Raw genomic sequence first — 65,480 nt, 5'->3', positions numbered from 1 at the left:
CTGGTCGGTCCCAGCAGTCAGGGGGTGAATCATTTTTTTGCCCGGACGCACTTCCTTGCGTGCGAAGGTGTAGCTGGTGGGTCCCAGCAGTCAGGGGGGCGAATCGTTTTTTTGCCCGGACGCACTTCCTTGCGTGCGAAGATGTAGCTGGTGGGTCCCAGTAGTCAGGGGGAAATTTTTTTTCGCGAAATACAATGGCCCGTCGGTGGGTCCCAGCTGTCAGGTGGAGGAATCATTATTTTCCACATAATAAGGAGGCACTCCCTTGCTGCGGCCGTGGACCCAGCTGTCAGCCTCTCCACGTACAGTCCACGTCCAATGGAAGTCGTTCCTTGACCACGTTGACCACGCCGCGCCGAGAGCACCACGGTGGTGGACGACGGCGAGGCCTAGGAAGGGGACGACACGGAGACGGGGAAGACGCGACAGTGGATGCCCACACGGAGAGGAGTACGAGGATTCACTGGTTCGGCTGCGGTGTGAGGCTGTCGTCGCCGCAGTAACAGGGGGTGTGGGTGAGTGGAGGGATGGCCTGGCTAGAGGTGGGAGTAATAGGGGCGGTGAGGCCTCCGCGACAGCACAGCCGGCCACGAGAGGCAGGAGCAGGCGGCACGACCGGCGCTGCTTTGGGCGGCTGGAGCAAGAAGACCAGAGGTTGAAGAAGCACGACGGTCGTTGGATGGACATCGTATGGTCACTGCAGCTAGAATCATTTATATTGACTAAATTGACAAAGCCCTTGGTACATCAACTTAGTAGGCCCACAGGTCAGCTTCCGAAACGGTGCGCCCCAGATGTCAGGGGGAGGAATCATTTTTTGGGCGGGTGAAGCTAGAATATCCGAGATTGAAGAAGAAGCACGGTATTCGTTGGATGGACATCCAACGGCCACTTCTGCTAGAACCGTGTGTTGACTATAAGTTGACAAAGCCTTGCATATGCGTCAACTCTCTTTTTTTAGGGGACGCGTAAACTTAGTAAGGCCACAAGTGTGTGGCAGAGAACTTATAGCCCATTTGAGATTTGTAAGAATGTGCAGCCCATTTTTGAATTCTAATGGAATTTACTACATCCCATTTACACTTTTTTAAAAGTACAGCCCATTTCAACCAACCGTTCAAAACAGAATTCAATAAAACTTCCCACATTTCGATGGGATCCGAAATATTTTTATCCCAAAATTTCTAGTCAGATTAAATATAATTTTAATATAAATTTATATTACGTAAAAATCCAGCGAAACATTGCGCTCGCAACAATTAATGAAATTAAAATTTTCAATATCCAAAAATAATATTTATAAAGAAATTACATGTTTGGTGCATTTTTTATAGTTACTGCCCAGTTTTTATAATTACATCCCATTTATTATTTCTTAAAGCCCATTTTCTTGTTAAGCCTAATGCGTCCCTCCTAGGAAAGATTTGCAGCCCAGTGGGGCGGAGAATAACAACTTGACCTTGCCTGAGTATTCCTAAAAAAAAGTATAGCTGGGCTAGCCATTTTCAGCTTGAAAAAAATTAATATCTGGGCTGGATATCTGGCCTGGGCTAGACGGGCCACAGCCCCGCCCAGTTAATACCTGCAGTGATGTTTTCATTGTTGTTCAGAGGAGAAAAATTAATATCTGGGCTAAACATCGAAAAACTCTGCAGTGCTCACACCTCAAAAACACAAATACTGCTCGAGCTGCTTGGTCCCAGCTGTCGGCCGCTTCTTGTGCAATTCTCTCATTTATTGACTACATAGGTTGACAATGGTGTGGGACCGTGATGTCAGGAAACCAGGAGGAAGCAAAAAAATTATAGTTATATATATATAATAAGGAGGCACTTGCATACGTGAGGCTATGGCCCTGGTGGGTCCCCATTGTCATCCTCTCCAAGTAAAGTCATCTCCTCGCCCGCGCGCGCTTTCTGCCCGAAACAGTCAGCGCCGCCCGCCCTGCTTCCCGGTGCAGGCGATTGCTCCGCCTTCAAACGACACAAGTGCCATCCGTCTATCCATCTGCCACTCACATTAATGATATGCGGTTGCCGAGGCGGCTACTCCGGCGCCACATGTCCGTCCCTCCGCCGCCTACCATTGCTATATAAACTGCTGTGTCGGCCATAGCCGCAGTCATCCGCATCCGTTCCCTTTCTCCTGTCCGCACCACTACTGCCCACCATGACTTCCTCGCGCTCCAGCGCTCTTAGGGACAGGCGGACGACGGACCACAAGGAGATGGCAGCCATTGCTGCCGATCGGCTGGCCAGCAGGCAGCCCGAGGACGACAACGTCCTAATGGAGAACATGGTAGTTGACCATCCGGCACCAACCCCCTCCTCCGTGCCATCCTCGCCGGTGCATTGCACCATGACCACCAGCAAGGCCCGTGCCCAATATATGGCTACGGTGAGGCAGATGCGTGAGGAGCAATTCCGGGAGGCGCAGGCTGACACCACCTACAACCACCATGTCCTCCAGGAGCACCTGCAGGCGGAGGAGCAGATCATCGTGGAGCGGGCGGAGCAGGAGGCGCTGCTCCACTCGTACCGCTCCGCCCGCGAGGGCCACCTCGAGCACTGGTGGTACCGCATGCGGGTGGCGGAGGCTGCGGCCGCCTACAAAGAGGGTGATGAAGCGGGCGAGGCGCTGTTTGGCGAGACCGAGGACGAGGCAGAGGACAATGCCGGCTCCGACGAGTGCCCGCTCTGCTAGCGTCGACGAGGCCCTGCTCCGCCGAGGCCCCGTGGTGCCAACAATGAGGCAGAGGACACCGCCGGCTTTGCCGAGGCCCCGTCCCGCCAACAACGAGGCAGAGGACATTGCTAGCTCAGCCGAGGCCCCACCCTGCTGGCAACGAGGGGGAGGATTTCCACCACTCCGCCGAAGCACTGCCCGTCGGCAACAAGACAGAGGACATCGCCGACTTCGCCGAGGCCTCGCCCTGCTTCCAACAAGGCCGCGCCACACAGAAAACGAGGAAGAGTAGAACACGGTAGGTCGCCGCCGCTCGGGTCCAAGTAAGGCCACCGCTGCTACCCTCCAGTTATAGCCAAGCTAGGCGGGTTGACCATTGACGGCCGCTTAGCTTCTTGGCGGCGATGTGGAGTCGGAGAGCTGTGTTGGAGAAGAACACTGCTTCTACTTAACTGCTGGTGCAGTTGGCTGACTGACACGTGGGCCCAATAGGCCACATGTCAGTTATGCAACTGCACCTGCAGTTAAGTCACTGAAACTTCTGTTCGGCTCAGTGGTACACAGGTGGGTAGCTTCGGTTAATTAATTATACCTCCAGCGCACCCCTTTTTAGTTGAAGAATGTATGAAATGTAATGAAACCGGCATGTTTATATGAAATCCGATCGTGTATGAATGAATTTATTTTGATTAGTTCAAATTCCTGTATCACTGGCATTGGATGAACATGCAAAACAATACGTACTAGCATTATTCCCAGGGTGATCACCTCGTTTGCAGCAGTTTCACATGTAGTCCCTCCAGTCCTTTCTAGTCTGCATACAAGTTTTGTCTGTAGTCAAAGTATCTCTACTTTGACCAATCTTATAGAAAAAAGTATGCACTTTCATAATGTGCAAAGTAAAATGGAACAGAAGAAGTACCAAGAGTTTGAGAAGCTTTTTAGCGTTTCTGTATATTGCAATCAAACACGCAGGGTTCATAGAGAACATTTAAAACAATCGATGATTATGCATCTCAGCGACTCACATGTCAGAGGCAATATTTACTTCACAACTAAAGAATAAAGAAAAAAAATGATCAACGCTGCTGACAGCAAAGGGCGTCCCATTTGAAAATATCAAATGCATGTCTTGCTAAAATCAATGAGCAAAATTTGACAAGGTTGTCCCATTCCAAAATATCAAATGCCTACAATTGTGGAATGGGCAGGGTTTGCCATCAGTTTGGACATTGACATGGCACCTTGTGCTAAATAAACCAGCTGTTCTTTTTCTGCAGTTCCACCAAAATCAACCAAATTTGCGCGTAGCTTGTATGATTTCGCCCTTATATGTTGCAACGCCTTTAACTTATCGGCACCTCCTTTCTTGTGGTGGAAATGAATGATTCGATGTATTCATGAACATTTTGTGCAGTTCCCATTGAAATCAAGATGAGCACCCCTGTTTGCACAAATACAAAAAAAGTGATTAGTATAAAGCAAACTGTACTATGAATTGACAGTTTAAACAGGCACCTACATGGTCCATGTAGACCACACTTTTAGAAAAATGGAACTCACCAGAAAGAATCCTAGAACAACATTGTACTCGCGCATCATAGCAAAAAAATGGAGATTTGTTAGTCCTTCTGAGCTGAAGTTAGTTTGGTCTTGTGGGGAGTAATGTAACCATCCTTCAACTGCTCCTTCTGATGAGAAGATAGACAGGGCTTCTTCATACTGGCATAATCGGAACTAGTCATTTCACGTAGTCCATATTCTTCTTCAGAGGAAGATGATCCTGTTGTGCAAAGACAAGAGGACAACTAAATGCTAGCATCCCTATTTGCTCAAAAAAAGGAAAGGAAATATTTAAAACAGCTCAGATGAAGCACTTCTCAAGGACAATACCACTTTTTCATGACAGTATCTAAACAGTAGCACAACACCAATAGAGATGACAAAGCTCAAATCATATGGATGAAATCAGTGGGCGAGTACCAACCTTTCTCAGGAGGCTTATTGTGTAGAGCATACAGATGAAGAACTTCTCCGGAACCATCTGTTGCTATCTACGGTGGTGGCCATGCTTACTATATACTCCTCGATTAGTTTAATGTTTCCAACATCTTCTTGTGCAGTTCCACTAAAATATATGGTATCTTCAAAGAAGATCCTTGTTTTCACAAGTAGAGATAATTACGTATTACATTAAGTGTGGCATCAAATCAGTGGCAAAACAATTGCTCGTTCCAGCCATAGCAATAAATTAAGATGCAAAACTATATCATTACTTGTGTCATCACAGTTCAAGTGCTTCATTACAGCACCGGGAGTTGATTTTTTTTCTTCCGCTTGTTCTTCCCCTTCATCACTTAGTTCAATAACAGACAAGCTTCGCCTTCAATGTAAGATTTGGCATGTCAATTAGGGAGCACAAGTATAGTACTAAACTTAATTTTCTGATGGAAGTGGCAAAATACAGGCCAACAGTTGTGAAATATCCTTATCTTACCTCAATGGGATATTATGGTGCACATACAGATTGGAAGTCTTGTCTCCATTTGTGTAGTTCACTAAAATCAAGCAACATTATCGTACAAGTAGCACAACATATGAAAGCACACTTTAGAATCATGTGAAAGAAGGCTAGTACTGACCTCTCATGATGCGAATTCAAACAACTCACAAGAAGAAGATCTGAACCAAGTTTGCCAACACGGATAGGAAGTAAGATCTCCTCTTGTGCAGTTCCACTAAGATCAAGCAATCAAGGAACGTTGTCGGTGTGACATTTTGGTTGAACTACACAAAACACTCTTAAAACAAAAGTGTTTTGTGCAGTGCAACAAAAGGTCATAATGGAAATGAGGTGAAGTAGATAACCCTGTTCACACAGAGGTGCAAAGGAAACAACTAGTGGTCAATAACGGTGGATGACACAGTAGCCAACAAAAACAAGCATTTACCTTATCTAAATGGGAAAGAAAGCAAGACAATAGCATTTCTCAAATGGTAGCATTGATTAATATTAACATAGAGATTATATTAACAATAAAATCGTTAAACATGTAATTTGGTTTTAACTGTGGCATTGCATCAATTTTCCAGCGGCATTATTAGAGGGTGTTTGTTTACAGGGACATTTTGGTGTAGGGACTAAAAAAACTCCGTGTCAGTCCCATCTAAATCAAACAGGAGGGACTTTTAGGGACTAAAAGTGGGCATTTGGGACTAAAGAAAGAAGACCCCGAGGGGGTCTTTTTGGGACTTTTTCCAACAGTTGCCCCTGCCACGCATCGCACCTTGTCTCTATTAGTTCATTACTAGGGGTAACATGGTCATAGCATGTCATTTAATAACCTCTAGTCCATGTTTAGTCCCTGGAACCAAGCAGGTAGGGACTAGGGAGTTTTTAACCAAACAGGGCCTTAGATTAACAACTAATGAGTTGCACGGGACAGTGGATGCACCAGCACCATGTGCATCTACCGATGTACTGTGGTCATGCACAGTCTGTTGCAACAAAGAACAAACAACTAAGGAGCATATTTGTGTTGGTCCCAGTTTTGTTATCTTTAGACACCTTTCCCTATGTGAGCGCAGCAAATCTAGTCCTTCTCAAACTCTACAGCCTTGTCCCCCAAAACAAAAGATCAGTTCATTAGAGATGTGCATACTACGTTTGTCATCGTTTTCCCTTTTCGACAAACGTAGGTGCTCAATAGTCAGTCTGTACTAGTACTTTCGCCCCTTCCTTTCCTCTTTGAACCACATCCTAGATTTATGCGATGCAACTTTCCCCACTACTTTCCCACATTCCTTTCCTCTTTGAACCACGTCCTAGATTCATGCTATACAACTTTCCCCCTTCCTTTCCTCTTTGAACCACGTCCTAGATTCATGCTATATACAACTTTTCCCACTATTTTCCCCCACTCCTTTCCTCTTTGAACCACGTCCTAGATTCATGGTATAAATGCAGCTAGAGCAATGCATGTGGAGTAAGTAAATTATACCTTAAGGTTCTTGGGGCGTGGTTCGGTGGGCGACGGGACGGCGACGAAGAAGAAGGGGTCGGAGGCCCTCCCCCGCCGTCGCTGGGTGAAAGTGAACAGCTGCGCCGGTAGTGGATTCCCTCCCTCGCCGACGGCGACAGCGTTAAGCCTCCTTCCTTCCCGGCGGACGGATCCTGCCAGCTCTTTGAGCAGCAGTGAGGGGAGAGAGAGGCCAACGAAGTCTTGTTTAGATCTGGAGAGGGCGAGAGAGTGTGAAGAGAGCAACTACAAGCACTGAGGCTCTAGCGTGTATATATATACTCGAGAGAGAGTGTGAAGCATGCAAACCCTAGAAAGCAAGCACCGAGGCTGCAGCTACGTGATGAGGTGATTATAAGGTCACTACGAGATTGTATAGCTTCGTATCCATCCATTTTGACCAGTCAAAGAATCCTCCTGGCACAAATTATGCTCAAGTGTAGTTATCGAACCCGAGACCTCAAGTTTGATGAGCGAACAGGCTAACCAGCTACACAACCCTCCCGTTATGTTCAACGAGAGGAAACTAACCTTTTATGCATTCTTGCATTCGTGTGACAAGCATGCCATGTTTTTTTTGTGTGTGAAAGTCATTGGGATTTCAATCATAATCGTGTGATGTGGCTTTGGTGGTAAGACTATCCACAGTGGTGCAGAAATAATGCAGCCTTAGTCACCTTACCTCTCTCCACGTAGTACGTTGGGTCCCACCAGTTAGAGGGTGAAACAAACAAATTAATAAGAAAAATTAAAAGCGCCAGCGGTGTATCTTACCTCACACATCTCGCTACTGCTCGGGAACACTGTTCAATTGATCCCTCTATTCGCTCACATACTATTTTAAGTGAATCCTTATTATAACATGCACACAATTTTGGGCACTTGTATTCGACCTAAGTCAGTGTGCCACCGTATCTCGTATACTTACTACTCCCTCTGTCTAGGTGTAATAAGTCACGTTAGAAGGTGCAGCGGGACCAAGGTGCGTGCGTGTGCATGTGTGTGTGTGTGTGTGTATGTGTGTGTTTAACAGCATGTGTGTGTTAGAGAGAGCGACAGGTCGACCTACTCCTATAGAGAGATGGTGTGTAGTGTACGATTTTAGCCACGAGAGTCGGTGCATTCTCTTGTTTCCGGGCGTGTCTGGTAGGGACATGCGGACAGCTGCCACGCCCGCTCCTAACCAGCCTGGCCCACCCAAAGCCCCTCCATCGCCCGCGCGCGATTCCTGCCCGAAACGGCCAGCGCCGCTCCAAAGAATCGGTGCCGCATTCATGCTCGGGCAGAGCGGGCGCAACCTCTCACTGGCGCAAGAGTGATGGTTGCTTCGTCCGTCCAACTTACTGCTGGGTCTATGTGATTTGACGGCTCATTGGTCTTTATTACCGAGGTGGTAGGACTGCTGGATGTCCCACGCTTTCGGCGAATGGAGGTACTACTAGATTACAATTTTCTCCATTCTTTTTTTTTGACTATGTACTGCAAGGCAACAGCCTCACAATCTTTTATTAAAACACAGAGCCAAGGAGTACAAAGTTATAAGGTTAAGAGAGAGGAGGAGAGAGTAATACTTACAAAAGAAGTGGTTAGGGTAAGGAAGCTATCCAAGAGATTAGACTATTCCTATATTTACATTTGATTCTATGAGCTAAAAGAGAGATGTCCTGCAAAAAATTCCTCCTCCATGCCCTGAAAGAAGGTGATTCATTCCTGAAGATCTTCCCATTTCTTTGCGTCCAAATATTCCAAGTGGCAGTGAATACTACCTCAGAGAAAAAAGGATGCCCAAAATCCCTCCTAGCATCAGAAGCCATGTCATAAGTGCTCTGGTTTGGTTGTGGATTCCATGAAATACCCAGGTAATTCCAGATATGCTGGCTAAAATTGCAAGCGAAGAAGAGATGTGTTCTGTCCTCATGAAATTTCAAGTGGCATAGAACACAAGTGTCATCCTGTATAATCCAGTGCCGTCGCTGCATCATGTCTCTAGTGTTTAGGCGATCCATCAAAAGGAGCCACCCAAAAACCTTAAACTTCGGAGTACAAGAACATTTCCAAATCCACCTAAATATGGGATCAACCACTGTGTCCGAAAAGCATGACAAATAGTAAATCCTGGATTGATAGTCACCAGTCTTGGAAGGCCATTTCCAGACGTCCTTTTCCCCATCTTGAAGATTAACCATATTAAGGAACACCTGAAGTTGATTAAACTCCTCAAAGGCCTCAGCAGACAGTGGCAGATGGAGGTTGTCAGATGGGTCTGGTAGCTCCAAAATATCCTTGACTGTTAGAGTGTCATCGATCACAAAGGAGTGGAGTCTCGGAAACTGAAGCCGCATGTTAACCTTATTGTTGCCAAATTGCCAACGGTCAAGCCAGAAAATCATCGTATCCCCCGATCGAACTTGTGGAACTGCCAACTTACAAAACTTATCATACAGCTTGAATACATCTCTCCACCAGAAAGAACCGCAGCTTTGCGTGACTTGGGGGGCGCAGAGGCGTAATAAGTGTCCCAGATAAGACATACCCATGGTACGTCCATCTTATTGAAGAACTTGAAAAGATGCTTAATGAGCAAGGCATCGTTTTGAATGCTCAAGTCCATAACTCCCAGACCACCAAAAGATTTAGGATGACATACCAAATCCCAAGCTGCCAAAGATTGCCGAGGCGTATCCGAGTTCCCTCTCCACAAGCATTGTCGCATAATCCGCTCGATCTGCTTCAGGATACCCTGCGGTGACGAAAGGGTGCACAAGAAATATATTGGCATAGAACTAAGGACGGACTGTAAAAGTTGGAGCCGGCTTCCTTGATTCAAGAGACAAGAAGACGCAGATAATCGTCTTTCAACACGATCCACCAGAGGCAACAGATCATAAATTGTTGGCCGGGAAGTACCCATTGGTAGGCCGAGGTAAGTGAATGGCATGGAACCAACATCACATCCAAGCAAGGCAGCAACACGTGTGCCCTCATCATCAGTCATATTGATTGGTATCAAAGAGGACTTACTAAAATTCACCCTGAGACCGGTTGATTTGGCAAAGACTTCAAGCATTTGTTTGAAAGCAATGAGCTGGCTATCAACAGCAGGAAGGACGATGAGTGTATCATCAGCATACTGTACGGTCGGATAGTCCATCGAGGTAGTTGGGATTGGCAAGGTGATAATATTCCTAGAGCACATCTCATTTACAACCGATTGAAGTAAATCCACCGCGATCACAAAGAGCAATGGAGATAGCGGATCACCTTGATGAACACCTAAATGACAGACAAAATGATTACCAGGCACTCCATTCAAAAGGACCGAAGAGGAGCCTGTGGACAGAATGTTGTCAATCCAACTTCTCCAACGTTTATCAAAACCCTTACATTTCAAAATCCTAAGTATCAACTCATGCTCAATGGTGTCAAACGCCTTTGTGAAGTCAAGTTTAAGGAGAATGATAGGCCTCTTGGAAGCTTTGCATTGCTGAATGTATTCAAAACACCATGCCAAACAGTCTTGTATGGATCGACACCGAAGAAAACCATATTGGTTGCGGTGGATACATTTGAGGATCACACCCTGAAGACAATTTGCCAAGAGCTTGGTTAAGAACTTTAAACAAGTATTGGTCAACGATATGGGCCTAAAATCACCAACATATTCAGGGCTTAGCTTCTTCGGAATGAGGGTGATAAGAGACGTGTTAAGACACTCCAAATTACATTTTCCTTCATAGAATTCTTGCACAAGTTTCATAAAGTCGTCCTTCAAAATAGGCCAACATTTCTTTAAGAAAAGCCTAGTAAACCCGTCTGGTCCCGGAGCACGATCAGTAGGCATATTCTTAATTACCGCATCCACCTCAGCATCAGTGAACGGTAAAGACAACTCCTCTAGACCATCAATGCGGGTAATTAATGTGTCTAGATCAAAACCCATCTGAATGCCTTTTGATTGGCCCATCCACTGATTAAAATCAGCCCAGAACATTCCCGCCAACTGTTGATGGTCCGTGACCACATCCCCCTACACAGACTTGATCGAGGAGATAGTATTCCTACGGAATCTCTCCATAGCCATGGCATGAAAAAATTTTGAATTCTCTTCACCAACTTTGATGTTTCTTATCGTGCAACGCTGCTTCCAATAGATAAATTGCCAATGTAAGATTTCCTCAAGATGCAATGTAACAATTCTACGAAAATTGAACTCCGGCCAACTCAAAGGCCTAATTTCCTCAAGATTATCCAGGAAAATAATCACTTTATTACAATCAGCAATTAAAGCTTTGACTGTAGACAGATTTAAATGCCATTTCTTGAGCGCGTAACGGAGGGACTTAAACTTAGCCGGAATTGTTAATGCAATCGACGATTTGACCACTTGCCTATTCCAAACCTTAGCAACACAGTCCGCAAACCCGGGCAAATCCACCCAATAATTCTCAAAGCGGAAAACCTTTGCCTTGGGGATACAAGTGGCAATCGAGACTACGCACGGAACATGGTCAGAGGCAGTGCGTGCAAGAGGAAAAACCATTGTGTTGGGGTGTTCACATGTCCAAGTGACTGAAGTGAAAAACCAATCTATCTGTTCTAGGAGCGGTGAGGTTTGCATATTCGACCAAGTATATTGACGCCCCTTGATTGGCAACTCAACAAGACCTAAATGACCAATTATCTCATTAAACAAGAAGATATCATTAGCATCACCTCCCGGAAGGTTGCGGTTCTCCAATGATCTCATGAAGTTGAAGTCACCCAAAAGCAGCCAGTTCTGACCAAACTGAATATCAAGATTATATAGCCACTGAACAAATTCATCATGGGCAGGTCCTTGACACGGGCCATAAACAGAGACTAGAGTCCAAGTTTCTGAGGTGTGTTTGGATTTAAACTCCACAATTATCCCATAAGGTTTGGACTCGATTAAAGAACCTATGAAAAAGGATGAATTCCAAACAACCACCATCCCAGCAGACGCACCATTAGAAGGTACGAAAACAAAATTATCAAAACGCCTCGAGCAAAACTTCCTAATGAATCGCTGATCCATTTGCATGCATTTAGTTTCCTGGAGACAGACAACAGAACAACCACTTTCATCTATCTTCTGCCTAACTGCAAGCTGACGAGCTTCAGAATTGAGACCACGAACATTCCAACATAACACCTTCCACTCCTTAAATCTTGTCTGATTCATTACAAACCAAAAGTAAAAGCATAGTAAATAGGCCACGCAATGACCCATACTGACCCACACAGCAGACAAGCATCACATAGTTCTGAACAAGAAAATAAAGATAAATGGCGATTACGGTACGCCATCGACCAGATCCCTGCAGGTTGTAGCTAATCATCAGAACCCTGGCTGCTGCATGACTTGGCCGGATCAGCAACAAGCTTCTCCGTGGAGATCTTCTCAGGTGCAATGCAAAGACGGGCACCAATGCGTTGAAGATCTGCAATAGCAGTTGGTGGTGGCACAGAAGGAGTGTTCTCAGACTGGGAGCTGCTGGTCTTGCGCTTCTTCAAAGTATGAGACTTCTTGGGAGAAATGCCACTAGTTACTTTGCGGTAGCCATTACGAAGAGCGCTCAGGCGCGCACTGCGCCGAACCTCAGTATCAACAATAATTCTTGTGGCATGAGACTTCCTTGCCCTCTTCAAAGATACCTCAGGCACAGCAGAAAATTCAAATGTTTCAGAAACTGGGGCATCCAGATCATCAAAGCAGAGAGCTCTAGCAACTGGCCTTTTAACAGGAGCATTTGGCACGTCCGAAGAAATGTTGATCGAGGACTCATGTGCAGGCAGGAGTTTAAGAGTGGAAACTGGGCCACTGCATAGAGCTTCAGAGGAATGCTTGTTGAGCAAAGCACCTATGTCAGACTTGAAAACAAACTGAGGGATGCTAGAAGACCATATAAAAGGCAACATCTTCTCGAAGGAACGCTGCCACTGCATCACAGGCGGCAAAACTGGTCCATAGATGGTGAGAACTTGCCCAATCATAAGAGGAGGTTGCTGTGGACCCATTGGGGGCTGGAAGATAGCAACTTCAGCATCATTGTCAACATTGTTTACTGAAACATCTGAATGTTTACTGAAATATCAGTCCAGGATTTACTATTTGTCATGCTTTTCGGACACAGTGGTTGATCCCATATTTAGGTGGATTTGGAAATGTTCTTGTACTCTGAAGTTTAAGGTTTTTGGGTGGCTCCTTTTGATGGATCGCCTAAACACTAGAGACATGATGCAGCGACGGCACTGGATTATACAGGATGACACTTGTGTTCTATGCCACTTGAAATCACATGAGGACAGAACACATCTCTTCTTCGCTTGCAATTTTAGCCAGCGTATCTGGAATTACCTGGGTATTTCATGGAATCCACAACCAAACCAGACCACTTATGACATGGCTTCTGATGCTAGGAGGGATTTTGGGCATCCTTTTTTCTCTGAGGTAGTATTCACTGCCACATGGAATATTTGGACGCAAAGAAATGGGAAGATCTTCAGGAATGAATCACCTTCTTTCAGGGCATGGAGGAGGAATTTTTTGCAGGACATCTCTCTTTTAGCTCATAGAATCAAATGTAAATATAGGAATAGTCTAATCTCTTGGATAGCTTCCTTACCCTAACCACTTCTTTTGTAAGTATTACTCTCTCCTCCTCTCTCTTAACCTTGTAACTTTGTACTCCTTGGCTCTGTGTTTTAATAAAAGACTGTGAGGCTGTTGCCTTGCAGTACATAGTCAAAAAAAGGGCGTCGCGGTGGTGGCAGTGGCGGCTCCAACAGATCCCATTCGGACTTGCCTCGCTGCCAAATTTGTGGCAAGCCTGGTCATATGGCGAAGGATTGTTGGTACCTCTACGAAGAAGATGACGGTGACTCATCGCAAGATGAAGAAAAAGTTGTCGCGGCGGCCCATGGCTCCTATGAAATTGACATTAACTGGTACGTTGACGGCGGTGCTACCAACCACATCACCAACGAACTCGAGAAGGTCACCATGAAGGAGAAATATCGTGGCAAGGATCAAATTCACACGGCCAATGGTGAAGGTATGGGCATACGTCACATTGGCCATTCAATTTTTAATACCCATAGTCGTAAAATTCATCTCAAAAGAATCTTGCATGTTCCTAGTGCTCATAAAAATCTTCTCTCCGTTCATAGAATTGCCATCGAATATCATGTTTTCCTCGAGTTTCATCCTTATTTCTTTTTGATCAAGGATCAGGCAACGAACAAAGTTCACTATCGAGGTAGATGTGTTCGAGGGCTCTAGCTGTTGATTCCGGAGTTTAGAAGATTCAATAAACAAGCTTGTGGTGCTATCAAGCTTTTGTCCACACGATGGCATGATCGTTTAGGACATGCCTCTTTTTCTTTGGTTGAAAAGTTACTTAGGAAAAATAAGCTCCCGTTTGTTGATGAGCGCAATATTGGAACTATTTGTGATTCATGTCAGTGTGCTAAAAGTCATCAATTACCGTATCCCATGTCTACTAGTGTCTCCACCAAACCTTTGCAATTGATCTTTTCTGATGTGTGGGGGCCGGCTCCCTCCTCTGTTGGTAGACACACATACTATGTGAGTTTCATCGATGACTATAGCAAATTTTCATGGATCTATTTTCTCAAAAAAAGATCCGATGTGTTTCAAGTTTTTCAAAACTTTCAAGCACTCATTGAAAGAAAGTTTGACAGTAAGATTATTGTTGTCCAATCCGACTGAGGAGGGGAATACAAGAAACTTAATTCCTTCTTCCAAAACATAGGCATATCTCACCATGTATCATGCCCACACGCTCACCAACAAAATGGGTCAGCCGAATGCAAGCATAGGCACATTGTCGAGGTTGGCTTGGCCCTCCTAGCAGGAGCCTCCATGACTTTCAAGTTTTGTGATGAGGCCTTTCTTATAGCTGTCCACATTATCAACATGTTACCTAGCCGTGTCATCAACAATGAAACACCTATGGAACGTCTCCTACACACAAAACCTGATTACACCTCTCTCTGTGTCTTTGGTTGTGCGTGTTGGCCAAACCTTCGGCCTTACAACAATCACAAGCTTATGTTCAGATCAAAACGGTGTGTTTCCTTGGATATAGCACCCAACACAAAGGTGTCAAGTGCCTTGACATCTCCACTGGTAGGGTATACATCTCACACGATGTTGTTTTTGGTGACCAAATTCCCCTTTGCGGATCTTCATCCTAACGCCGGTGCACTACTCCGCAAGGAAATCTTCCTCCTACCATCTCATCTCTCTGGCTATGATCAAGGGGGGTATTACTAATTGTGATGATCATATGTTGAATAACCCTACTAATAGTCTCCATGAGCCTTGTGCTAATGCAGAAAATAGCGGTGGAAAAAATCGCAGAAAATGATGAAGAAAATGGAGCAGCAGTCCCTTATTTCATGTGTTTTGGCCCGGGGGACATATCTTCCTCGGTATCAGCTCATGTGCTGCAGTCGCACAGCAGATATCCTTCGCGATCCGTGCCTGGCAGCGAACTGTCGCGCCAGCCATGACAGGCACATGCGGGCGCGCGGTCGAGTCCGCACCAGCCATGCAGCAGAACCTGGCGGGCCGCAGCGCCTCCTCTCGCGCCCACGACTCCTCGCCCGATAGGTGGCAGGTCGGTGCTGGCTTAGGCCGCGACCAGCAAGACGCCCAACTGCGCGTATACACGCGGCGCACCACTACTCGTTAGGCGGACGCGAGGGCAGATTCACTCAGCCCAGGGCCCAGGCAATCATTGGGCCATGATGATGCGCCCAGGCCCAGATCTTCTACGGCGAAATCGTCCCTCGCGCCGCGATCCACGACCACAAAAGATCCGACCCCAACATAGCCTAGTGATGCTGCTGGTTATGGAGCCCCGCGCGGATCCTCCTAGGGATTAGGAGAGGATCAGCCCGATCCAGACCCGGGATTTTCTGTGCCGGAGCGCTCTACAGATGTTCGCGTTGCTACTCTGCGTCGAACACGACTACAACAAGGGGTAATTAAACCTATTGATTATAAACATGTTACAAAATATGGGCTGGTATGTTCAACAGGTGAACCAGGAGAACCCAATACTTTTGAAGAAGCTTTGGGTGATGCAAGTTGGAGAAAAGCAATGCATGATGAAATCATGGCACTTAAGAAAAACAGAACATGGCATTTGGTTCCCCCACAACGGGGTAAAAATCTTATTGACTGTAAGTGGGTCTTTAGGATAAAAAGGAAAGTTGATGGAACCATTGATCGTTACAAAGCTAGACTTGTTGCAAAGGGCTTTAAAACAATGGTATGGTATTAACTATGAGGACACGTCTAGTCTAGTTGTAAAGCTGTCACCATTCGTCTTATTTTGTCCATTGCTGTGTCCAGGGGATAGAGTCTACGTCAGCTAGATGTACAGAACGCGTTCCTCCATGGTGTTCTGGAAGAAGAGGTTTACATGAAACAACCACCTGGGTTTGTAAATGCACGTGCACCACTTCATGTGTGCAAGCTGGATAAGGCATTATATGGACTGAAACAAGCCCCAAGAGCATGGTATTCTCGCCTTAGTAAAAAGATGCAAGCACTTGGTTTTGTTCCTTCAAAGTCTGACACTTCGTTATTTATTTATAACAAGTCAAGTATATTCATATTTGTTCTCATATATGTTGATGATATAATTGTGACAAGCTCATCTGATGAAGCAATTACAGCACTGTTGAAGGACTTGAGTGCAGAATTTGCCCTCAAGGATCTAGGAGATCTACATTATTTTCTTGGTATTGAGGTCAAGCAACACAAGGATGGCCTTCACCTCTCTCAAGAAAAGTGTGCAACGGTCTTAGTGAAAAAGGCTGGTTTGCAAAGCTGTAAGCCTGCACCTACTCCTTTATCTAGCATAGAATAATTGTCTCTGGCTGAAGGAGAGCTTCTGAATTCAGAAAATAGTACAACATACAGAAGCCTGGTAGGTGCACTTCAGTACTTGACACTGACCAGACCAAACATTTCCTTTGTTGTTTACAAAGTATGTCAGTTCCTCCATGCACCTACTACTGTCCACATGACTGCTGCAAAACCCATAGTAAGATATGTGAAAAGTACATTGAGCATTGGCCTAAATTTCAGCAAGTCATCCTCTACACTTATTAGTGCCTTATCTGATTCAGACTGGGCAGGTTGTCTAGATGACAGACACTCAACTGGTGATTTTGCAGTATTTTTGGACCCAATTTGATATCTTGGAGTGCAAGGAAGCAAGCCACTATTTCCAGATCCAGCACAGAAGCAGAGTACAAAGCATTGTCAAATGCAACAGCAGAGATCATATGGGTGCAGTCAATTTTGAAGGAACTAGGTATGAAACACACTAGAGCTCCATGTCTATGGTGTGATAATCTAGGTGCTACCTACCTATCAGCAAATCCAATCTTTCATGCTAGAACTAAACACATTGAGATAGATTTTCACTTTGTCCGCGAAAGAGTTGCAAATAAACTCCTAGATATTCGGTTTATTCATTCTCAAGACCAACTTGCGGATGGTTTCACCAAAGCTCCACCCACAAGAAGTTTTGAAGACTTCAAGCATAATCTCAACTTGATGAAGTTGTGATTATGGGAGAGTGTCAAACAGGATATTGTTGTGTGTATAACAAGGAGATGCACATCCAACCAGGAGGATCATCAACCGTGGAGTAGTTAGTTAGCTAGGATACTTTGTAATCTTTATCTTCTCTTATCTCTAGTATTCTTTCTCTCCAAGATGTATCCCAACAACTTGTACGCGTATCCGGGCTCGCAACCCAGCTATTTAACACACAACACGTCCGGCCAGGAAGGCTAAGATGTTTACGACAAGTCGCACATCTTGATCAAACTGAGATAATGGTGATGGAATCATACCTCTTATTCTGCTATGATAGCATATACGCTGGATCAATTGTTAGAATCCACGTCGGTCGAACGTAAAATAGAATGGAAGTTTCTTCCATATGCAAGTAGTTGGTTTAGCCTGGTACAGAAAAGCCTTTCAATTTGTATCCTGCTCCTGAGAAAAGACAGAATATGAATAATTATATAACAGAGTACTATTTATTCATTTCTGTGTGGAGAAGTACTCTATTTATTCACTGACTCGAAAAATTGGACAGTATGCTTCTCGAAATTTCCCTAGGTAAAAGCAAAACTAACAAAAGCCTCTTTTTATACTTCCTTACCTGACTACAAATTCAAATGCTACATTTAAAATGTTGTTGAACCATTTCCTTTTGGCAGGGGTATGCTGAAAAAAGAGTATTTGAATGTATATTTTTTGTGAACACGTTGATCACCACTCCGAGAATGTGTTAAAAAGACCTAGATAACTAACTGTCCAGTTATTGCTGCTTGACCTCACTCACAGGCCATACAACAAGGGAAAAATGTACAAACAGTCAAACACTACTCCTTAACCACCATATTTCACTCTGCTTAAGATTTATAGTAGACATAAACTTATAACTAAGCACATATCAGTTAAGCTAATTAGAGAAGAAAAGATTGGTGAAGAACAAGAGGGAAGATTAGAGCCTGTTATTGGTAGTGGCCCAGAGTCACTCGTGGCATTATCATGTGATCATGTCTACAGAAACGCTATAATTTACTGCAAATAAATCACCCAATAATCATTTGGCTGCCCGTAGAGCTCAGCTAAGTTAACTGATAAGCACTTAAGTAGTACCAATAATGGCTACCATCCAACAACACTATTTTCAGCAAGCTGTCGTGATGGCAGTTCACAGAATAGTCCAACATAAACAAAGAAGTCGCAACCAACGTGTGAGAATCAAAAGGGGATATTGAATCGAACATGGCCGCAAAGAAATACATGACTGAACTGAAGAAATATGGAAGAAGACCACTCCACACATTAAGCAACCTATAGTAGTTAGTGCGCAAACTAAATCGCATTGAGGTGGAGATAACTCATAACCTGCAGATGAAAAGAAGAGCGCACCTGCAGCTCGGGACCCTCGATCTAACCATGGAAGGCTAGCCATATAGAGTCGAGCTTCGATGCCAAAACCCAAGGCAACCGTGGCAAGGTCCCACCTAACAACGCCCCATTTCCTCTTACTCTATCTATTTCCCATAACTTAGAAGCATAATCAAATATTTAGGTGAAACAACAATCTCTGCCCAACCATAAGTTAAAATCTAAGGAAATGATTTTATAACCAAGATTACCTAAACTAACTTTCATCACAGGGATGGAAACAAGCTAGTACTTGCCTCACTGAATCGGTGTACTATTCTCACACTATATCCTATGGTATTAGGTTAACTTCAGTTTCTATATGTCCTTACATGTGTCCTTCTATTGTTCAGTGGAAATGGCCAATATCATAATTCCTGAAAGCTAAAATTCGGTTATGTGCCGCAAAAGTTCAGAACCAACAAACTATGTTTACACAATACTATTGTGATTCGATACAGCTAGTCTTGAAAGTATATATATTAGGTCCTTCCATATGATAAGATCCACATAGTCTTGAAAATGAAAATAAAATTTCTTCTTCAGATGTTGGACCCTCTGCAAATAAAAAATTACTATTTCCAACAAGTCGAGACCAAACAATTTTCCTTCACAACAAAGACCACACGACCAAGAAAGAAAGGGGCATAAGCAATTAAGCATAAGTTTGTTTCAACAATTCAAAAGGTGCAAGATTCACTGTACACAATAATGGTGACCAAAGCCTGATCAGGTTCCTCATTTCAAGTCCTGCGGAAAATAAATGATAGCAACCGTTGCTTGATACCGGGAAGAAAAGAACTCCCCTGTGCAGCCTAAAAGAATAAACTCCATTATCAATTTCGTACTTAACAAGTTCAATATCAGACAATTTCCAATTAGTCTTGATCAAGAATGACAGACTGCAGACATGAAGGTTTGATACACCCACCAAAGGCTACTTGCTTTATAGAAATGATGTGGGTAAAACAACACTATTTTCATACAACAATTAGAGGAGATGAACAAAAGAATCTTCAATAAAAATTTGAGAATTGGATAGTAAACCAAAGATTTATAATGATATTAGTTTGTCTCACTAAACCATGTGGAATGTTGCACACATGCTCTAAAAGTGATCGTATAACTGATAACATGTTAATAAAGGTATGTCAAAAAAGCCTAATAGGTAGCTGCTGCGAACCAGTAGAAACACATATGAGAAAATGAATGTAGCCCATGTACAGACTGCAGACCCAGCTATATTGAAAAGAACAAAGATTTGCATGTACCTGGCCATGTGAATAAAGAAATAGCTCATCATCTTCTTACAAAATGCACCGATTCTTCGTACCTCAACAAGGCTGCCTGAATCTCGGATTTGTAGGACATGTATTATTTGATATCTAAGAGAGACAATGCAAACCAGATCCTCATACAAGTAAGCACCAATACTATGAGCCAAGTTGACAAAATCATTGCAGAAAGCATTCTCGTCTAGTATTGCACCATCTTCTAGCCTAATAACACAAATACAGATGTGCTAATCCACCGAAATGTAGGGAGCATGGTTACAGATTATATTTAGTTTGAATTAAAAGCTGCATTCTTACTAAATCAGGATAAATAGATAACTTGACCTCACAAGATGGAAAATTATTTCCTCAATTGATGGTACCCCCTGACTTTACCGCTGCTCCCCAAGCAACGCCCATGGACCTGACTGCCGCTCCTGTCGTGTGTGCAGGCTGATACACTAACCGCCGGCCTGCATCGCTTCATGAACAGAGCATCAAGGAATCAATATACCAGCATGGAAGAGACTCCCACACAAGAAGAAATAACTCACCCATACATTTGCTTCACACAATCCCTGCAAATCGAAGGAACACAAACAACAGAGGGAGATATGAGGAGAGGAGTGAAAAGCATTGATTGACATCAGGTCCCCCACATCCCCCGCGTCCCCCGCGTCGCCCTCCCTGGCGGCGATGGGGGAACCCAGATTGGGCGGCCTTACACCCTTCCCACCTCCCTCCCCACCTCGCCGCCACCGGAGGAACGGCCGGCGAAGCCGGCGCCGGCTCCCGGGATGGTGGCGGCGGGGCGACTTGGCTGGATCCAGCACTCCCCCCAATCTGACCGCTCCCTTTCGGTGGTGAGGGTCCGGATCTGAGGCGGCGGCCTCGCGGGTGCGGACGGCGCTCCTCCAGCGGTGGGGAGTGCTCGTCGTTGAGGTAGGCCGGTTCCCCTCGGCTGCGCGGGCAGCGAGGTCCCGGTGGGCGCAGGTCATGGCGCGGGGAGGCCCCAGGCTCCCCTCGTCAGATCAGAGGCGATCCTGGTCCGCTCGTGATGCATGACCTCCGGCCGGCCTGGATCTCCGACGTACACACGCCTACTGATGTTGTGGCTGGTTCGAAGGTGGCGGCAGGGTGCTTGGCCGGGGGAAACCCTTGGCCGCCGGTGGCGGTCACGGCGTCGATGGCGTCCCGGACGCCATTCTCTCCTTGGTGGCGGCGCCAAGGCTAAACCTCCCCTGCCTCCCCCCTTCCCCTGCGCCCGGGTGAAAACCCTAGCCCCGGTGGCTAAGCGGCGGCGGCGCCACAGCGTCGTCACCTTCTTGAAGGCGCCGACTTGGGCATGGGGATGCTGGGTGTGCATGGCGAGCTTGTCTGGTCCCTGGTGGCGGCCCGCCTGATCTACTGCATCGCAGCTCCAGGCAGTGTCTCGGGGCTGCGGTGCTTCTCTTCCGGCCGTGTCTCCGATGGGGACCTTGCCCTTCCTCACCTTGTACATGACGTGGTGGAGCGGTACTTCATCTCACTCATTGATGGCGGCGAAGTCGGTGACATGGCGCTGTGGAGGCTCGCCGCCCGATGCGCGGAGATGGACTCGCGCAGGAGGAGGTTGCTGTCTGGCGTCATGGTGACGTCGATGGCAGAGTAGCCAGACAAGGTAGAAGCCTCAATATGATCTGAAGACGGACTTGTGGAAGATGGCGGCGACGACACACGAGTGCGTCTGACCGGATTGTGCCCCAGACCCGATATGTGGCTCGGCTAGGGCTTCCGAATATGTTTCGGTTTTTGGCTTTTGATGTTAGGCTTAGGTGAGTGGTTTGGGTAGTGGCCCAGCTAGCACCCCTTCATCATTTTGAATAGGAGTAGCGGCATGTGTTGCCAAGATGGTGAATTCAGGCCATTGTTGTAATACTTTATAAGGTCCTCAAGAATAATCAATAAAGTGGCCGTATGCATTTCCCAGATGCAGAGGCCGGGGGTCATCCTCCTTTTCTAAAAAAATGAGGAGAGGAAGAGAATGAACAAAAGGGGATTTGAAGATTGTAGGAGAAACCAACCACGGGGCTCGTCATCTAGAATCGGCTTCGAGTTCGTGTGCCGAGGGCCAACGTCCCGACTGCCGCCCCATACGCCAGCCGAGCGAGCACCGGTGGCGAGGTCGCAGGAGTCATGATTAGAAGAGAGGATATGGAAGCCCCACCGTTCTTCCCCTGCTGCTCCTTGCGCCCCACGCCGGCCTCTTCCCCATCCGCAATGTGTGCGACGCCTAGAACTCGGGCCTCGCTGCTCCATCCGCCGGCCTCGCTACTCCCCCGCCGTCGGCCTCCTGGCCCTCCCCTGCTCCCCCATCGTCGACCTCCCAGCCCTCCCCTGCTCCTCCACCCCAGCGAGAAGACCCCGCCTCCCCAACCATTGGTCGTGGGTGGAGAAGGGGCTGTGGGGTGAGCCGTTGATGGAGAGGAGTAGGTGGTGGCCAGGAGGTAGGGTCCGGCATGGGACAGAGGAGAGCGCTGGCGGCGGCGGCAGGCGGATCCGGCACGGGGAAGAGGGGAGGGGTGGCAGCGGCAAGGGGGCTCGGGAGGACGCGAGTTAGGTCGCTCTCGCGCGGGGACAGGCGACGGCTAGGGTTTCTCCACGGGAGCCGTTGCGATTTACACCCCTACACGTAAAAAGACCAAAATGCCTTCGGCGGGGCACAAAATTTACAGGCGATGGCACGAGCGAGGTGTAACTATTCATAGCGATTTAAAGGCGACGTGGAGGCAACGGTTGTGACTACGAGTCTAGGAGGGTTTATATGTTCAACAGGACCGATTTGCACTAGTGGTACATACACGAGTGGCATACATTGACACATACCTAAGCTACATGTAAAACCATAGACCAGCCATAGAATGTACGTGGCGTACAACAAGCGCAACTGCGTGCGTATGCTATGCGTGATCTTTAATGATCTTGACCTGGAGCCCGCCGCCATGGCGCTCCTCCACGGTGTAGCCCGCATACGTGCCCAACAGCCGGTCCCAGATCACGAAGAAGGGCTGCGAGAAGTTGCGCCGGCCGCCGCCGAGCTGGTGGTGCACGTCGTGGTACGCCGTGTTGTTGTCACGGAAGACGGCGTGGAGCGGGTTCCACGGCACCAGCACCCCGCAGTGGTCGTCTATCCCCTTCACGGTGGCGAACATGAAGAAGGCCGCGGCGGCCCGCGGGCCCATCCCGGAGGCCAGGAAGGCGGCCGCGCCCGACAGCGTCTCCGTGAGCACGCCGTCCACCGGGTGGTTGTACTGCGCCGCGAACGCGTATGGCGCGACGACGCGGTGGTGCCACGAGTGGAACCGCCGGTACATGTACCGGCTCGAGTGCATCACCCGGTGCATGAAGTACTGCCACGCGTCCAGCACCACCATGGCCACGGCGAACCTCGCGGCCGTGTCCAGGAACGACGACGCCGCCGTCGACGGCTGGCCCCGCCCTCCGGACTTGACGTCGATGCCGCCGTCTTGCTCACCGCCTGTCAGCTGAATATATACAAGAACAGCGATTGGTAATACGTATAGTTTTACAAGAGCAGATTAATACGTATTCAACGAGCAGTAATCGCGACTAGACTACTCTACGACTACGAGAGTTCCGATCTCTAAAGACACAGTTTTCCTCTTGTCCCTGGCGGCTACAACCCGAGCCGCCGCCAGGGCCAATCTTCCAACGCCGTTTTCCGGTGGCTCCCCTCAGCCGGCGACCTCGGTCGTCGGTGGTGAGGGGGGCCGCCGGATCCACACGTGTGGATCGATTTTACTCCCTTATAGTTTAGGCTTTTAGGTTGTTCATCGTCTTTGCTTCGGTGACGACGATGGCGACTATAAATAAAGAATCTTCGGATCCTTTCTTGACGAGGCCATCGGTCCTATGGTCGGGGATGGATTTGGAAACCAGTCTGTTCAAGCAAGGATGGTGTGGCGGCGGCGACATCCTCGTGGTGGGCCTGTGTCCTCGGGCTCCGCCGTTGCGACGACGTTTGCTCCAGCGTCGACGTGGAGTTTGGGAGGTAGTTCAGGAGCGGATGCAGATTGTGGTCTGCATCGACGACATCTGGAAGACGGAATATCTACTGGGCTCGTGGTTCGTGGATGGCAGATATGGTTTCCTCCTTCGGCGTCTTAGTCGTGGTGGGGTGCTAGATCTGGAGTTCGATGGCGTGTCCGGGGTGTTGCCCCGGTCTGATTCGTTCAAAGGTAAGGGCTTCACTTTTGGTGAGCCACCTTGGAGGTCCGCAAAGTTGCTTATCAGCGATGGAGCCGCGTCGAGCTCGGATGAGGTGGTGATTCGTCATTCTTTTCTTCGGTGGCTGCTGTGGTGGTGCCGAAGGCAGTTGACGAGCGTTGGTATTAAGCTTCGAGATGTTCTGCTATCTTTCTAGTTTTGTCATGTCGGTCTTTACGTGATTTGTACTTTGTTCTTTATGATTTGAATGAGATACGTATTACCATAAAAAAAAGACTACGAGAGTTCCGTACGCAGGCGGAATGCAGAAACTCGTAAATGAGCGGCTGGTTCAGCCCATGCACGTTTGTGTCGGACCTGTCGGTCGGCGACTCGGCGAGGAATGCTGAACAGGGCCGCGTGTGCATGCATGCAGCACAAAGTGAACAGGACTTGGCACAGGTGGCTGCCAATATGGCATTCGCTGCTGCAGTTGATTCTTCATCTCCAGCATTTTGTATGAGCGCCTGTCAGGGGAGCGAGCTACTTTACTACCGTGGAGTAGTGCGAACCGTTTTTATTTCGAAAACACTAACGCCCACACGTGTGGGCGTTACTTAACTCGCCCACACGTCCGGATCGCCGTTCACTGTCTTTTGTACGAATCTTGACACGAAAAGGTGGATTTGGTGTGGCACGTAGGACGGGGCTGGTGTGTGGGCGTTGGAGATTTTGCCCACACGCCCGCACCACGCTGTTTGCCAGCTGCGTTGTGTGGGTGAACTGCTTTTCGCCCACACAACCACCACCTAGGTCATGCGCGTGTGGGCGAACTGTTTTTCGTCCACACGACACTCCTATCTTGTGGATGGCAACTGCACTTACGCGAACGTGCCAACTCGGTACACACACATGGCAACTGTGATTCTTTACTACACGGCAACTGCAGTTACGCGAACGTGGCAACTCGGTACACACACTTTAGCAATTGTGATTCTTTACTATACGGCAACTGCAGTTACGTGAACGTGGCAACTCGGTACACACACATGGCAACTGTGATTCTTTGCTACACGGCAACTGCAGTTGCGCGTACGTGGCAACCAGATAAACATACATGGACACTGTGATTGACAATACATGGCAACTATGGTTGGACCACACGTGACAACTAGGTAAACACACATGGTAACTACTGTTTTGACCATATGTGGCAAGTAGTTAATCACACACGGCAACTACGATTTGATTACACGCGACAACTATCATAAATTAGACATGTCAACTATAGTTAACCAAAACAGGTAGAGTTGCCATGCTTTTACAACTACACTTGCCATCCCAAATAACTACATCTGCCAACCAGGATGGCAACTAAATCGTCATCCCGCGGGGTACCAAACGTAGCTGTGTCAGGACGTGTGGGCATTTTTGTTTCGTGCCACACGCACGGGGTGAAGATGAGTAGTATTTGTTGGACGTGTGGCACGAAGTAGCCGCGCCCACACGTATGCGCAATTCTAATGTCCGCCCACACACAGCCCGTGTGGGCTGCCTCCTACTCACACCACACATGGTGTGTGGATGCATGTCGTATATGCCACACGTGTGGCAGTTATCAGCGTCCTTTTATTTTTGGTGTGGAATTTTGTGCGGTTTTTAATACACTGAGCTTCGGGGTATACACCGGTAGCGCACGAGATAGTATATCTCCCCGAAGGAAGAAATAATTGAGATAGTTGTACATCTCTGGAAAATGCTCAACTCACTAGTACTCCCTCCTTCACGTAAAATAGACCACATCAATTTTTTTTGAAGTGTTAATACCAGATAATTATTGACAGATTCATCATGGAAAATGTATTCATAGTCCATTTTATTTTTTGTATAAATTTGGTGAAACTTCAAGACAAAACTTTGAGAATCCATTTTGTGGGGAGGCGGGCTCTTGTCTCTTACTTACACTTCAGAAAAAGAAACCATGCACCTACAAGAAGTACATGCCTTCATTTTACCTTCATTTTCGTTGGAAAAATTAAAGAGGTGTCTTCATTTGAAATGATGTTAACTATACTTATTAGTGTAAGATTTTTCCGAAGACGGGAAACCACATATACACACACGGAACATGTCGATGATACTTCTCTTTAAAAAAAAGAGTGTGGTGGTTCTCTTTTCTTGAGCGACTAAATCATGCAAAACAAGAAGATGAAGACATGAATTCAAGGTGATGTACAAATATACACATAGTCTAGCCTAGCGTACGTATGCAATGCAGCTCAGACGCACTTGAGACTAACCTTGAGCACCGCAACTGAGATGGCAGCCTGGATGGCCTGCTGCAGGAGCACGCCCATGACCACGTCCTTCTTGGTCGCCATGTTCTTGGTCTCCTCGTCCCTCCTCGAGTGAAGCCTGTACTTGGCCAGGGCCTTGCTGCTCCCCAGCACCTCGTACATCCCGGAGTAGAGCCAGTACACGGCCACCGGCGCAAGCGTCACCAAGAGCTCCTCGCCGCCGATGGCGATGAACCCCATGGCAAAGCGCGTCCGTACGTACCACGCGACCCACAGCTAGCTTGGCTCTGTTTATACCGCGCGCTAGCCGGTCTGTGTAGCTTGCAGCCTGGCCTACGTGTGTCGTGCTAGCTAGCTAGTGCGAGTGTGCGACAGTAGTGAGAGATACCGGACTCGCCTTGCTCGCCAGGTTTATATAGGCGGCCGAGGGGCCTCAAGGAGAAGGATGACCTCCGCGCGACACCATGGGACAGAGACATGAGAAAATAGCTCGAGGAAAGGGACAGCCGTATACTGAGAACGACGTTGCCGTCTTGGTCAGAAACGAAACCCTGCAGTACGTAACGGCGATTCATGTGGGTTGTCGTGTGTTGTGTGTAGAGTGTAGACTTTCACGTACAGGATCCAAATCTTCTGATCATCTGTTGACGCGTCTTGGACCTGTTCTATATATGGTGGCGAAGCCCTGGGAGCGCAACAAGAAATTGGATTTTTTGTCGAAAGAGACCCTCTGTCCACTGGAATTGATAAAAGAGACCCCTTGCGGACGAAATTGACAAAAGAGACCCCCTCACTAGTGGCGGCAGGCGCGGCAAGCGACACGTGTCACCTGCCGCCACGCCGTGAGGCGGCGGGCCCGGCCGCCACAACAGGAGGCGGCAGCCCGGTGTATAACGGTGCGTGCACAGGCCAGCGTGTCGCGACGGAACGGGCCGCGCCAGGCGGGCCCGGCCGCCACCGGGTGAGGCGGCCGCCGCCGCTGCTGTCGCTACTCGGCCGACAAGGCCTGCTGCGCACGGGCCCAGCGGGTGGGCCACGCCGCCACTAGCTGAGGCGGCACGTCCTGTGTTGCTGCACGCGCGACAGTGCGCAGACGGTGCTGATTTCGAGGAGCGAGCTTGATGGCTGTGACTCCGACGCGCGGGAATATGGCCGCTTTTGGTTCTTTCGCCCGGGAATCCTGCCTTTGCTTCTTTTGCCTCAGCGGATGCGATGGCACTGGGAATCCGAGGCTACGCGAAACTGTTGTGCCGACACTACAGGGATCGTAAATATCCTCGCTTAATTTTCTCGCCATCATTTATCGTCTGAGCTTATAAAAGGAGGCACCGAGGCTCTCGTCCAGCCCTCCTAGAAATCGCCAGTGCGCAAAGTGTGTAACACATTTTTTCAGTCGGTATGAGTTTGCTTTGCTCGGATCAAAGCATTAGGCCGAGGAAAATGAAGAATGCAAGTTTGCCTCCTGGGGTGGCAGTCCTGCGGTGTTGGTGTGGCGATCTTTGCAAGGTGAAGGAGGTGACGGATTTTTCAGATTGGTTGGGCATGAAGTTTTTCATGTGCGCCAATTATGAGAAAGATCCTGCCGTAGCTATTTTAGAGTACGACAAGCCTCCGGTATGCTTTAACCATCACGAATAGATATTGTTGGTATTTTCATTGATTCTTTAGTAACATTCTTGTTTCTTGTTGTAGTCTCCTCCACCTCTGTGCATGTACTATCATTGGATTGACACGGAGAAGCCGGCTTGGGCAGTGACTGAGATTCGTGAAAGAAGTCGCCGTGCGTGGAATAGTTTATTTGCGGAAGAGCGACGCGGAAAGGCGGAAGCTGAGGAGAAAGCAGAGCAAGAGAGAGAGTTAAAAGAATACTATACGGAGCAACACCGTTTTTTTGAGGAAATGGGAAAGAAAAACAGGGAAGAGGCTCGTCGCATGGAGGAGCAGGAACGACAGCGAAAGGAGGCTCGTGAGGCAGAGAGGCAGAGAAAGAAAGAAAGGGCTCGTCAGGCCAAGACAACAGAAGAAGCTGGCGATGGAAAAGGAAAATATCCACGCTGGACTCAGTAGATTCCTGTGGTAGTATTTAAAATTCCGCAATCATTTGTATCTTTATTTCTGCACTTTAATGTAGCTTTATTTCAGGAGTTAAATGTAGGTATATTCCTACAATGTATCTTATTTTCAGTTGTGCCGTGTCGTAATGGAAAAATATATAGTTTAAGAATAAAGTAGTGGCATTTTCTTTCCCTCCACTAATATCGAACATCGTGCAACAACTACAAAATAAAATTAAGATAGAACATAATGCCCTACAATAACAGAGTACAAACTAATAATGCAAGTACATCCGAATTAAACGGTAGAACTGGAATAAAACTACATGAAGGCATCATCGTCATCCTCCATCGATGCAGAACTCTTGCCCTTCGAGGATGTAGAACTCTTACCCTTGGACGATGCAGAACTCTTGCTTTTCGAGGATGCAGTACTCTTGCCCTTAGACGATGCAGAACTCTTGCCCTTTGATGATGCAGCACCCAGAAGCGGCGGCATGAAGATATCATCTTCATCCTCGCTCTCCTCAGTCCATAAAAATGGATGCTTTTCTGCAGTCCTTCTGAAAGTTTCACTCTTCGGCTCCACTACATTCTTCCACCTTGCACGCAACCTAAAAAGTTCTTTACGTACCTCCTCATAGGTCCTTTCAGGCCACCCAGACCTACGTAATTGGTGAGCCAACTCATTCATTATGGTGTCACTACCGGTGAGTTCGTCCCATGGAACTATCCTATTGTCCATCCTGAAATCGGTAGCTAGCCTCAGAAGAGTCCTGCTCATCCCAGGGTGAAAACTACGATCGAAAGGATAATGGGACATCTCGACTACACTACACTCGAATGCTTATCCACCTCCGTCTGAAGGGGGTTTTATAGGTAGAGAGGAGAAAATGGCGGGAAAGAACGAGTGCAGTATGGCGGGAAAGGGTTGGCGGGAACATATGGCGGGAAACGAGTGGCGGGAAGATATGGCGGGAAGGGGGTGGCGGGAAACGGGTGGCGGAACATATGGAGGGAAAGCGTTGGCGGGAAAATATTGAGGGGAAAGCGTTGCCTGAAAATATTTTTTTTCAATGTCTAAGACGGGCAATGGTTGCACAGTATTCATCAGCCAAAATATTAAAAAAAAAATCATTTCGGCCTAACATAAGCAAAAGAGTGGAGCGGGATAGTATGGCGGGAGATATAGGCGGGAAAAATTGTTCCTGACTGGTGCATTTTTATTTCAGCAAACATAGATGTTCAAATCGAAAAGTCTGATACACACATATATAGATACAATGGGTCGCGCACGTGCATAGATGAATCACCCTACTTTACGACGACCACCTGGCCTTTCCTTACGACCGGAAGGCGACAAGCGATTAGGTGGCCGGGTCACACGAAGACCGTGGCCGTACTCCAATTCGGCTTCATGTGTCTGCGGGTCCTGCGTAGGTGGTGGAGTCGCGAATCCTTGTTGCGAACCTGAAGCGTAATTGTAGGCGTATGGTTGTGACTCCGGGGGGATAAAAGATGGGCCAATAACATCCCCTCCGAAGAACTCTGTAACTAATGATGTAACCGTGTCGCCAAGATCATGTGATGCTCCCCGGAGGCCTGTGTTGACGCCATGATCATGTGATGCTCCCCGGAGGCCTGTGTTGACGCCGCGTTGGGTGTTCTCATCGCCCCAATTAACATCAGGTGTGTCCTGCACATAGAAACATTTTAAACAAATTGTTAGAGGATAATATATGATATCATTGTAAATGCATTGAAATGTAAACATGACTACCTGAGCATATCCCTCTCCTATACTGTCTGGCCATTGTACTTGGTGCTGGTTTAAATCTGGTACACGAGTCTTCTCGGGCATGGGGATCCCTCGCGTGGAGAGAAACGGCTGAGATCCCTCACCTTGGGTGTATGCATCATATCCTGTGTACGCATATGGGTTAGGGGAAAGAAACTTCTCGGGCATCGAATCCAAGCCCGTGCCATGGTCCTGAGATGTCTGCCCCTGACGAAGCTGCATCGAAGAAGAGCGATGCAGTGGCAGAGATGAGTCATGTCGTGGCAATGTCGTTCTAGTACTCGGACCCTCCCCCCATTGCTCATGGCTCGTACGCGCCTCGCTCGGTCTGGACGACGGTGCCGCACTCGGTCTGGCTGACCTCGCTACCAGCATGTATGCTCCAGTGGCAACGTCGTCGCCTCTACCGCATCTGAACTTCTTTGCCACGAATTGTTGCAAAAGTTTCTGGAATGTCTTGCGATATGGGCCCTGGGCTGGCATGCTATCCGTAGCCATCTGCCCTACTTCGTTGACATTTTCAAGCTGAACAATATTTGGATGTTATTTAGTTCAAATGATTATGAAATGATGGACCTAAAAAAGTTACAAGTGATTACCAGGTGGTCACGATAGTAAGCTGCATGCAGCTCAACATGTCTCTGCGCCTGCTCCTCTTGTGTGAGATGTGTTGGTATAGTAGCTGGCTGACTGGCCAGGCTAGCACGTGTGTTCATGCAGTACCACTGCTTGTACGCTTGATCTGTACTTCCATCGTACGGCCTGCAAAATTAAATAATTACATAAACCGTTATGATGAAAGCAAAGCATCTTCACGCATCGTATAATCATTGTAAAAAAATAATGTACATAAAATATACCTAAGTTGACGCACTATATCTGCTAGCGCTTCATTTGTCCACTTGTGTACCCATTCACTATTCTCTTCCCTCCAATCGTATAAACTCCAACCCCTGCCCATATTGGTTAGCCTGCAAATTATGTAACAAAGTGTGAGTTTAGTAAATTAAAAATGACACTAACTATTTAGGGATGTCACATCTTACTTATGTGTTTCCTCGTCGATACGTCTGGGAAAAGGTGGTGGAATTTCTTGATAGAGACCGAACTGTCTCATTACACGCTCTGGGTTGTAAGGTTCAATACACCACAGGAACAATAAGTTGCAGTGAGTCAGCCAGAATGCACTATCGGTCAACATGCCTGGTGTGAAGTGTCGAGCATCAAAGACCATTTTTAGCTGGTCCTGAGTCCACGGGTTCCATGTGACTTCTGCCTCATCAAGTATCTCAAACTGCTGGTGGTACATAGGGTAACAATTTTTCGCAATATCTGGAGACCAACGTTTCCGTGCCTTTGTCCACCTGGTGGCCATAGTTGCGCTAGCACCCTTGCCAAAGTCATATGGGTATATGGGTTGTACTATACGAGGTCGTCCTACAGGGAGGTATTCCCAGGACCACAACTGTAGAAACTCATAGGCGACACAAAGTAATGGAGCTTTTTGTGCGAAAGAGGTTTTTTGCGTGGCATCACACAAGCCTTTGTATGTATGAGATAGCATGGCAGAACCGAAGCTGTATTTTGGCTGCTCGGGTAAAGGTTCATCTACCATATTCTCTGCAATGTAGATGAGACCAGGGACAACAGCGTCCCCATGTAAATTTGGAAATAGATTCCCGAGGAGCCACAACAAATATGCAAACATATGTCTTTTTCTCGTCTCCTCATTGGCGAAGCTAGATAAATTAAGAAAGTTATCACGAAGCCAGACGAGTGGGATGCCCCGAGGGTTACCAGAACGTTGTGATTCTGGCATTTCCATCCCAAGACGGGCTGCTATATCTAATGCTCAAGATGGAGACACTCGTGGAGAGACTACCGGCTCACCTCTAATTGGTAGAGCAGTGATCATAGAAACATCTTTCAGTGTAGGTGCAAGCTCCCCAAAACGAAAGTGAAAGGTGTGGGTTTCAGGTCTCCACCGGTCAACGAGGGATGTCAAAAGGGATGGGTCCGAACATACTTGGTCGTCGCATGATGTGAGCCTAGCAAAACCTTGTAGTCCATAAGCGTCAAGGTGAGCAAGGAAATGATTGTGTATTGGCCATGTTTTCTTTATGGTTCGAAGTCTGAAAGGCCGATAATCATGCTTAGTATTTGGTTTCAAAAATAGGTGGCAACGGTGCCCGGCGTCATGGGGCCCCTGCAAAAGCACTGGCACTTCACCCATAACCTACACACAAACATACAAATATAAATTACGAGGAAGACAGAAATACAAATGCAAATCTAAATTAACTTAAAAAATACAAAGAGATACAATTTACATTAATTATCTGAAGTTAACATCAGGAGTACAATAATACAAAGAGAATCAATTTAAATTCAATATAAGTACACATAACGAGTAGAAATATAAGACATGGCGAGTACATATATATCAACATCATGCGTTGTTGTTGGCTCGATACGGGCAGTCTTTGCGTGAATGTCCAGGACACCTACAAACGCGGCATCGCCTTGGTTCTCCCATCTGGCTATGGTCCATGTCATTGCGATGACGCCTAGACTGACGTTGTCCCTTTGCGGTTCTCATCAAGTCGGTGTTCGGAACCCATTTCGGCCCATCTGGCCACAACATTTTGTAGTTCATATCAATGCCCCAAGCCCAGAACTCACCGTTCCAAGTGTTGTACATATTGTACATGTTGAAGTACGGCGATATGTATGGCTCGACGCTGATTTTTTGAATAGCAGCCGCCCGGAGCACATGACTGCAAGGGTAGCCCTCAAGCTTGGGCTTGTTACAAGTGCACTCACAGGAGGTTGAGCTAAGGGTGACAGCTTGCTTTTTTTGATCCTCTGTGGTGACCCTTAACGTACTTGGCTCGCACATTGACCTCCCACTTATTCCTAAGTGCGTCCACTTTTCTGCAGCCATGACTTTGGGACTTCTTTGCTTTCTCGTCCAGATGTCTTTGCATCTTCTAGGACCATGGCTTGTTCAATTCAACTTGTGCTTTGGCGACGGTGACCCTGTCTGCAAAGTATGACAGGATCCGGTTCCAAGTTTCTTCAATTAGGGCTGTGATAGGCAGTGTTCGCACCCCTTTAAGAACACCATTGTACACCTCTGACATGTTGCTGCTCATTATTCCATACCGAGCCCCGGTGTCGTGAGCCTGCGCCCACTTCTCCAAATGAGGGCAATTCTCGGTGATCCACTGGCTCAAATTTATGGCTGTCCTACGACCCCTCCGGTCTCCTCTCTGCGGCAAGGCCGTGCGGTCGATCTCACCATTGATACCTGCCCATATCGCATTCATTTTGGCTTCAGTTTTTTGCATGCACATCCTCTTGAATAACTTGAACCAATCCTTGTTTTTGAATTTGGAGTAAAAGTTTGCTGCCAAATGCCTCATGCACCACCTTCCCTCTAGATCGGGCCAGCCCCACTCTTCTTCCGACGCCTTAATTATTTCAAGAGCGCTTAATAATCCAGTGTTGCGATCAGAAATGATGCAAACACCTTTACGCTCTTTCACGACACCAATCTTCACGCAGCTCAGGAACCACAACCAGCTATCTTTGCTCTCGGTCTCGACCAATGCATATGCAATAAGAAGAAGTTGATTATTTGCATCCGCTGCAATCGCCACCAATAGTGTGCCCTTGTACTTTCCAGTGAGAAAGGTACCATCAACAGATAATACCGGGCGACAGTGCCTGAAGGCTTGTATAGTCTGGGCGAATGCCCAGAATAAGCGGTCCAGGATTAGCTCACCCGGATTCATTGGGTTTGGACGTTCTCTCCGCCAAACTTGAGTCCCCCTATTAGCACTTGCTATTTGATGAAGCATTCTAGGGGCATAAGAATATGCCTCCTCATAGGTACCATACAAGTTCTTGAATATATTTTCCTTCGCACGCCTAGCCTTGCTGTAGCTAACAGGAAATCTAATTAGATCCTCTGTATCTTTTTGCAGAGCCCTAACACTAATGTTGAGACTTCCCTGCACAATTGTTTCCATCGTCTGTGCCACAAATTTTGCTGTCACATTGCAGTGATCTGAAAGAGTCCCATTTGCTCACAGGTATGCTCCACTATTTTTGTGATATGCCATGACTGACATACCCCAGGCTTCGGTCTAGCGAGAACTCTTCCGCGGCAACCTTTCGCGGTGTGGATGCATATGACCTTCAACTCTTTTTTATCAGACTGCTTCACTCTATGCTGGCGGTGGATGCCGATTGCATAGCTACCCATTTCCTGGTAAGCAGACTTCTTATCTGGGAAAACTTGCCCAACCTCCAGGCTTCCCGCTCCTAGGCCAGAAGCAGAGTGAAATTAGTTGGTGATGCTCATATCCTGTAAAAACCCAGGTTGCAGTGCCGCCGGGACCGCCCTCTGAGGAGGAACATCTTCTTCTCCGCTTGACTCCGAAGACGCAGAAGAATGATGATCATCATCTAGCGCCTCTGGCAATCCCTCCACGTGTTCGCTCATGTCAACGGCCACCGACCAATATCCTGTATCATACACAGGCTGGCCGCCCGTCGGTTCCGATGGGCCGATGCTAGGGGCTGATGTGATGGCCAACTCGACCTCACCACCCCTGCTACTGCATCCGGCAACATCAGTGACTGAAATGAACTCCACATACACCATCGGCTGACCATACATTGAGTTATTGGGATTGCTTGCAAACCTCATCTACGACCCCCACGACCGATCACCTGTGACAGGCCGTAAACCCCAACGGGCAACTGTCCCATCATTTCCTCCGTCAACGACGAAGGCCTCCATTGTCATTTTTTTTCCTGCATCACTGGGCCAAACACCGGTCGGATGCACCTTCTAACAGCTGCGTAACCCACGTTGACCATGTCTCTCACCACTACTGTAGTCGACTCGCAGAAGGACACATCCACCCCGCATGGACCGTCGCGTAAGACGTTCCCATAGTACACTACTAAATTTTCCATAGTACCTAACCAACATACATGTTTACATTTCAAATAATTAGTAACTGAACATTTAGTAACGATGACAACACTTACATATCTTATGACTAAAATAATAACCGTATTTTCGTTATAAATATTCGGTTTGTTTTTAGAATCATTTGCTTAGACTTTAAGGGGTTGTTTGGTTAACGGGTATTTAAAGATCTATTTTTCTCAAACTTGTCTACGAGCGTAACAAACTAAAACTCTGTTTGCTTTTCTCTAACTACCCCAAAAATATCCTAAAATAGTTCTCGTAACATGCAAAAACTTAGCTTCTGGAAAAACGACTATTAGTAAAATATGGTTTTCTACATAATTTCCTTACAACAGGTTATGACAAAACTGAGGGTAAGTACTCGCTATCCAAACAACCACTAAACATAATATTACGATAATAACATTTAAATATCATATGAGTAAAATATCTAATTTCTTCCGGCATGATATAATGTTTTTCATATCATACGATAAAATTCATTTATTTACAAATAATAATATTTGCAGCGGCATGACAGTACATCAATATAAAAAATATTAACAAAATTACGGCGTCATTTTATACCTTAGGTCCAATATGGATGTGCTTGCAAATGCAATTAAGCGTCCAAATAGTTCGAATAAATATCTGTCACCAGTAATATATGAACAGAGTCAACCTATTATCACATGAACATCAATATTATACACGGATTTTTCTTTCTGCTATCAAAAGTATGAAAATAGCACTTGCATGTATGTGGTCATCATCTCAAAAGGGATAGCGAAGATGGTAACACAATTTCTTCAATCACGTCATCTCCTCCTTGTTTGCTACTAAGATGAATTATTTTACCTAATTACATATATCATTAAGTACATTACCACCTAATCTTAACATATAAAATTTAGATTATTGTGACATAACAAAGTAGACCTACGATTTCCTAACCATAGACTTATTAATAAACATACCACATGAAATATCATACCACATGCAATGAACAATTACAGTGTAATTTTTTCTTAATTACCGTATTAAGAGCTTCTCGCATGTCAATACAAATGTATGCAACTAACATTGATACAACATCTTCAACCTACTCTTATCAAAAAAATAGTTTAAATGTTGTATCCGTCGTTTGAATTTTTTCCGAACCTCTAAGCACTAACATCACATAGCTAATGACGAGCTAAATGACTAACTAATTACCACCGTGCATAACAAAAAAATCCATGTATTGCAAAGCTCATACCTTGATCTCCCCCTTCGTACTTCACTTAGCACGGCAAATCCTACTCCAGAAACTCCAAATGACTCCTCCAAGTGCTAAAATAATGCCTAAAACAACATAGAGTACACACTTAGGAACTAATCAAACAGAACAAAAACATCATGCATGCAAACAAAACCAACAAAAATGGATAGATCTTACCTTAATCTATCTTTTCTTCAACTTCACCATCTTCGAAAACCAACTCTAAATCGGCCAAAATCACGAGTGAAAGTAGCTACCAAGTATTTCCTTCTGTGTATTCTTGTAGACTTAGACAGAGTAGAGAGGCAATGAAGGCAAGGAGAGATATTCGAGAGAGTGTATGCGCAGCCGCGGTTGTGCGTATATAAAGAGGAGGAGCACTGTATTGTCGGTAGAACGAGGTACACTCAGCTACCGCAGCCTCGGATTCCAGCATTGCGGTGTCTCATCACACGCAGCAACTACACCGCTCTCGGGTGTCGGCAAGAAGCGGAAATCACGCAGGTTGCGGGAATCAGATTCCAATTTACAAAGCATCTGTGGAAATCACGCGCTGCAGCAGGCCGTCCAAATTAGCGCCGTCAGGTCGCTGTCATAAAAATCAGCGCCGTAGAAATCAGCGCCGTCAGGGGCTGTCGGGCCGCATGCGCGCTGCCGCCTCACCCGGTGGCGGCCAGGCCCGCGCCTCGCGTCCCGTGAAGATGCTGTTGTCGGCCTGGGCGCGGCATGGGCAGCAGTGGCCGCCTCAGCCAGTGGCGGTGTGGCCCACCTGGCCTCACCCGTTACGTCGCGACTGCTGCACTGTGCCGAATCTGTTATACCGCGCGCGGCCGCCTCCTGTCGTGGCGGCCGGGCCCGCCGCCTCCTGGTGTGGCGGCAGGTGACACGTGTCACCTGCCACGCCTGCCGCCACTAGTGAGGGGATCTTTTTTGACAATTTTATCCGTAGGTAGTCTTTTTTGTCAATAGCGTTCGGCAGGGGGTCCTTTTGAACAAAAAATCCAAAAAATTGTCCACTTAACAAGGCGCAGGTCGATTACTCCAAGAGTTGGCCAAGCTTAATTTGATTGCTGTTGTCGTTTCCTTGTCTCGCAGCTTTTCTCATGCAAAGCCAACTGGCTTTTACCGTGTTGTCGTTTCTAACAAAGCTGTGGGCCATTTCGGCATTAGTCCATCAGGAAAATGGAAATGTACAGTCGCCAAGAGCGGCCAAGTCGTTTGTTAATGCAAAAGCGCAAACAATATATGCCGAGAACTATACATTTGCAGGTGGGGACGTCGTTAATTTTACGATGTGCCGGTTTAGTCTCTCGAAGGTGTTCATAGCTGTAGAATGTGCGCGCATGTGTTTATAGGGGTGAGTGTATGCTCGTGTATGTCAGTGACTTTAATTGTATTATGTTAAAGAAAACTCTTAAATAGCAACTAGATGGCCTATTGTACCATTAGGGCAAATGTCAATTGCAACGGAGAAGTTAAGCAAACTATGAGCAACATGTTTTATGAATCATATATAAAGTATGTTCTTGATTTATGGCATTTTCACGTCGGAGATGAATTGCAGAATTTCATACATAGTTCATCCATAGACCAAGGGGGTATTTTGTGAGTGCGGACTTTGTGAGCTCCCTGCTTTAAAAAGTTCAAAGTTTCAAAAAGAAACTGAAAAAAGATCCATGGAAACTTGTGTTCAGCATGAACATGTGAAAAATCGTTTGGAAATATTGTGAGTTGTAAGCTGTACAATAAAACAAAAAAATCGGCCCATTTTAAAAAATACATATTTGCTTACGCATGTGTGAAAGTACATTGTTAAGAAAATTTGCACATACGCATGAGTTTACAAAAAACTCAAATTTTCACGCTATAGGAAATTTTATTTTGGAAACGAGCTCCCTGGTGGTCGAGCACAGTTGACATTTTCGGGGTATTCGGTTTCCTACATGACTATGAATAAGCAGATATACAACTAGACTAACAAGCATGTGCATAATAGCAAACATACCCATAAACACATTAACATGTACATACAGTCATAACAGTGTCACACAGTCAAACACATCAGTATACGATTTTTACTCCTATAAAGGATGTTTGAGTATCCGCCTCCCGGGAGCCTTCGCGGGCAAGAGTGCCCTCTGCGCTGTCCGTTCTGCCGAAGTCTCGCGCGGTTGGCTCCATGGGACTCTCTGGACCATCTGATCTACACAGACGCCTCGCACCTGGACGACCTGCCTCAGGGGGTCCATGAAGGGAGAGGAGGCCATTGGGGCCATCATCATTAGGTGATTTCGGTCGCGCATGCATGCGTCCTCTCGCGCGCCACCTTGTGTGTGACGAGCGAGCTGAGTCCGGCTGTCAGTGATGATAGCCCCTGCCGGGTCTGGTTGGCTTCGCGCGGCTGGCTCCCGAGAGTGCTTTGTGTTGTCCGATCTCCCCGGTCGCTTCACACCTGACCGTCTTTCTAGTGGGTCCATGACGTGTGGGCCGCGACCGAGGCCACCTCTCTGTGGTGGATTTCGTCACGCCGGCGTGCACCCTATCACGTACTTCCCCGCGCGGGACAGGCCAGTCGGGTCCGTCTGTCGGTGTCTTCACCCCTGGTCGAGGTGCTTCGCTCGTGCCGAGACGGGCAGGTCGCGGGCGCGGTAGGCGCCACTTTCCCGTGGGGCTTTACATCGTGCCCATCCAGGTTGCTTTGTTCACGCTAGCCGGCTCGGCTTGTGGCAGCCAAGTCATCGTAGAGGGTCATTCAACTACGTTTTTCTATGTTTGTGTGTCTTCAGGTTTGATCCTTTCAATCTGCACATCTCTTCATCAACGGTGGTTGTTGTTCTGCGGCGTTGGTTCTATGGGTCTTAGCACGATGATTTTCAGGCTGTCTAATACAATAAGTTTTGCCCGACTCCATGCGAGGAAGGAGCATTGACGGTGGCGCATATTTGGCTCGCTTCAGTGCTTGTAGTCATCGCTAGATGGTCTATGGATCTGAATGTAATTTTTATTATTTTCTGGTGTTTGTTGTACAATCATGATTGAAGATAAATAGATCAAAAGTTTTTCCAAAAAATTATGTACATATAGTTATAGCAGTGGCACATAGTCATAGGCATAAGCATACAACTATAACCATAGCGGCTTAGGACCGACAGACTAACAAACAAGGATCACTACTCTTGGATCATGGCAAGTGTTTGTTCGTGCTAGCAGCCACATGGTGAACAAGGAGGGCCGCGCTCCAACCTGGGTTTTTGGCTTGGCCTATGTAGCAATACTACATTAAGAGACGGGCCGAGAGGGAGAAGAAGCCCATTAATAGCGTGCGCTGCTCTTCTTCTCGTCCTGCAGTAAAATGTAGTGTTGAAGCCACGCACAGGCTAATGGTAATAGGAGGCGGGGGGCACAATGTTTATCCAGGTTCGGGCCCTCTCTACGGAGGTAATATCCTACTTCCTGTTTGATTGATCTTGATGAATATGAGTATTACAAGAGTTGATCTACCACGAGATCGTAATGGCTAAACCCTAGAAGTCTAGCCTATGAGGTTATGATTGTTGTGGCTAAACGCTATAAGACTAAACCCTCCGGTTTATATAGACACCAGAGGGGACTAGGGTTGTACAAAGTCGGTTACAGAGAAAGGAATCTACATATCCGAATCGCCAAGCTTACCTTCCACGCAAAGGAGAGTCCCATCCGGACACGGGACGAAGTCTTCCATCTTGTATCTTCATAGTCCAACAGTCCGGCCAAAGTATATAGTCCGGCTGTCGAAGGATCCCTTAGTCCAGGACTCCCTCAGTAGCCCTTGAACCAGGCTTCAATGAAGATGAGTCTGACGCGCAGATTGTCTTCGGCATTGCAAGGCGGGTTCCTTCTCCGAGTACTCCAACATAGCCCTCCGAACATAGAAACGTGTCCGGCTCTGCAAAACAAGTATCACACACAGCCGTAGAGAGTATAATATTTCACGAGTCCAATGCCGACAACTTTTTGTAGCATGACATCACGCCACTGCCCGGTCATTATTCGAACCGTTTTTTAGCCTGTCGCTCTGTATTTCGAGGTGCGGTTTCATTGGCACATCTTGTCGAAGCAGAGATCGTGTTCCCTTATCATGGGATTCTCATCAATACGGGCATGGGTAACCCAACCGTGTCATCTGCACAGCGCTTGGGGAATAGGCGGATTTTAAGGCAAGCAGGGAGGCGCATGACTTTTACTGCCTTTATAAAGGGATAATGATTCATCCTTGTTCACCCACGCCTTCTCCTTCCTCTGCCCATACATTCTCGAGCTCCAGCGCCCAAGTCCTTGCCTTCTCCGCCCAAAAAAGCACTCCAATCATGTCCGAAACCGGAGTCGGAAGCAAGTGGATGGCCTCCTCTGTCAAGCAGAAGGACATCAAGGAGCTCCGGGAAGCCGGGTACTAGGCCAAGGAAATCGTTTGCCGACTTCCGACCAAGGGACAGATCGTTCCTACCCCAGAGCCTCATGAGAGGGTTGTGTTCCTCACACACTTCGTCCGCGGGCTTGGATTCCCTCTCCACCCGTTTGTCCGCGGACTGATGTTCTACTACGGGCTGGACTTCCATGATTTGGCCCCCAACTCTATCCTCAACATCTCGGCATCATGTGCGAGGCCTTCCTTCGCATCCCACCCCACATCGGCCTATGGTTGAAGACTTTCAATGTGAAGCCCAAGGTGGTGAGCGGCCAACAGGCTAAGTGTGGAGGCGCCATGGTGGGCAAGATGCCCAACGTCACCTGGCCCAAAGGCTCCTTTGTGGAGACTGTCAAAGAGTGGCAGTCGGGGTGGTTCTACATCACCGAGCCGCGCGACACCAACTAGGCAGCGGCCCCCGCGTTCCGATCCGGTGTTCCGATGCGGCTCACCTCCTGGCAAGAGAAGAGCCTGACCTTGGGCTCTTCGGACAAGCTGACAGGGCTCTAGACATGCGTCCAGAACATGATAACCAAGAGAATCAAGCTCATCAACGTGATCCAAGTTATGCTCGTTCGCCAGATCCTTCCGTGTCAACGCCGGACTTGCTATTTGTGGGAGTTCGACCCAGCCAAGCACCAGACGCTACTAGAGATCTTCGGCATGACGCACGAAGACATATGGAAGGTGCTCTTCAAGGCCGGTGAGACACCACCGCCCATGACCGAGGATCGTGGGCTTAGTTTAAAATGCCAGGCTAATTCGGTAAGTTCTTTCATGTTTTCAAGGTATATCCTTTACTGGCATATTTTGGGGAGAGAATATAAGCCTCCCTACAAAAAAATTTCAGGCCTGGATAGAGATAGCGGGGCGGATTAACTGTCCGACTCCGCTACCCAAAGACCAAGAAACCTCACTTCTGACGAAGATGTTGTTTCCGGCGCCTTATGAGGTGCGGGAGAAGAAGACCAAGAAGATGGCCAAGGGGACCAAAGATGGCCTCCGTCGCAAGGGCGCTTCGGACGCGATGTCCGAAGACATCGAGGATCACTCCTCCGTCGCTGGAGACGACGAGGAGGAGGCAGAAGAAGAGGAAATCCATTCCCCCTGTTGGGGGAAGAAAGAAGAGGGCGGCCTCCACACACGAGGAGGCCGAGGCGTCCAAGGAGGGGAAGACTTCCCTTCTGGACAACTCCGCGGCGGCCACCAACATCGGCGGGGAGTGGGAACCCAGGGTCAAGCCCCTGGCCAAATCGTAAGTATCCGGACACATTCATGTATCCGGCCTTTTTATTTTATTGTTTTTAATATGCTGGGTCGTATACTTGCAGCCGGCTCAGTCCAACATCCATCTATCCTCCTCTTCAGAGGGATCGCTGGACCCGTCGGCGATGAACAGCAAGTCCCTTCCGACGACCTCCTCCCCCAAGGCTGTGGACAACACTGTTGTCTCGAAGGATCCCATGCCAGGGAGAGGCTCAAGAGGCCATCCTTGATACGTCTCCAACGTATCTACAATTTTTTATTGTTCCATGCTATTATATTACCCCTCTTTGATGTTTATGGGCTTTATTTTACATATTTATATCATTTTTGGGACTAACCTACTAACCGGATGCCCAGTCCATATTGCTGTTTTATTGCCTGTTTCAGTATTTCGAAGAAAAGGAATATAAAACGGAGTCCAAACGGAATGAAACCTTCGGCATCGTGATTTTTTGGAAGAATATCATCTGGGAGGCTTGGAGATCAAGTCAGAAGACCCTCGAGGAGCCCAGGAGATAGGGGCGTGCCCCCCCTACAGGGCGCGGCCCCATGTCTCGTGGACCCCTCGAGCACCTCCCGACCGACTTCTTTCGCCTATATATGCCTACGTACCCTAAAACCATCAGAAATCAAGATAGATCGGGAGTTCCACTGCCGCAAGCCTCTGTAGCCACCAAAAACCTCTTGGGAGCCTATTCCGGCACCCTGCCAGAGTGGGGAATCCATCACTGGTGGCCATCTTCATCATCCCGGCGCTCTCCATGACGAGGAAGGAGTAGTTCACCCTCGGGGCTGAGGGTATGTACCAGTAGCTATGTGTTTGATCTCTCTCTCTCTCATGTTCCCTCTATGGCACAATCTTGATGTATCCCGAGCTTTGCTATTGTAGTTAGATCTTATGATGTTTCTCCCCCTCTACTCTCTTGTGATGAACTGAGTTTCCCCTTTGAAGTTATCTTATCGGATTGAGTCTTTTCTGAGAACACTTGATGTATGTCTTGCCGTGCTTATCTATGGTGACAATGGGATATCATGTGCCACTTGATGTATGTTTTGGTGACCAACTTGCGTGTCCCGCCCATGAACCTATGCATAGGGGTTGGCACACGTTCTTGACTCTTCGGTAGAAACTTTGGGGCACCCTTTGAAGTACTTTTGTGTTGGTTGGATGAATCTGAGATTGTGTGATGCATATCGTATAATCATGCCCACGGATACTTGACGTGACAATGGAGTATCTAGGTGACATTAGGGTTTTGGTTGATTTGTGTCTTAAGGTGTTATTCTAGTACGAACTCTTTTATAGATTGATCCGAAAGAATAACTTTGAGGTGGTTTCGTACCCTACCATAATCTCTACGTTTGTTCTCTGCTATTAGTGGCTTTGGAGTGACTCTTTGTTTCATGTTGAGGGCTTATTATATGATCTATCTATGTTATTATTGTTGAGAGAACTTGCACTAGTGAAATTATGAACCCTAGACCTTGTTTCCTATCATTGCAATACCGTTTATGCTCACTTTTATCTTTAGTTACCTTGCTGTTTTTATTATTTCAGATTACAAAAACCTAAATATACTATCCATATTGCACTTGTATCACCATCTCTTCGCCGAACTAGTGCACCTATACAATTTACCATTGTATTGGGTGTGTTGGGGACACAAGAGACTCTTTGTTATTTGGTTGCGGGGTTGTTTGAGAGAGACCATCTTCATCCTACGCCTCCTACGGATTGATAAACCTTAGGTCATCCACTTGAGGGAAATTTGCTACTGTCCTACAAACCTGTGCACTTGCAGGCCCAACAACGTCTACAAGAAGAAGGTTGTGTAGTAGACATCAGTCCCCGGTGGTGCCGGACGGTAAAACCCCGGTTGCCGAACACATGGGGGGACAGGCCCCTATGGACACCGATGTGGGGGCCGTAACCAATTCGGCCCCCAGTCGAATACAGCTCCGGAGACCCAAGTGGCTCCGGATTCAGGCAGGCCACCTCTTTCTAATGAGGGGGCGAGCCAACTCCACCGGTGACCTCTGTCCATCCAGAGGCACCGGATAGGCTACGGGAAGCGCTGCAAGGCGCTTCCATCATGGAAGAACACCATACCCTTATGGGTACGGTGATTGAGAGGGTCCAGTCTGCAAAAAGCGGACTGACCGAAGCCTGCACTATCCTTCTAACAGGCTTTGAGGTAAGTAATGTAATTGTAAAAAGAATTTCACAGTGTAGACAGTAGCCCCTAATGCTTTGTTCGGTGTTCAGAAAGAAAAACCGAACAAAGGATCAAAATAATTTTTGCAGGAGTCTAACATAAGATGTCTATGTGAATAAGCAGGCGTCACTGCTGGCTGCTACCGCTCATACTGCGGAGGTCTCCGGACTGAAGCAGAACCTAGAGCGGGCTGAGGAAGAGCTCGGCCTCGTGAAGAAGCAGCTGGAGGACAGCCAAGGTATGCAGTAACCTTTGCATATGTTTAGGAAGGATGAATGGTTCGTACTGACTAAAGTGTCATGAACTCTTTAGGGGCCACGACCGAGGTAGCGGCCCTCAAGAATGTGTTGGCCAAGGCTGAGGACAAAGCGGCCAAGGAACGCGCTGCGTGCGAGAAGTAGGAGGCCCGGGTCAGCGAGGTCCAGCAAGAGCTCCAAGACGCCGTCAAGAAGTACGAGTCCTTGGAGCGCAATTTTGAGACTCAAGAGTCCGAACTTGCCAATGCCCGCCAGAGCGCACAAGATGCCCGAGCCGAAGCCCAGAGCGCCCTCCAGGAAATCCAGGCGGACAAGAAGATTACAGCGGGTAAGGCTTTCATTATGCAAAGCAGATATGTGAAGGAAACATTCCTTTTACTTACCCGGATTTGGAGCTCTCCAGGGGCGTTTACGGATCGGTCGCGCGGCATATCAGATGCTGCAGAATTTTATCGAGCCGAAGAAGGGAGCTCTACGGAGAAGCTGTTCTGGTCTCAATACCTTGGACCAGAACTTCCAGTGCCCTTTAGCGACCAGCTGAAACAGTTGGTCGAGCTGCAGAAGGCGGCCGAACTAGCCATGAAGGACTTAATAGTCCGGCTATGGCCTGTCGAGCCCATGCCCAGCAGCTACTTCGGACTCGTCAAGCGGCTTGTGATTGCCTGCCCGCGGCTTGAAGCCATCAAGTGGTCGGCCTGTAGCGAAGGCGCGCGGATGGCCTTTGCCCGCACCAAGGTGCACTGGGCGAAGATGGATGCCAAGAAGTTGATGACCGAGGGGCCGCCTGAGGGCAAGGAGCACCGCTGACCCGAGCTCTATTTTGATAGTGTCCTGGAGGGATCCCGCCTTGTGGTGGAGCAATGTGCCAAGGATATCATATTCCCATGAAGACATTCATGTTATCCTGTCCTGTAATATTAAACAGATCTGTTATGTAATATAATGTCTGTTAGTTTAAGATTTTACCTCCTGTGTGGCCGTTTATGAAAATCTGAGAGTTGGCCAGTCGTCGGCTTCTGCCCCAATGTAGATAGTACGGGGGTGTTTGGGATAAATCTAAACACTCTTTACTCCACATTTTGGTCCTTAAAGGAGGTGTTTAGCGCAACGAACAAGGCAAACGGACTATACGGCTTTATCACCCTCACTTAGCCATAGGATTTTAACAATGAAATTTTTGGCGCAACCCCTGGTATTCGGAAGGCCGAACTTGGGGCGCTATACACGCCTAATCGGATAGAAACCGATTCCTCGCATAAAGCAGAAAAATCTCTAAGGATTTGAAAACCTCTCGTACAGCTGACCAGCTCTCGCCGCATCATGACAGTTAGCTTTCGGCTTTCTCTACTAAGTTGCTCATCCGGAAGAACCGGGACATAATCACAGTAGTTCTCCCTTTACTACCCTAGACGATATAGCAGAACGTAAGGTACTAAGCACAGGAGCCGGGAAACCCAACTATTGACCAAAGACATGATTCAGAGCCGATGCATATAATGCTATAAGTTTGGGGTGCCGAACTGTATTGTAAAAGGGTTCGGACTTTATTGTCATATTGCGGGGCGTGATGAAGCCCCTGGTGAAGTAATGCGTACTAGAGCGTACGGGTGCAATAGATAAAAAATACAAAGACAAGGAAAAAAATCAAGTAATAAGCTGACGCCACAAATATTGAGCCGCAAACTATTTTCCATTGTAATTTGATTGATACGTCAAGGTGTATTTGTACAAGTAATGCGATAAGCCAAATGGCTATTTGACATGCCATGACCAAGAGCGAGCTGCGTGCGGGTATGTAAAACAGGTATAACGATCGTTAGCACAGACCACCTGGGGATTCCCTTGTACGTCAAAGCTCCTCGCCTTCTTGGTGTATCCCCCCGGTTATAGCTAGGTCCGATGATCAGGTTATCAGAAAAGCCTTGAGAAGAGAAAAAACTGAAATGAAAAATAAAAGGTGAAGGCATGCGGATCCAGGCATGGTTGAGCCGCATTATGGACCACGGTCTAGTTGTGCCTCCGTCCCTGCCCATGGTATTTTGAGTGCGTAATTATGTACGCGTGGCACAAATGTCGCCACTTGATTGGGACTGGGACGGAGGCCGAATTGCTAGTCAAGCTCTGGACGAGCTGGACAGTCCTGCTACAGAGTAGTTCGGACTCGCTTGACGGTGTCCGGGAGCTTTACTGCCGAATTGAGGTTCTGCCTAAGAAGGCTGCTCTGTACTTCTGCTACAAGGGCCACGGTGTGCTCCTCAGTATGGAGGGAGCGTTCCGTATTTCCGTTGACCGTTATGACACCGCATGGTCCGGGCATTTTGAGTTTGAGGTAGGCGTAGTGCGGCACCGCATTGAATTGAGCGAATGCGGTTCGTCCGAGCAGTGCATGATAGCCACTACGGAAGGGGACGATGTCGAAGATTAACTCTTCACTTCGGAAATTATCCGGGGATCCGAAGACCACTTCTAGTGTGATTGAGCCCGTACAACAGGCCTCTACACCTGGTATGACACCTTTGAAGGTGGTTTTTGTGGGCTTCATCCTTGAGGGATCGATACCCATTTTGCGCACTATATCCTGATAAAGCAGGTTCGGGTTGCTGCCACCATCCATGAAGACTCGCGTAAGGTGGAATCCGTCAATAATTGGATCAAGGACCAGTGCGGCTGAACCACCATGATGGATACTGGTTGGATGGTCCCTGTGATCAAAGGTGATTGGACAGGAGGACCATGGGTTGAACTTTGGGGCGACTGGCTCCATCGCGTAGATGTCCCTGAGTGCACGCTTGCGCTCCCTCTTAGGGATATGGGTGGCGTATATCATGTTCACTGTTTTGACTTGGGGGACATTTCTTCGGTCCCTCTGTGTTCGATGGTCGGGGTTCCTCGTCATCATCATCACTTTGCGACCCATTCTCCTTATTCTCGGAGTTTAACTTGCCGGCCTGTTTGAAGACCCAACATTCCCTGTTGGTATGGTTGGCTGGTTTATCAAGAGTGCCATGGATTTGGCATGGTCGGTCTAGTATGCGGTCCAGATTGGACGGGCCCGGATTGTTTCTCTTAAATGGCTTCTTCCGCTGACCGGATTTAGAGCCACTGAATCCGGCGTTGACCGTCGTGTCTTCGGTATTATCACCGTTGTTCCGACGCTTATGTCTATTGCGTTGGGGCTTGCCATTGTTGTTTCTGGCTTCAGAAGTGCCAAGGTCGCTTGTATTGTTGTTGCTATGGGCTAGCTAGCTGTCTTCACCCGCACAGAAGCGGGTCATGAGTGCCGTAAGGGCTGACATGGACTTCGGTTTTTCTTGGCCAAGGTGTCTGGCCAGCCATTCGTCGCAGATGATGTGCTTAAAGGCCGCTAGGGCTTCGGCGTCCGGACAGTCGACAATCTGGTTCTTTTTAGTTAAGAACCGAGTCCAGAATTTCCTGGCTGACTCTCCGGGCTGTTGGATTATGTGACTTAAGTCATCGGCATCCGGAGGTCGGACATATGTGCCTTGGAAGTTGTCGAGGAAGGCGTCCTCCAAGTCCTCCCAGCTGCCAATGGATTTTTCGGGCAGACTGTTCAACCAGTACCTAGCTGGTCCTTTGAGTTTGAGCGGGAGGTACTTGATGGCATGAAGATCATCGCCGCGGGCCATATGAATATGGAGAAGAAAGTCCTCAATCCATATCGCGGGGTCTGTTGTGCCATCGTATGATTCAATGTTAACAGGTTTAAACCCTTCTGGGAAATCATGTCCCATTACTTCATCAGTGAAGCAAAGGTGGTGTGCGGCGCCTCTATATCGGGCCAAGTTGTGACGTAGCTCGGATGGAGTTCGTCTGCGGTTTTCGGCCCGGACGTGATTATGTTTATGATGTTCAGCCAGATGGCCATTGTCGCGTGTTGGTGCACGCCCCCGTGATCCATAGATCGATCTTGTCTGACCTGCTCTGTTTTCCAAATCATGGCGCAGGTCATGTGTATATCCCCGAGCTATTGTATTTTTGTTTGTTCGGCGAGGCAGTGCGGGCTGGTGTTCGGCTCGAGGTGCCGCTTTATCCCGGCCACATGGTGGTCGGTCAGCCGCATTGTACCTTGGTAGGATGGGCTCCAGCGCCTCGTCATTGAACTATGGTAACAGTTTGCGCTTCAGGTAGCTTTTGGTTCGGCGCTTGAGGCCATATTCCTCGACTGCCAGGACATCAGTCCATCTTTCATGGAGCAGGTCTTGATCAGCTTGAAGCTGTTGCTGCTTATTTTTTAGGCTTCTTGAAGTAGCAATTAGCCGACGCTTAAAGCGTTCCTGTTCGGCGGGCTTCTCAGGCACGATGAAATCTTCATCACTGAGGCTCACCTCGTCCTCGGAGAGCGGAAGGTAGTTGCTATCCTCCGAGTCTTAATTCATGGCCTGTTCACCAGGGCTGACTCGCCCATCCTCCCGTTCCTCCTGATAGGAGGTTGGCTCAACGGGGTCTTCATTATTTTTGGCATTGTTCGAAGTGTTGTCCTCTTCTGTGATGGTATTGCTGTTTTTACTACGGCATGGCTTAGAGCGGCGCCGCTGACGTTGGAGCTTTGGTTGTATCTCAGGAGGTTTATCCTCGACTGGATTTCCGTTGTCGCCGTTGTTTTCTTTGGGTGTATCCATCATGTATATGTTGTACGAGGAGGTGGTTGTCCAACGCCCTGTAGGCAGTGGTTCCTCGTCCTCTCCGGCATCGTCGTCCATACCGTCGATGTCTTCGGAGTCGTAGTCAAGCATGTCGATTAAGTCATCAACAATGGCTATAAAGTGGGTGGTGGGTGGGACACAAAGTTCTTCGTCGTCCGCTTCCCACTCAAGCCGGACATAGTTTGGCCAAGAGTTCCTCGACAAGGAGAGGGATTTTAACGAGCTTAACATGTCGCCAAAAAGCAAGTGCTGGAAGATGTCCGCGGAGCTGAACTCTAAGACCGGCGCCCAATCAGGTTTGATGGGCGCGGATGCACGCGGTCCGGAACCCATGGCCGGAGATGAGTCCGGGGTTCTGGTGACGCAAGCCCAGCTCGATATTGGGTCTGCATGCGGCTCGAGCGCCGCCAAGTATGCGGCCTCCGAGGCGGGGTTAAGCTTCCCGTCTTCGGATGACGCAGTCCGCTCTGGCTCTAGGGACAGGGCGGTCACATGTGCTATCTCCTGCGTGTGGCCCGATGACAGATCTAGGTCATGTTCATCGTGGTGGCCGGGGGCAGCCATCATGGACTCGAACCCATTGAATATCAAGTCTCCGCGGATGTCAGCCACAAAATTCAGGCTCCCAAATCTGACCTGATGGCCAGGGGCGTAGCTATCGATCTGCTCTAGATGGCCAAGTGAATTGGCCCGCAGTGCGAAGCCGCCGAATACGAAGATCTGTCCGGGGAGGAAGATCTCTCCCTGGACTATGTAGTTGTAGATGATTGATGGAGCCATCAAGCCTTTTGGTGATGACGCAGCGGAACTCTCAATGAAAGCACTAATGTCGGTGTCAAAACCGGAGGATCTCGGGTAGGGGATCCCGAACTATACGTCTAAGGCTAATGGTAACAGGAGGCGGGGGACATAATGTTTACCCATGTTCGGGCCCTCTCTACGGAGGTAATACCCTACTTCCTGCTTGATTGATCTTGATGAATATGAGTATTACAAGAGTTGATCTACCACGAGATCATAATGGCTAAACCCTAGAAGTCTAGCCTATGAGGTTATGATTGTTGTGGCTAAACCCTAGAAGCCTAAACCCTCCGGTTTATATAGACACGGGGGGGACTATGGTTGTACAAAGTCAGTTACAGAGAAAGGAATCTACATATCTGAATCGCCAAGCTTGCCTTCCACGCAAAGGAGAGTCCCATCCAGACACGGGACGAAGTCTTCCATCTTGTATCTTCATAGTCCAACATTCCGGCCAAAGTATATAGTTTGGCTATCCGAGGACCCCTTAGTCCAGGACTCCCTCACTAGGGCCCGAGTGCCATGATTTCAGATTTGAACCTATTATGTTTTCATGAATATATGAGTGTTCTTGATCCTATATTGCAAGTTATAGTCCCCTACTACGTGTTATGATCTGGCAACCCCGAAGTGACAATAATTAGGACCGCTCCCGGTGATGACCGTACTTTGAGGAGTTCATATATTCACTAAGTGCTAATGCTTTGGTCCAGTTCTCTATTAAAAGGAGGCCTTAATATCCCTTAGTTTCCAATAGGACCCCGCTGCCACGGGAGGGTAGGACAAAAGATGTCATGCAAGTTCTTTTCCATAAGCACATATGACTATATTCGGAATACATGCCTACATTATATTGATGAACTGGAGCTAGTTCTGTGTCACCCTATGTTATAACTTTTGCAGGATGAATGCCATCCAACATAATTATCCATTACTGATCCATTGCCTACGAGCTCGTTTCATATTGATCTTTGCTAAGTTACTTCTCTGTTGCCACTGTTACGATTGCTACAAAACTGCTACTGTTACCATTACTTCCATACTAGTTTGCTACTAAATACTTTGCTGCAGATATTAAGTCTTTCAGGTGTGGTTGAATTGACAACTCAGCTGCTAATACTTGAGAATATTCTTTGGCTCCCCTTGTGCCGAATCAATAAATTTGGGTTGAATACTCTACCCTCGAAAACTGTTGCAATCCCCTATACTTGTGGGTTATCAAGACCTTTTTTGGCGCTGTTGCCGGGGAGCATAGCTCTATTCTCTGAGTCACTTGGGATTTATATCTGTTGATCACTGTGAGGATTTTTGAAAGATCAAAGAACCAAGCTATCCCTCAAATACGAGTGGAGGTAAGGAACTGCCATCTAGCTCTGCACTTGATTCACCTTCTGTTTTGAGTAAACTTGCGACACCTACACCTGCTATTGATTCTGATATGTCGCATGTTATTGATGATGCCACTTCTACTATGCATAACATTTATGATGATACTACTTCTCTTCTTGATAATAATGTACCACTAGGTGAATTTCTTGACGAACAACTTGCTAGGGTTAGAGAGAATGAAATTACCAAAACTGATGATATTAATGAAAGTGATGATGAAGATTCTCCCCCTAGATATGAATTGCCTGTTGCACCTGAGGGTTATGTTATGGATGAAGAAACTGCTAGAGACTTCTTTGCTTGCAATGATAGATATGATCTTAAGAAATTGTTAGCTAAGCTGAAAGAAAAGTCTTTGAATGCTAGAATGAAATATGACCCTGCTTTTGCTACTTCACCTGTTTGCATTACTGATAAGGATTATGAATTCTCTGTCGATCCTGAGTTAATTACTTTGGTTGAATCTGATCCTTTCTATGGTTATCAATCTGAAACTGTTGTGGCACATCTTACTAAATTGAATGATATAGCCACCATGTTTATGCATGAGGAAAAAATATGTTATTACTATATTCTTAAATTGTTTCCTTTCTCATTAAAGGGTGATGCTAAGATATGGTTTAATTCTCTTGCTCCTGGTTGTGTGCGTAGTCCCCAGGATATGATTTATTACTTCTCTGCAAAATATTTTCTCGCTCATAAGAAACTAGCTGCCTTGCGGGAAATATTTAATTTTGTGCAAATTGAAAAAGAGAGTCTCCCACAAGCTTGGGGGGGGGGGCTTCTCCAATTACTTAATGCTTTGCTTGATCAGCCTCTCAAGAAAATTGAAATACTTGATATCTTTTATAATGGACTAACCGATGCTTCCAGAGACCACCTGGATTGTTGTGCTGGTTGTGTTTTCAGGGAAAGAACTATTGAGCAAGATGAATTGCTATTGAATAATATATTGAGTAATGATAATGATTGGACACTTCCTGAACCAACTCCTAAGCCAACTCCGAAGAAAAGGGGTATTCTATTTCTCAGTCCTGAAGATATGCAAGGGGCAAAGAAATCTATGAAATAAAAAGGTATTAAAGCTGAAGATGTTAAGACTTTACCGCCTATTGAAGAGATACATGGTCTTGATTACCCGGCACAGGTAGTAAAGGTAAATTATCTCTATAGATTTGATAAGGATGACATCCCATATACTAAGTTTGCTAGTCAATGCTTAGATAAGTTTGATAATTTTATTGTTAAACAAGAAAGCTTCAATGCTTATGTTGGTAGACAATTGAAACGTAATGCTTATATGGTTGAACACTTGAGTGATTATATGTCTAGAGTTAAAAGTGATCTTAAGTTTATTAGTAAACATGCTTCCATGGTTACAACTCAAATAGAACAAGTACTTAAGGCACAAGATGATTTTCTCAATGAGTTGAATAATAAGAACAATAATAATGTTGTTAGAGTTATGACTAGAGGTGGTAAAATGACCCAGGAACCTTTGTATCCCGAGGGCCATCCTAAGAGAGTTGAGCAAGACTCTCAGAGAATTAATACTCATACACCTAGTCCTTCTAATAAAAACAAAAACAATAAGGATGGGACTTTGCATGCTCCTAGTGAACCTGCTATTGACACAACTGAGAATCCCAATGATATTTCTATTTCTGATACTGAAACACAATCTGGTAATGAACATGAACCTGGTGATAATGTTAATGATGATGTTCATGTTGGTTCTCAACCTAGTAATGATAATCATGTAGAGATTGAACCTGTTGTTGATCTTGATAACCCACAATCAAAGAATCAACGTTATGACAAGAGAGACTTTGTTGCTAGGAAGCACGGTAAAGAAAGAGAACCATGGGTTCAGAAACACATGCCTTTTCCTCCTAAGCCATCCAAGAAAAAGGATGATGAGGATTTTGAGCGCTTTGCTGAAATGATTAGACCTATCTTTTTGCGTATGTGTTTGACTGATATGCTTAAAATGCCTCCTTATGCTAAGTATATGAAAGATATTGTTACAAATAAAAGAAAGATACCAGAAGCTGAAATTTCCACCATGCTTGCTAATTATACTTTTAAGGGTGGAATAGCAAAGAAATTAGGAGATGCAGGAGTACCAACTATACCATGCTCCATTAAAAGAAACTATGTTAAAACTGCTTTATGTATCTTGGATCCAGTGTTAGTGTTATGCCTTTCTATTTATATCGTAGACTTGATTTGAATAAGTTGACACCTACTAAAATCTCTTTGCAAATGGCTGATAAATCAATTGCTATACCCATCGGTATTTGTGAGGATGTGCCTGTTGTGGTTGCAAACATTACTATTTTAACGAACTTTGTTATTCTTGATATGCCCGAGGACGGTAGCATGTCGATCATCCTTGGTAGACCCTTTTGGAATACTACAGGGGTTGTTTTTGATTGCAACAAAGGCAATGTCACTTTTCATGTTAATGGTAATGAGCATACGGTACACTTTCCGAAGAAACAACCTCAAGTTCATAGTATAAACTCTATTGGAAAAATTTCAACTATTACTATTGGGGGTTTTGAATTCCCTCTTCCTACTGTCAAAAAGAAATATGATATTCTTATTGTTGGGGACATGCATATCCCCATTGAGGTAACATAGTGTTATTCGGAAATTCTCCGCTTTCATGTTATTCGGAAGAAGTTTGTTAACAAGACTTGATCAACCTTGTTAGTGGATTCCATTTGATGAGCATGAGATGGATGAAGTTAGAAAGCACAACCTTCTATACCCTCCTTTTACTTTCTGTTATTTAGTTTAAATAAAGCAAAAATAGTATTTTATGTCTGTTTTCTGAATTATCCATGCAATAAAAAAATACTCCAAAATAGAAGTTCTCCAAATGCCCTAAAAATTTGGTATGATTTTTTATAGAATATTTGATATTCTGGCACTTAGAACACACTAGGGGGCCACACCATCTAGCCACAAGGGTGGAGGGCGCGCCCTACCCCCCTGGGTGCGCCCCTGCCTCATGGGTCCCATGTGGCCCCTCTCCACTTATTCCAGCACCCACACACTTCCTCTTCCTCCAGAAAAATCATCACGTAGCTCAAACCCGTGTTCTTGCTCGTTTTGCTGCCATTTTCGATCTCCTTGCTCAAAGCTCCATTCAAAGAACTGCTTTGGGGGATTGTTCTTGGGTATGTGACTCCTCCAATGGTCCAATAGTTTTTGTTCTAGTGCTTTATTTATTGCAAATATTTGCTGCTGAGGTAACCTTGTTCTTGAGCTTGCATGTCAAATTTATATGGTCCAAATTAGTTTTAATGCATGATATAGCCTCTAGGCACTTGTGGGAGTAGTTGCTATCAATCTTGTTGAGTTTGGTTCACTTTTATTTTGAGTCACTAAAAATTTCAGAAAATTTCAGAGGAAGGAAATGTTGAAGAGATTGTTGAGAGGCTCCTCGAGCCGGGGTTCGAAGGAAAAGGAGAATGAAGAGAATGAAAAGCCCAAGTAGAACCTTCCTTGCACCAAGGAGGTTCGGCCGTGTCAATGGCCTTGTGATGCATTATTGAAGGCCGCTGGAATTTATGAAGACTTTTATTACTTGGCTGAGAATGTAGGTATCACCAAATTCATCCATGATAAGTGTGATCAATACCTCCTACTCACTAATATTTTCGTGCAAAACTTTCATTTCCATGCTAGGAGATCACCACCTTCAGTAGATTTTTATTTATATGATGAGTTTAAGGAGATGTCATTATATGATTTTTGTGAGGTTTGCAAATTGCCTTTTGAAGGCATCGTCTAGGAACCACATCCTAGTGATGTGGCAGAATTTATTGATGAAATTACTGTAGGGGAAAAGAGAAAAGTGTCAGATGCAAGAACTACTAGTATACATTTTTCCCGTTCTACGTTACTATGCAATATTTGCTAGTAGATGTTTAATTGGTCACGGGAACAGTGAGGGTCTCAGTGCTCTTGACCTTGCCATTTTGCGCCATGCTTTACTTCGTGATAGAACTTCCAGTTTAGGCACTATGGTTGCTAAACGGTTGAGTCTAAAGCACACAAAGGGCCCCATTTTTTGAGGTATCTTTGCTTCGCGTCTTGCTAAATATTTTGAGATACCTATTAGACACTATGAGAAAGAAGAAAAGGTGTTGCCCACTGTTTTCTTAGGCTATAAAAGTATGGTAGCACATGATTTTATTTGCGATGATAAGGAGAAGAGACTCATTTATAACCTGGTATATAGTGAAGATACTTGTCAGATTATTACCTTGCTTGCACCTTATTTGTTTAATATTCATTTAGGCACATACCTCATCATGCCCGATGACATTTATGGATACTGGGAGCAAACACAATCCCCAGAGCCTGAGCCAGAACCATCTCCTAATCCATATCAGGAGTCTAGTTATCAGTGGGATCCGCAAGAGCTTGCTAACCAGTGGAATCCGGAGGATCCTCCTTAGTACACCGGAGGACCACTTTGATCCATGGGCTTAGACCAACTTAGGCCTAAAGCCTAAGCTTGGGGGAGTACGTATTTCTCACCGACATTACATTCATGTTCACACACTCATTCTAGTTGTCGGTGTTCATACTTTTTCATTGTACTATCCATGCTAGTTTATTTTATTTTCTTGCTTTCTTCTTGTGTGTTTGAAAAACCTTGAGAAAAAACAAAAAAAATAGTTATAGCTTTTAGCTAGTTTACTTTCCATGCTTGTAGTAGTAGTGTTAAAGAAAACCCAAAAAAAGGTTTCTCGATCTTCTTTTGCTTGTTGGGAGCTTTCCCGTGTAAATAGTTTTTCTCTTTCTTTGAAATTATTTTATTTTCTTTGGGGGTTGAGAGGAGAAGACCACGATGAAAATGATGAGTGGCTCTCATATGCATTATTGTTGATCTAACAAAGAGCCCATATTACCTTGTCTTCTCCTTTGAAACACATTGTTGCATATTCCAGCTTAGTCCAATGCACGTGCACTATTATTATTATCCACACCATTCGGTCGTGCAAGTGAAAGGAAATAATGACGATATATGATGAAATGGTTGACAGGAGGAAAAGCTACTATGAAGACCTATCTTGTTTTTGTAAATACGATTAGTTCATCGTTCTTGATTCAGACTATTTTGAATGAAACATGTTTGCAATGACAATTAGAGATTATAATTACTCATGCCATGCTTAATTAGCTAGGAGTTTATAATGGTTTACCTTGCATGCCAACATGCTATTAAAATGGTTGTGATGTAGTATGATAGGATGATATCCTCCCTTGAATGATTCGAGTGTCTTGACTTGGCACATGTTCACGCATGTAGTTGAAACAAAATCAACATAGCCTCCACGATATTTATGTACATGGTGATTTATATCCTACTCATGCTCGCACTCATTGTTGGTTAATCCTAATGCATGTTTATGACTGTGTCACTCTCTAGTTGGTCGCTTCCTAGTCTCTTTCTAGCCTTCACTTGTACTAAGCGGGAATACTGCTTGTGCTTCCACTTCCATAAACCCCAAAGTTGTTCCATATGAGTCCACCATACCTACCTATATGCGGTATTTACCTGCAGTTCCAAGTAAATTTGCATGTGCCAAACTCTAAACCTTCAAATGAAATTATGTTTTGTATGCTCGTATAGCTCATGTATCAACTAGGGTTGTCTATATCTTCCATGCTAGGTGGGTTATTATCACGATGAGTGGACTCCGCTCATCATTCACGAGAAAATGGCTGGTAACCGGGATGCCCAGTCCATGCTCAAATCAAATCAAAATAATTGCAAACAAAACTCCCGCAGGATTGTTGTTAGTTAGACGATACTCGTTGTTTTGGACTAGCCATGGAATGTGCTTGTCGGTGGTGGGGGAGTATAAACTTTACCATTCTGTTTGGTAACCACCTATAATGTATGTAGCATATGGAAGATATCGAGATCGCTTGGTTGTTATGTTGACAATGAAAGTATGCCACTCAAAATATTATTTATCTCTATTTCAAAAACTCGAGCTCTGGCACCTCTGCAAAATCCCTGCTTCCTTCTGTGAAGGGCCTATCTATTTATTTTTCAGTTGAGTCATCATTCTCTTATAAAGCACCAGTTGTAGAGCACCACTTTCATTTGTATGCATTGTTATTAATTGATATTGAATATGACTGTGACTGGATCTCTTTTGCCATGAATTACAATGTCTAGTCAGTCCTTGATCTTCAGGGGTGATCTGCATTTATGTTTTGCGGTCTCAGAAAGGGCTACTCGGACACCATATTGTTATATCATATCATGATTGTTTTGAGAAAGTGTTGTCATCCGAGATTTACTATTATTACTCGCTAGTTGATTATGCCATTGATATCAGTAAATGTGAGACCTAAATGTTATTGTGAATATGGTTAGTTCATGATCTTTGCTGAAAACTTGAATGCTGGCTTTACATATTTGCAACAACAAGATCAAACAGAGTTTGTAAAAGTTTTTCTTTATCACTTTCAGTTTGTCAATTGAATTGCTTGAGGGCAAGCAAAGGTTTAAGCTTGGGGGAGTTGATACGTCTCCAACGTATCTACTTTTCCAAACTCCTTTGCCCTTGTTTTGGACTCTAACTTGCATGATTTGAATGGAATTAACCCGGTCTGACGCTGTTTTCAGCAGAATTGCCATGGTGTTATTTTTGTGCAGAAATAAAAGTTCTCGGAATGACCTGAAGCTTCACGAAGTCACTTTTTCGAATTAATAAAAAATACTGGAGAAAGAATCAACAAAAGCGGGCCCACACCCTGGCCACGAGGGTGGGGGCATGCCCCCTGCCTCGTGGGTCCCCTTGACCTCCACCGACCTCAACTCCAACTCCATATATTCACATTCGGGGAGAAAAAAATCAGAGAGAAGGATTCATCACGTTTTATGATACGAAGCCGCCGTCAAGCCCTGTTCTTCCTCGGGAGGCCTGATCTGGAGTCCGTTCGGGGCTCCGGAGAGGGGAATTCATCGCCATTGTCATCATCAACCATCCTCCAACACCAATTTCATGATGCTCACCACTGTGCGTGAGTAATCCCATCGTAGGCTTGCTGGACGGTGATGGGTTGGATGAGATTTACCATGTAATCGAGTTAGTTTTGTTAGGGTTTGATCCCTAGTATCCATTATGCTCTAAGATTGATGTTGCTATGACTTTGCCATGATTAATGCTTGTCACTAGGGCCCGAATGCCATGATTTCAGTTCTGAACCTATTATGTTTTCATGAATATATGAGTGGTCTTGATCCTATCTTGCAAGTTATAGTCACCTACTACGTGTTATGATCCGGCAACCCCAAAGTGACAATAATCGGGACCACTCCTGGTGATAACCGTAGTTTGAGGAGTCCATGTATTCACTAAGTGCTAATGCTTTGGTCTGGTTCTCTATTAAAAGGAGGCCTTAATATCCCTTAGTTTCCAATAGGACCCCGCTGCCACGGGAGGGTACGACAAAAGATGTCATGCAAGTTCTTTTCCATAAGCATGTATGACTATATTCGGAATACATGCCTACATTATATTGATGAACTGGAGCTAGTTCTGTGTCACCCTATGTTATAATTGTTGCATGATGAATGCCATCTGACATAATTATCCATTACTGATCCATTGCCTATGAGCTCGTTTCATATTGATCTTTGCTAAGTTACTTCTTCGTTGCCACTGTTACGATTGCTACAAAACTGCTACCATTACTTTTGCCACTGTTACCATTACTTCCATACTACTTTGCTACTAAATACTTTGCTACAGATATGAATTCTTTCAGGTGTGGTTGAATTGACAACTCAGCTGCTAATACTTGAGAATATTCTTTGGCTCCCCTTGTATCGAATCAATAAATTTGGGTTGAATACTCTACCCTCGAAAAATATTGTGATCCCCTATACTTGTGGGTTATCACTCTACACTTGATTCACCTTCTATTTTGAGTAAACTTGCAACACCACCACATGCTATTATTCCTGATATGTCACAAGTTATTGATGATGCTACTTCCACTATGAATGATAATGATAATGTTCATGAAGATACCCAACCAGACAATGATAAAGAACCAGATAATGATGTTGAAATAGAACCTGTTGTTGGTCTTGATAACCCACAAACTAAAAATAAAAGATATGATAAAAGAGACTTTGTGGCTAGAAAACATGCAAAGAAAGAGAGCCATGGGTTCAGAAACACATGCCCTTCCCTCCTAAACCTTCTAAGAAAAAAGATGATGAAGAATTTGAACACTTTGCTGAAATGCTTCGGCCAGTCCTTTTACGTACTCGCTTGACTGATATTCTAAAGATGGCCCCTTATGCAAAATATATGAAAGACATCATCACTAATAAGGGGAAAATACCTGAAGCTGAAATCTCCACCATGCTTGCTAATTATTCTTTCAAGAATGGAGTACCTAAGAAACTTGGAGATCCGGGAATACCAACTATAGCTTGCTCCATCAAAAGAAATTATGTCAAAAATGCTTTATGTGATTTAGGAGGTTGTGTTAGTGTTATGCCTTTCTCTTTGTATAAAAGACTTGATTTGAATAAACTTACACCTACTAAAATATCTTTGCAAATGGCTGACAAATCAACTGCCCTACCTACCGGTATTTGTGAGGATGTGTTTGTTGTTGTTGCAAATGTTACTGTCTTAACAGACTTTGTTGTACTTGAGGTGCCCGAGGACGACAACATGTCGACTATCCTTGGTAGACCCTTTTTAAATACTGTAGGGGTTGTTATTGATTGCAATAAAAGCAAAGTCACTTTTCATATCAATGGTAATGAGCATATGGTGCACTTTCCAAAGAAACAATTCCAAGTGAATGGTATTAATGTTATTGAAAAATCTCCGACACTCACCATTGGAAGTTTTCAACTATCTCTACCTACTGCCAAAAAGAAATATGAAATACTTATTATTGGGGATATGCATATCCCCGTTGAGGTAACTTAGTGTTTTACGAAAGTTCTTCGATTTCATGCTAATCGAAAGTGGTTGTTAATAAGACTTGATCAACCATGTTAATGGATCATTTTTGAGTGGTATGAAGTTGATTAATCTAGTAGGCACGACCTTCTATCCCTACCTTTTGTTTTCTATTTTTCTTAGTTAAATAAAATAAAATGGCATGTTTATCCTGTTTTCTGAATTTCCCCTGCAAAAAAAGTTCCCAAAAATAAAAGTTCTCAGAATGCCCTGAAATTTTAATATGATTTTTTCTGAATATTTCTAAATTTTTGGTGCAAATAACATCAGAGGGGGTGCACCTGGTGACCACAAGACACCAGGGCATGCTAGCAACCCTAGGCGCGCCCTGGTGGGTTGTGGTCCCAATGTGGGTCACCTCACTTATTTCTTTTGCCCATGTCATCTCCTACCTCCAGAAAAAAATCACCATAGCTCTCTTTCTCTCTCTCTATCTATCTATCTATCTATCTCTCTCTCTATCTCTCTATCTATCTATCTATCTATCTATCTCTCTCTCTCTCTCTCTCTATCTATCTCTCTCTCTCGTGTTCTTGCTCTCAAACCCGTGAATTTCGATCTCTTTGCTTGAAGCCCAGTTTCTGAAAAATGTTTTGAGGGATTGCTACTTGGTATGTGACTCCTCCATTGCTCCAATTAGTTTTTACTTTAGTGGTTCATGTTTTGAATAATTAGCTACTCTTGGTGTTGATGAAAAAGGGCTTGCATGTTGAATTCTTAGATTTCTAAGTAGTTTGAATGCTCAATATGGCCCCTAGGCATCCCTATGAGTAGTTGCTATCAATCTTACGAAGTTTTGTTGACAAAAAATTTTGTGTCCCAGAAATTTTAAGAAATTTTTCGCAAGTAAAAATGCAATTCTTTAGGAGTTCTTCGAGGAGGAGGTCTTCGGAGGCATCATCGAGTAGTGGCTCGATACGTCGGTCTTATGTTGAGCCAAGTGCAAGTTCAATACGGGATGCCGCTATCAAATCATGCCTATGGCCATGTGACAATTTCATGGTGGTGCAGGTATTAAACAAGAATTTGAGCAATATGTTCACAACACCGAGCTCGGTCCCTAAATTGAAGATAAGTGCATCCAGCATCTCAGCCTCGCAGAAACGTTCACTAAAGAATTTAAATTTCATCCTTGCGAGTCCAGAGTTTCGTTTAGTCTTTATGACCATCCATTTACCATGCCTCTAGAGGTTTTTTGTGGTGCTTATAAAATTCTATTCTGGGGTTCGCTGGACGAGCCACCTAAATCTGGGTATGAGTCATTTTTGATTAATCTTTGCTACGGTGAGGATAGAGGAGTGCCACACGCTAGAGTATTCATTTTCCATCAATTCATTACTTTGCACTCTTTAATGGAATATGCAAAATGCATCATGGGCAAGCAAGATTGTAGCACACTGCGTGCCCCTGACTTGAGCCTCATACACACTGCTCTGACAGGAATTAAACAACCTTGGAGGAATTGTTGCATGGAGGTTGCAACATAATGCTGGTAGTGTCACTTTTATGGTAGGATTTATGCTTCCCATTTAGCAAAGAAGCTAGGTGTATCACCTTGGCCTAACGATCCCATTTTACCTACCCAGCACTTAGACTTTGAGGCCATGAAGTGCCATAAGTTCCTTAAGGGCACAATCACTGATTATACTTATAGCTTGAGGTTCAATAAAGAACCCATTGTACCTATTGTTTTGCATGCGCCTGCTCTCTTTGATTTCCACAGCAAAAGAAGATATTTTGTTCTCGAGAATAAGGCCCGCTGTCGGTATCAAAACCGGTGGATCTCGGGTAGGGGTCCCGAACTATGCGTCTAAGGCTAATGATAACAGGAAGCGGGGGACACGATGTTTACCCAGGTTCAGGCCCTCTCGATGGAGGTAATACCCTACTTCCTACTTGATTGATCTTGATGATATGAGTATTACAAGAGTTGATCTACCACGAGATCGTAGAGGCTAAACCCTAAAAGCTAGGCTATGATTATGATTGTTGTTGTCCTATGGACTAAACCCTCTGGTTTATATAGACACCGGAGGGGGCTAGGGTTACACAAAGTCGGATACAGAGAAGGAGATCTACATATCTGAATTGCTAAGCTTGCCTTCCACGCAAAGGAGAGTCCCATCCGGACACAGGATGAAGTCTTCAATCTTGTATCTTCATAGTCCAACAGTCCGGCCAAAGTATATAGTTCGGCTGTCCGAGGACACCTTAATCCAGGACTCCCTCAGTAGCCCCTGAACCAGGCTTTCAATGACGATGAGTCCGATGCGCATATTGTCTTTGGCATTGCAAGGCGGATTCCTTCTCCGAATACTCCATAGAAGATTTCGAACACAAGAATCGTGTCCGGCTCTGCAAAACAAATTCCACATACCGCCGTAGAGAGCACAATATTCCACAAATCTAATCTGCTGACAACTTTTCATAGCGTGACGTCACGCCACGGCCCGGTCTTTATTCGAACCGTTTTCACAACCAGCTACTGCACATAATGTGAGGCGGTTTCCTTGACACGTCTTGTCGAAGTAGAGATCATGTCCCCTTATCGCGGGATTCTCACCAATACGGGCATGGGTAACCCAACCGTGCCATCAATCATGACGCTTGGGGAATAGGCGATTTGAACGGGCAAGTGGGGAGGCGCACAGTTTCTACCTCCTTTATAAAGAGATAGGGATTCCCCCTTTTCACCCACGCCTTCTTCTTCCTTCGCTCATCCATTCTCGCACGCTCGAGCTCCAGCGCCCCAATTCTCACCTTCTCAGTACAGCCATTCCAAACATGTCCGGAGCGGGAGGCAAGTGGATAGCCTCCTCCATCACAAAGGAGGACATTACGAAGCTCCGGGAGGCCGGATACTTGGCCGCAGACATCGCACACCGGCTCCCGGACGCAGGGCAGATCGTTCCGACTCCGGAACCCCACGAGAGCGTTGTGTTCCTCGCCCACTTCGTCCGCGGATTGGGATTCCCCCTCCACCCATTTGTCCGCGGGCTCATGTTTTACTACGGGCTAGATTTTCATGATCTGGCCCCTAATTTCATCCTCAACATCTCGGCGTTTATCGTCGTGTGCGAGGCCTTACTCCGCATCAAGCCCCACTTCGGCCTGTGGCTGAATATCTTCAACATGAAGCCGAAGATAGTGGTGGCCAGCAAGCGGAGTGTGGAGGCGCTATGGTGGGCAAGATGCCCAACGTCACCTGGCTCGAAGGCTCTTATGTGGAGACCGTGAAGGGGTGGCAATCGGGGTGGTTCTACATCACCGAGCCGCGTGATGCCAACTGGGCGGCGGCCCCCTGAATTCCGATCTGGCATCCCCATGCGGCTCACCTCTTGGAAGAAGAAGGGTTTAGCCTGGGGTGCACCTATGGAACTGACCGGACTCCAAAACTGCGTCAAAAATATGATAAGCAAGAAGATCAAGCTTGTCAACGTGGTCCAGGTCATGCTCTTCCGCCGGATCCTCCCGTGCCAAAGACGGGCATTCAACATGTGGGAGTTCGATTCGGCCAAACACCAGACGCTGCGAGACCTCTTCGACACGACGCACAAAGACGTCTGGAAGGTGTTGTTCAAGGCCGCCGAAGTACCTCCTCCCACCACCGAGGACCGTGGACTCAGCGCAAAGCGCCCCGCCAATCCGGTAAGCTCTCTATATTTTACAAGATGCGCCTTTCCTCAGTATGTTCGTGGGAGGAATCTAAGCCATCATACTGATTTAACAGGACTATGTGGCGACAGCAGAGCGGATCGACTGTCCAGCTCTGTTGCCTGAAGATCCAGCAACCGCTCTCCTGATGGAGATGCTGTTTCCGGCGCCCTATGAGGTGCCGGAGAAGAAGGCCAAGAAGAAGGCCACGGGGACCAAGAAAGGTCTCCGGCGCAAGGTTGTGTCAGACTCATCGTTCGAAGACACCGAGGTGCACTCCTCCAACGACAATGAGGAGGAGGAAGGGGAAACCCCCATCCCCCAAACCGAGGGGAAGAACAAAAGGAAGGTCGCCCCATCCGGGGAGGCCGAAGGGTCCAAGAAGGGAAGGACCCTCCCTCCGGACCACTCCACCACAGCCGCCTACAGCGACGAGGAGTGGCTACCCAGGGACAAGCCCCTGGCGAAGTCGTAAGTATCCGGATACCATAATACTTCTGGCATGTTTAGATTTATGGCTTCTTATCATGTCAAAATATATTTGTGCAGTCCATTCAAAGCCCGCATCGACTTATCCTCCTCGGATGGGTCCTTGAGCTCGTCGGCGATGAACAGCTATTCGCTCCCGACGGCCTCCACTCCCCGGCCCGCGGACGACACCGAAGTGTTGCCTCAGAGGATACCGGGCCAGGGAGAGATAGTTCTGGAGGCGCCTCAAGGCGAAACCCCTGATGTCGGGCTCATGGGGGGGAAGACTCCCATGGATTCTGATGAGGGGGGTCGCAGTAAGCTTGGCCCCCAGCCGGATACTGCGCCGGAACCTCCAGTGGTTCCGAATTCAGACAAGTAGCCCCTCGCTAAGGGGGGCGAGCCGCCTGTGCTGATGACCTCTGTCCATCCAGAGGCATCAGATAACTTGGTGGAAGCGCTTCAGAGCACTTCCCGTGATGAAGAACACCGTACTCTTATGAGTACGGTGATTGCGAAGGTTCAGTCCTCCAAAAGCGGATTGACCGAAGCCTGCGCCAGCCTCCTGACAGGCTTTGAGGTAAGTAATTAAATTATGAGAAAGTATCACAGTATAGACAGTAGTCCCTAATGCTCTGTTTGGTGTTTGGAAAGAAAGGCCGAACAGAGGATCAAAT

General features: G+C 46.3%; 2 protein-coding genes across 2 annotated transcripts; both read right to left on the bottom strand.

Moving 5' to 3' along the window:
• Positions 1–22,951: 22,951 nt before the first annotated feature.
• LOC119281373 (sphinganine C4-monooxygenase 2-like) lies at positions 22,952–26,760 on the bottom strand. Its single transcript, XM_037561893.1, has 2 exons — positions 26,519–26,760; positions 22,952–23,536 (listed from the first exon to the last, which is right to left on the bottom strand). The coding sequence occupies exons 1-2, from the start codon at positions 26,753–26,755 to the stop codon at positions 22,952–22,954; spliced, it is 822 nt and encodes a 273-aa protein (XP_037417790.1). The 5' UTR covers positions 26,756–26,760.
• Positions 26,761–29,878: 3,118 nt separating this feature from the next.
• On the bottom strand, positions 29,879–31,742 carry LOC119279569 (serine/threonine-protein phosphatase 7 long form homolog). Its single transcript, XM_037560770.1, has 4 exons — positions 31,414–31,742; positions 31,228–31,338; positions 30,967–31,129; positions 29,879–30,265 (listed from the first exon to the last, which is right to left on the bottom strand). Exons 1-4 carry the CDS (start codon positions 31,740–31,742, stop codon positions 29,879–29,881), a joined length of 990 nt encoding a protein of 329 aa, XP_037416667.1.
• Positions 31,743–65,480: the final 33,738 nt, after the last annotated feature.

Source organism: Triticum dicoccoides, chromosome 3B (genome assembly GCF_002162155.2).
Source record: "Triticum dicoccoides isolate Atlit2015 ecotype Zavitan chromosome 3B, WEW_v2.0, whole genome shotgun sequence".
NCBI classification, from domain to species: Eukaryota; Viridiplantae; Streptophyta; class Magnoliopsida; order Poales; family Poaceae; genus Triticum; species Triticum dicoccoides.
The sequence above is the reverse complement of the archived record's forward strand: the minus strand, read 5'-3'. Positions and strand labels throughout refer to the sequence as shown.

What these genes read in the sequence shown, in the direction of transcription:
- LOC119281373 (XM_037561893.1), bottom strand. Translation starts at nt 26,755, where the DNA reads ATGGGGTTCATCGCCATCGGCGGCGAGGAGCTCTTGGTGACGCTTGCG. An exon ending in TCTCAGTTGCGGTGCTCAAG is followed by an intron (nt 23,537 to 26,518) that starts GTTAGTCTCAAG and finishes GTATATATTCAG; the next exon opens with CTGACAGGCGGTGAGCAAGA.
- LOC119279569 (XM_037560770.1), bottom strand. Translation starts at nt 31,742, where the DNA reads ATGGCCACCAGGTGGACAAAGGCACGGAAACGTTGGTCTCCAGATATT. An exon ending in GATATAGTGCGTCAACTTAG is followed by an intron (nt 31,130 to 31,227) that starts GTATATTTTATG and finishes TTAATTTTGCAG; the next exon opens with GCCGTACGATGGAAGTACAG. An exon ending in CTTACTATCGTGACCACCTG is followed by an intron (nt 30,266 to 30,966) that starts GTAATCACTTGT and finishes TTCTATGTGCAG; the next exon opens with GACACACCTGATGTTAATTG.